The sequence below is a fragment of the Eulemur rufifrons genome, chromosome 20 (genome assembly GCF_041146395.1).
Source record: "Eulemur rufifrons isolate Redbay chromosome 20, OSU_ERuf_1, whole genome shotgun sequence".
Classification (NCBI taxonomy): Eukaryota; Metazoa; Chordata; class Mammalia; order Primates; family Lemuridae; genus Eulemur; species Eulemur rufifrons.
In genome coordinates, this window is record NC_091002.1 from 14,942,792 (window position 1) to 15,014,880 (window position 72,089).

The following is a 72,089-nucleotide window of genomic DNA, read 5'->3' on the forward strand; positions in this document are numbered from 1 at the left end:
TCTGTGAAACTCCTGTCTTGTGTTCTGGCACCTCCCTATTTGAGGCCATCTTTGAGATTTGATGAGTGACACAGCTGGCCTCGGACTGCAACAATGGAACAGACCAGAGGGTCACTTTCCTTCATCCCTAACACCTGGGCTGCACTAATTTGCTCAGCAAATGTGATGCTCCCACTTGGCACCTTAGATCTCCTTCAAGTGAATCAAAGCAGCAAAGATGAAGGGGTATTCTCTGCCAGGAATAGGTAGCTTGGTCATCCACAGCAATGCCTGATTCCAGGGCCATGGGTGGCAGAGATGATGGTCCAGGACTGCAGCAGCAGTGTCCACATCGCACAGTTGTTGAAGGTTGGTTCTGGCCGTGATCACGCTGCCTGCACCTTCTTATTTCTTACACTGCCCCTGAGCATGAATCTTCAGGCTTCCCATAATTATGAGAGCCATTTTTTGCTTCTTGGGTCTTCCAGGAAACTGGAGCTGAGACAGGTAAGACAAGCTTCATTGCAAAGTCAGACCTGGGAAAGTGAAGGAGAGGAAGCAGGACTGGGCAGAGGGAGCCGTCGCCACGCCACCCTGACCACATCCCTGCCAGCCCAGCAGGGAGCTCTGGAGCAAGGATGTTCCATCAGGGGAGTCCTCCATTGGGCAGAAAGGGATAGAGCCTTGTGCCCCAGCCTCTCTGCCCTTGGCTGGGGGGCCCTGGGTCTCTGTGGTCTGAGCCCAATCACCGAGGAAGTGCTGAAGGAGCACTGGCTGGCAGTGGTCAGCTGACCACACTCCCCACAGCTGGGCAACTAGGTGCTCCTTGAAAGGGGCTCTCAGCAGTGTCTCTCCCTGCCAGCCACAGCGCTCCCCGAGTGTGGCGGGAATTCAGGTTCCACACACACTGGGGAGCAGCTCCTCGAAGTCTCTGGTGCGCTCTCCTGCTGTGGGAAACCATAGAAGACAGAGGGGACTGGGGCACACGACAGCCCCAGCATCTGCAGCTGGTGTCAGGGCTGCGCCTGGTCCTCAACATCACCCTCCCCGTCTCTCCATTCTAATATCCCCCTCAGCTACCCTCAGTGCTACTCTCAGTGGTATTTGAGAATACAGTAATCCACTTTGAATCAGAAATTCAAAAAGTGAAGACAAACTGGGAAAAAAAAACCCAGGGAGATATTTTAAAGGGCCATTGGATTCAGGAAAGATAAAATTATCTCTGAAAAGAAAAAAAAATTACAAGGAGTGAATAGTTTCCAATAAAAAATTTTATAAGAAATATTAATGAAAAACATGAAAACAGCCAAAGGGATGAAAGTGACATAAAGAAGGAAAAAGGGGCAGAGAGAAAAAAGTAGAAATGGCAGACAGGCAAGGAAGGAATTACATTCATATTATTGGGGGTTTTGAAGGAGGAAAACGGAACAATACAATGAAACTAAAAGATAGAACTCTAACGCAATAAGGTTTTTCAGAAGTTTTAAAAAGCGTAGTGATCTAAAATTATATATTGAAAGGGCTCAACAGGTACTTGTGAAAATTAACCAAGAATAAAATTAGGGGCCGAGTGCGGTGGCTCACGCCTGTAATCCTAGCACTCTGGGGGGCCGAGGCGGGTGGATTGCTCGAGGTCAGGAGTTCGAGACCAGCCTGAGCAAGAGTGAGACCCCATCTCTACTAAAAATAGAAAGAAATTATCTGGCCAACTAAAATATATATATAGAAAAAATTAGCCGGTCATGGTGGTGCATGCCTGTAGTCCCAGCTACTCGGGAGGCTGAGGCAGTTGGATTGCTTAAGCCCAGGAGTTTGAGGTTGCTGTGAGCTAGGCTGACGCCACGGCACTCACTCTAGCCCGGGCAACAGAGTGAGACTCTGTCTCAAAAAAAAAAAAAAAAAAAAGAATAAAATTAGGAAAATTAACCAAGAGACAAAACCATCATATTTCAATGGTAAAGAAAATCTCCTCAAGGCTCCCAAGCAAAAAGAACAAGTAATTTACCAAAGCAAAAAAAAAAAAAAAAAAATAGATTAGCATCAGATTTTTAAAAATCCATCACAGAAAGTAAGCCAACCATGGAGTAGCATTTTTTTAAAACCAATAAAAGTGTGAATCAAGGATTTCATCTCTAGCCAACATGTCCTTCAAATACCAAGGTATTATAGAGAAACATGAAACAACTTCTGTTTATCCCATAGATATATACAATCATTATGTATCAGAAAACCACTTTTCAATGTACAGAATTTAGGGAATTCTGAGCACATCACTCCTTCCTGAAGAATGTAATATAGAGTGAGCTTCATCTAATCAAAAGATGACTGGAAAACTTCAGCAACAGGACTGATAATGACCATTTAAAAATACATAAATGTGCCAGCCTGAGCAAGAGAGAGACCCCGTCTCTACTAAAAATAGAAAGAAATTATCTCGCCAACTAAAATATATATAGAAAAAATTGGCTGGGCATGGTGGCGCATGCCTGTGGTCCCAGCTACTCGGGAGGCTGAGGCAGTAGGATTGCTTGAGCCCAGGAGTTTGAGGTTGCTGTGAGCTGGGCTGACACCATGGCACTCACTCTAGCCCGGGCAACAAAGCGAGACTCTGTCTCAAAAAAAAAAAAAATACATAAATATAGATGGAATAATAAAACAATGGTGGATATGAGGATGGAAGACTAATATACAACTGTTATATAAAGTGAAAAAGTAAAAAATATTGCAATTTCAATGGGAAAACTGAGAAAGAGGGAAATAGGGAAAGAGACAAAGTTCATGTTGAACATTTGGTGGGTGCTAAAGTATTCGGAGAAAAACATCAGATAGCAGATGTTAAATAAAGACCATGGGACAAATGGCAATAAAAAGAAGGATAAAAAGGCTGTCACAAGAACAACAGCATAAACATTCCTAAATGAGCTCCTAATTGTTTAAACAAAAAAACAAAGAACTCACATTTGATGGAGAAAGGAACATAGTGAATAAAACAAAATGTATGTGTTATAAAACATGACCGACAAGACCAACTATGTAACTCACAGTAATAAATGTGAGTGGCAGAAATTTACCTATTAAAAGAAAACTTTTTAGGTTGGCTCACAAAACAAAACCTTACTGTTTACAAGAGACACATCTAAACACAGTGATTTAGCAAGGCTAAAAATAAAAATATAGATGAAAAAATATCAGGCAAATGGAAAAAGAAAGAAGACATGGGTAGCAATCCTGATATCAGGCCAAGTAGAACTTAAGCACCAAATCATGAAATATGGAAAATAACTCTTTTTTAATACTAAAAGCCATAATCCACATTGAAGCTATAACACTATGAATATTCATGCACCAAATAATACAGGAATCTCCTTTATGAAGCAGAAACTATAGATGATAAGAGACAGAGACATAAACAAACTAAAAACTGGAGAATTTACTACACCACTCTCAGGACAAGAAAGATCAAGTGGACAAAAACTAATTAAAGAGATAGAAGATATAGATGACATAGTGAATAGGGGAGATCTTACAATATGTATCAAACTGTATACTCTTATAATATAGAGTAGACCTTTTCGTGGCACATACACAGAAACTAATTATATGCTAGATCACAAAGAAAATATTAGTAGCTTCTATAATGTAGAAATATTATTAAAAATACTGATCACAATGTGATAAGAAAAGCATTTACTAAAAAAACAAAAGCAGAAAGACCCTTCCACATGGAAAAAATTAAAAAGAAGCCTATTAAACTACTCTTAGATGAAAGGAAAAGTACCAGTTGGAATGAAACAATTTTTAAGAATAATGATATTATCATGTCAGCAAAATATCAGAGTAAGAAATGCCAAAGTCTTTTCCTCCATAAAAACAACAACAAATAAAGGGGAAACAGTAAAAATATACTGTTTGGAAGTCTAGAAGGTAACCAAAATTTTGCAGCAGCTAGGAAAACACTTAATCAAGAAAAACAGATGGAATCTCAGTAAAAACAGTGAGATCTGTGATGTTTTAACTTATGCTGGTCCCGTCCTTCATGCCACAGCCCAGTGATAAACTTGATAAAAAACAGGCCACATTCCAGGTACTGATACCAGTAATGGTGGAAGCAGAATGAACCTTATTTGTAAAGATTTGTCCTTAGTTGATCTCTCTGCTGGCTCCCCAGGAGACCAGCTTAAAGGTCTTGCCTTTATCTCACCTAACTTGGAATTCTCCCAGTGCTGCCAGGGTATGTTTATCAAAAACATTTATGAATAAATGTACTAGTTGCTGCTTCTAGAAAGAATGATTAACAGTAGGAAGAAACAATAAACTAACCAAAAACCTTGGGAGGAAAGATTGAAAAATAGACGCTTTGGGAATCAAAGTTTGGAAAATCTCTAATATATTCTTGAAAATCTAGAGGCCACCCACATGTCCAGGGCTATGGGAATGTTCAAGAATGACCTGAGAAGGTCCCAACTCTCTCCTCTAGCTGATCCCACGGCAGGGGCACAGCAGGAAGTGAAAGCTAAGACAGGGTTGAAATGTGCCAGGCTAAGTGGTGAAAGCATGCCCAATACACACACACAAAATTCATCTGCGAATAGCAGGAGATACTTTTGGTTCTAAGCACGTAAGGAAATCTCTGTCCAATCAAAAATTTTTGAGAAAACCTATGTTTTTAATTCTCATTATAGGTAGCTGTGGAATTTCTGATTTACATGGTAACTCTAACATTTTGAGAAACTGCTGGACTCTTTCCCAAAGTGGCTGCACAGTTTACATTTATGTCAGCAGGGTATGAGGGTTTCCATTTCTCCACATACTTGCCAACACTTCTTTATTATCTGTTTATTTTATTATAGGTATCCTAGTTGGTGAAGTGATACCTCAATGTGGGCTGTAGTGTTTCCCTGATGGCTAAAAATATTGAGCATCTTTTCACAAAAATCTGACTTTTTGGGAAAAAAAAATAACAAGAAATGTAAACCACCAGCTAATTGCACAAAAAAGAAAGAGAAAGCACAAATAAACCAAAAACAATGACAAGGGCAAAATTACCATTGAAACATAAGGAACTTAATATTATAAGAAACTAATGTGTAGACTTCTATGGAAACTAATTTTAAAACCTTGAAGTAATGACAGATTTCTAAGGATATACAGATAACCCAAACTGAACCCCACACTGCTAGAAAGCTTGAACATACCAATTTACAAAGATGAAATAAAGACAGTTATTAAGAAATTATCCTCAAGAAGGCACTTGGCCCAGATGCATTTACAGGTGAATCTACTAATCATACAAAAGACCATATAATTCCAGCATTCTTCTAATTGCTCCATAGTATGGAAAAGAAAGGAAACTTTCTATTTCATGTAATGAAGCAAATATAAAACTTATACCTAAACCACATAAAGATAGTATGCAAAAGAAAACTATGAAACAATACCACTCATGAATATTAATGCAAAAATTCTAAACAAAATATTAGCAAACAGAATCAATATAAAGAAAATAATACACTATGACCACCAATGCCCCATTGGCTCAATATGAAGAAATCCATTTACCAGTGAAGCTATCTGGTCTTGGCTTTTTCTTTTGGAAGAGGCTTTTAATTACAGATTCAATCTCTTTATTTTTTTGTAAGTCTGTTCAATTTTCTGTTTTTTTCTTGAGTCAATTTTGATGTATGTTTTTAGGGCTTGTTCCATTTTATCTAGATTATATAACTTGTTGGTGTACATTTGTTCATAGTAATCTTTTTTTTTTTTCTTTTTGAGGCAGAGTCTTACTCTGTTGCCTGAGCGAGTGCTGTGGCGTCAGCCTAGCTCACAGCAACCTCAAACTCCTGAGCTCAAGTGATCCTCCTGCCTCAGCCTCCTGAGTAGCTGGGACTACAGGCATGAGCCACCATGCCTGGCTAATTTTTATATTTTTAGTTATATATTTTTAGTTGTCCATATAATTTCTTTCTATTTTTAGTAGAGACGGGGGTCTCGCTCTTGCTCAGGCTGGTCTCGAACTCCTGATCTCGAGCGATCCTCCCGCCTCGGCCTCCCAGAGTGCTAAGATTACACATAGTAATCTTTTATAATCTGTTTTATTATTGCAAGGTCAAAAATAATGTTTCCACCTTCATTTATGATTTTAATAATTTGAGTCTTCTCTCCTTTTCTCAGTTTGTCAATTTTGTTAATCTCTTCAAACACTGCCTCTTGGATTAGTTGATTCTTTATTATTTTCTATTCCTGATTTCTTTAGTATTCATTTAGATCTATATTATTTCCTTCCTCTTGTGGCTTTGGGGTTAGCTTCTTTTATTTACTTAATTTTTGTTTTTAGTTCCTTAAGATGTAAAGTTAGCTTATTGATTTGGAACTTACTTTTCTTAATGTAGGCATTTATAGCTAAAAATTTCCCTCTGAGCATTGTTTTCATTGCAACCTGAAAGTTTTGGAATGTCATATTTTTATTTTCATGCATCTCAAAGTATTTTCTAATTTCTCTTGTAATTTCTCCATCAACCCATTGATTGAGTATGCTATTAAATATCCACATATTTGTGAATTTTTTAGCTTCCTTCTGTTATTTATTTCTAGTTCCATTCCATTGTGGTTGGAGAAGATACTTTAAATAATTGCAATCTTTTAAGTTTATTAAGTCTCGTTATTTGACCTAACATATGGACTACCCTGTAGTTCAGGTGCACTTGAGGAAAAACATGTGTATTTTGCTGTTGGAGGGTGAAGTGCTCTTTACAAGTCAGTAAAGTTTAGTTGATGTATAATGTTGTCCAAATCCTCTATTTTCTTATTGATATCACGTCTACATTCTTCTGTCTATTATTGAAATGAGGTAGGAAATCTCCAACCATTGTTACAGAACCATCCCTTCATTATATCAGTTTATGCTTCACAAATTTTGGGACTCTAATGTTAGGTTTAGGTTTATAATTGTTATATCTTCTTCATTAATTGCCTCTTTTATCCATATATAATGTCCTTCTTTGTCTCTCCTAACAGTTTTTTTCCTGAAGTTGTATATTGTCTGATATTGGTGTACCCACTCCATCATCTCTCCAACTGTCTCTAGGGAATGGCACTCATCGTCCCACAGCTTGTAACACAGAACTGCTATTGTTGTGAACAGGAGTTATCAATCCCACAATGGTCCCAGGGAGTCGCCATGTACCAATTCTAAACATTTGGACAATTAGGATTAATTAATAATAATTATTAAATTTTAAAATTAATTAATTAAGAATTTAATAATTCTCATTAACTATCTCCCCTGCTTAATAAGAAATTTACCTGAAGATGTTGGTCCTACTGTTCAGGTAGTGAATGAGTGACAGGTATACATAGATATTGGTGTTTGATCTTGGTTAGGATTTTGTATCCAGTTATGATCACTGTCATCTCTAATAATTGCAACATTAAACTTCTCTTGGAACCCCTCTTGGTACAGTCTTATTGTACACAATAGAGTAGGTCTTGTTCTCTACTTGGATATTGGCCAAGCAGTCCATTTGCATTTTGACCATACACCTGATCTTGATTAGGACTTTGTATCTGGTTTTGATCCTTGTCATGTACTGACTGTTCCATTTGGATAGGAAAACTGCATTGGGATTTATCTTGCTGTCTGCCTTGTTCCCCATGTTCAAGTGTTTTTTCTTTTCTACTTGGATATTGGTCTGGCATTTCATTGGCATTTTGGCCATGCTCTTGAACTTGATTTGTGCCTGGTCTTGATCCTTGTATTATACTCAGGGCTCATTTTGGGTAGGAGAAATGTCTTGGGATACATCTTTGGTTTTGTCTTACTGTGCATGACAGAGTGGGACTTGTCCTGTTCAACCCGAACAGTAGGTAGATAACAATGTTTGCTATCTTGAATGTTTCTATGACATTTTATTTTGATGTTGGTCATGCTCTTTATCATCTTAATTAAAATTTTGAGTCTAATTTTGTTCTCAGTCATCTACTAACTCTTCAGTTTGGATAGGAAAACTGCCTTGGGATCCATCTTGTGGCTCACCTTGTTGCTCATGCTAGAGTGGGGTTTGTTCTTTCCTTGGTCCATGATCCAGTGGACTTTCTTCTGTATTTAGATGTTGGCCTGGCAGTCCCTTTACTTCTAGGTAATTCCCTTGATCTTGATCAGGATTTAGTATCCCGTTATGATCACTGTCATCTACCTACTGTATAGGTATGAAAATGGTCTTCGGATCCATGCTTCTGTCTGCCTTGTTGTTCACAATTGAGTGGTTCCTGCTTTCTATCTGGATGTCATCCTGATTTTTTCATTTCATGTTGTGCATTCCAATCATATTGGTTATATTTTTGTTTCCAGTCATGATCATTGTTATCTACCTACTGTTCAGGTTGAATAGGACAATGCAAACTGTAAATTATCAATGAACATGTGTCAGATAAAGGGCAAATTCATGATCATATTAAAAATTCTTTCAATACAATAAAAAATCCTCCAATAGAAAAGTGAATGTCAGAGATGAAGACAAATAGTCATTTCGAGAACTAGTAATACAAACAGTTAATGCATGCATGAAGTCAACTATAACCTCATTCATAGTTAAAGGAATGCAGATCTATAAGAATACAATTCCCTTTTTGACCTCTCAGACTTATTTCCCACTACTGATTTCTGGCAAGTTCCTTTTATCTGTGGCCTCAGTTCTAGTTATAGTAAGTTGAGCCACTAGTCATCTCACTTGGTAACTCTTTCTCTAGAATAACAGTGTGGGGAGTTCCATAGAACCACTCCGCACCAGACAACCATCATCAATACAAGTTCTTTTTGAAAATAATCATTGGAAGTCTCTGGCAATTCTCCTAAGGGACATACATTTATTTTTAAAATCTACTGACCCTGCAAGCAACAGTGATGGTCTAAGTCATTGGGGCCACAACCCACTCCCTACTCACCACCCCTAGTTCAGCATGGTGGGTACTGCACTCTTGGCCAAGAAATGGGGATTCTCTGTCCTCCTATCTCCCTGTCAAGGGTTATGATATCTCTCCAGGAGGGAAAGGCTGCCAGCACCTCTCAATCCCCCTCCCAGGTCATGTTGCAGAGGTTGAATTCCAGGTGAGTGTGACCAAGAGAGGTAGGGGGCTCCACTTTTCCACCCAACACCACCTGTAAGGTGGAGGCTCTACCACAGGCACTACAGCTCAAGAATGCTGGACTCCCATAGCCCTTGGCACAGCTCACTTGGAGGGCAGAGTTTTCATGGCAGTGAATGCATGCCAACAACACAGGAGGCTACTGCTGTGCCCAGAACTCTGCTTATAAAACAGGACTGTCCCTCTGACAGAAGTGGACCACTATCTCCAAAGCAGCTCCATAGAAGTAGCTCATTGGTTTTCCAAGGGTGAGAAGCAGACTATAAGAACAGAGAGCTCCAAAGTTCTCCCCAAGGAAGTGACTTTATTTGAAACATAGTGTGAGATATTTCCAGGTTAAAGGCAGTCTTGGAAACAGTGGAATTCTGGTGGTAAGCATTGAAGAGGAGGTTGGCATTTCAATGACAGCAAATGTAATGATTATTGAAATTGAACATACCATCTAGTAAAGTAGCATTGGAGAATTTCCAGGAAAATACTGATGATAAATTGTCATGGGAGAGGGAGTTATCTATGACATGTTTCAGTGTCACCAAATTTATCATGAAGTATGTGAACAGAATTATAACATACAGTACTGGTGAGGGAAAACACACACATGTCAATGGAAGAAAAGAGAAACTCAATGCCAATGGGAGTTTAATGAACGATAAAGGTGAAATTCTACATCACCAGAGAGGTGCAGGATAATTCAGTAAATGATGTTGAGACAGCTTGCCAGCAGTTCAGGGGGAAATACTGATTTTCTGCCTCGCCCATTATCTCAAAGAGTGTCAAGGATTTAAACAGATAGATGGAACTCTAAAAGTACTTAAGAAAACGTGAGTGAAGTTTAGTAGAGTACTGACATGGAGATAACACTCTGAAGACAATTGATATCATTAACCACATACAAATAATCAATATTTTTAGGGAAAAATCATATATTAAGAAAAACTCAGAAATTTGGAATATATAAGTAAACAGGCATCATGGGAATAAACATATTCTATAGTATTGTAAAAACACTTGCAAACAATAAAAAGCAGATCCCCTAATAGAAAAATAAGCATGGACCATGCATATATAATTTACAGAAAAAGTTATGCAAGTAGCTAATACAAACATGAAAATAAATGTAACCTCACCAATAAGTAAAGAAAAGCAAGTTCAAATAAATAGTAGTTACTTTCTATCTTTTTTAATCTTTTTGTCTGTGAGACATTGACCACTACTGATTTTGGGCATCTTGCATCTGCCATTGGTCTCTGTCTGTTATTATAAAATGAGTATCTGGGTCTATTAGGACCCATCTTGCTGTGAGAAAGGCTCCAGGAACCTTGGCATAGATGTCTGCCAGGTGAGGGGTGAATTTGTGAGATGAGCAGAAAGAACAGTAGGTATCAGTGTAAATGAGGATACTAAGTGTTAGTGGCAGGGTTGGCATTTTGTGGAGTGTCAGTTTACAGTCGAGATCCTTTCATCTTCAGGGCCTCCCCAAACCCACATCTTTCTTTGATCCCACACTTGGCTTGGGTCATTCTATTATCCTGAAATTCCAGCTATCACTGTGCTTTCTGGCTCACGCCAAATGACTCCATCGACCTGTCTTTCCTGAAAGGTTACTGAATCCTCCTGCCTTGGTCAATGTCCTGTGGAAAGAGAAATGACATACATCAGAACAGGTAGTTCCCACCTCTGACTCTGCCCCTGTCCCCTAGAGTGGACTTTGATGGCTCTCTTGGACTCCAGTTTTCCCATCTGTAAGATGAGAGTGTTTGTCTGGATTATGTCTGAGGGACTTCCAGCTTCCAATTCAATAATAGATGGCTCAGGGCACCCATTACAAGCTGAGAAGCACCTGGTGCCTTGGCTTGATCCTTGTCACTCTGGACTCCTGGCGACAGTCACACATGGCTGCTTAGAACAGAGTCTCCCCATCCCAGCAAGTTCTGGGCAAGGAGGGCCTTTGAAGTGGCCAAAAATTGTCCAAAGATTGTCCCCTTGTTAAGCCCCTGGGTACACAGAGAGTCTGCAAATATGACATCAGGGATTGCAGTCTGAACAAAATCTCCTTAGCTGGAGAGCTTTCCATCTCTAGGAGAAGCATGGCATTAGTTGAGCTGTCCCCAGTAACCATATGTTTCCTGACTGCACTGCCCATTCTGTGTGTGAGTTACCATTCGAGCATCTCTGGGTAATTTCAGAAATATCATGAAGCTCCAGAACTTCTCATATGTCCCATCATTTTTGATCTCTCCTCACCATACATCCAGGGACGTACATGTGTTTATAAGGCAGTAGGTGGATTAGAGAATCCAGCCAAAGGCCCTGGGTCGCTACTGCCTTCAATCTCCACTTCCTTTTTACACTTGGGTGATGTACAGGCCAGAGGCTGGGGCTGGAACACACAGTGAAGGATGGGGGTGCGCAGTAGCTGCTCAGGTGCTCACAAAGGATGAGAAGGGTCGTGTGGATGACTTTCATGTCTTGGCTTCTAAGCATACAAACACCATTCCTATAACCAGGGAGTTCCCCACCATGTCAGACCTGGGAGTGGGAGGCTGAGCCAGGACTCTCGCAGCATCTGCAAAGTCCACCTGCCGGCTTCCTGCCTTCTTGGCAGCCAGCACATGTGCACACGTCCGGGCTGTAACAGTGAGGGGCATGTGCTGAGTGATGGACTGAGAACAGGCGATAGCAGCAGATACAGAGATAGTAGGAAGTGAGAATTCACTCCTTCAGCAGTGGCATCAATGGCTGTGGCATCTACTTCCAAGAGGGGGTTGGAAGTGGTGTCCAATTTGGCAATGTTGGCTGGGCAGCTGTGGGATCTCTGTGCCTGGAGAAAGCAGTGGTGTGCCCTGTTGTGATTCGAGAGAAAATGTGGGTAGGATTTGTTGAGGAATGAGTGTGCCCATAAAAACTCTAGGCAGAAGGTTAGGGAGGACAAAGCATCATCTCATGTGGAGGAGCTGAGAATAAAACCTGTGATTAAAATATGAGCAGAGAAATGGATGAGGCCCATTAAAGATCACCTTGTAAAATAAATTACTGCTGGTAGAGAAATTATTAAAGTGGTTTCTGGACATCTCTCCCAACAAGAATAAGCACATTCTTAGGGACATTTTTATGGTGGTTAGGGAGTGTGCCCTTCTATTTCCAGAGGTGACAACATTTGTGCTGTTCCCATTGCACCTGCCAAGCTGGGGAGAGCCTGGAGTTTCGTGAGGAGTTCGGAACCCTATGAAAATCCACAGTGCAGGGGATAGTTGTGTGCTTTGACTGCCCTCTCTGTGGAACTCCTGTCTTACGTTTTCAGACCTCTCTATTTGAGGTCATCTTAGATACTTGATGAGTGACACAACTGGCCTCCTTCTGCAGAGACAGAGCAGACCAGAGGGTCAATTTCCTTCACCCCTGATACCTAGGGCTGTGCTAATATGCTCAGCAAATGTGATGTCCCCACCTGGCACTGTAGATCTCCTTGGAGTGACCCAAAGCAGCAAGGACGAAGGGGCATTCTCTTCCAGCACAGGGTAGGGCTGTTGTCCACAGCAACATCCCATTCCAGGGGCAGCGGCAGAGATGATGGTCCAGGACTGCAGCAGCCGTGTCCACATCACACAGTTGCTCAAGGTGGTTCTGGCTGCGATCACGCTGCCTGCACGCTCTTATGACTTACAATGCCCCTGAGCGTGAATCTTCAGGCTTCCCGTATGTATGAGAGTCACGTTTTCAAAGCGGAGCTCTCCAGGAAGCTGGAGCAGAGACAGTTAAAAGTGCAAGTTTCATTGTGAGGTCAGATCTGGGAAAGTGAAGGAGAGGAAGCGGGACTGGGCAGAGGGAGCTGTCACCATGCCACCCTGACCACATCCCTGCCAGCCCAGCAGGGAGCTCTGGAGCAAGGATGTTCCATCAGGGGAGTCCTCCACTGGGCAGAAAGGGATAGAGCCTTGTGCCCCAGCCTCACTCTGCCCTTGGCTGGGGGCCCCTGGGTCTCTGTGGTCTGAGCCCAATCACTGAGGAAGTGCTGAAGGAGCACTGGCTGGCAGTGGTCAGCTGACCACACTCCCCACAGCTGGGCAACCAGGTGCTCCTTGAAGGGGATTCTCAGCCACGTCTCTCCCCGCCAGCCACAGAGCTCCTCGAGTGTGGCGGGAATTCAGGTTCCACACACACTGGGGAGCAGCTCCTCGAAGTCTCTGGTGCGCTCTCCTGCTGTGGGAAACCATAGAAGACAGAGGGGACTGGGGCACACGAGCCCCAGCTGGTGTCAGGGCTGGGCCTGGTCCTCATTATCACCCTCCTCAACTCTCTATTCTAAAGTCCCTTTGTCCTCAGCTCCCCTCAATGTTACGCTCAGCAGCTTTCCTGGTGGTGTGACCCAAAACCTCATTCCTAAGGGTATCCATACCCTTGTCAGGGTGGGATGGTGGTATTTGTCCATCCGCAGCCAAAATAGGACAAGATGGTTACAGGAAGCCTGTTCTTTCCTCTGTGCATCTGCACTGGTCTTCTTTAGTTCTGGCCTGACCTGCCTCTCTTAGTACCAGTTCACAATTAAGATAAATCTTTTCTGATGAGCAAAACCAAGAAAGTTCTTAATATTAACATATATCTCTTCCGAATGGTTGAGCAGACCAGCTACGTGAAGTGTGTGCCCCTTAATTCTCATGATGTTTGTTTGCAATCCTGCTTAGTAAAGCTGAATATCATTCACCATGAGCCTTGAAAATTGCAGCCCCTGCTGTACATCAGAGAAGATCTAGAGTAGGTGGCTGTCTCAGTCCTCACCCAAACTATGCTCAGGCAGGTGACAGCCAGCAGCCTCCTCCCTTGCTCGGCTTCCCCGTCCTCAGGCCTGTAGTGGTCAGGACAGCAGCCAGGAGAAGATAGAGGAAGCTGGTGTGCAAAGGATGCTCAGGATTATTTTTTTCTCTTTCAGTGCTGATTCCTCTATCGCCTTTTATTTTATAGTTATGTTTCCTTCCTTTTTATCTTTGTTGCAGTAGCTAGTAGTTTGCTTATGTTCTAAATATTTTGGAAAATAAGATTTATATTTGTTCATTCGATCTATGTTTACCTATCTTTGACTCCATATGCTTATGCTTTGTTCTTTATTGTTGCTCTTCTTTGGTTTACTCTGTTCTTTTTGTAGCAATTTGTGTTGAATATTTGATTCATTTATTTTCATATTTCATTTTATTGATGAACGCATCTAAGGCTATGACTTATCCTGTGGTCCTGTAAATCCTTCTTTCTTTTTTATCCACTTGGTCTGCCTTGTACTAAGATAGTGCGTTAAATTCCCCTATTGTGAATGTGATCTTATCTATATCTCCTTGCATATCCTGTATTTCTTCTTTATCAAAGTGTTTGCTGTGGCACATGGTGCTTACATACTTGCAAGTCATATCTCCAGTGAGAATTGTGGCTTTTAACATTTGAGTATTTACTTCTTGTCATTTGAGCAACAAAACAAATTTCAACACAAAATATATAGTAAATCCCTGTGAGTGCACACTGATGTCAATAGACAATTGAATAAGTGAATACATGAGGGAGAATAGACAAATGTCTGATATAGAATAATTCCAGATAATTTATGCAGATACTTTTCCTTTAAGGAGTATCTTAAGTAAGATGGTACCTGATCACTTCCTTCTAGAAAGTGCAGAAAGAAAAAAAGTTTTATAAATTTATAGTAGCCTAAGTGTGCAGTCTGTAAAGTCTACAGTAGTGTACAGTCGTGTCCTAGGTCTTCACATTCATGCACCACCCCCTCACTCACTGACTCACCCACTGACTCACCCGGAGTAGCTTGAAGACTTGCAAGCTCCATTCATGGCCAGCACCCTATACAGGTGTACCATTTTTAATCTCTTATACTGCATTTTTTGCTGTATCTTTTCTATGAATATATATATTTAGGTATACAAATATTTACCATTGTGTTCCAATTGCCTAAACTATTCAGAATCATAACATGCTGTACCGGGTTGTAGTCTAGGAGCAACAGGCTATACCATGTTGTCTAGGTGTGTAGCAAGCTATACCACCCAGGTTTGTGTATATACACTCCACGATGTTCCTGCAGCCACAAAAGCATCTAACCACCCATTTCTCAGGAGTTATCACTCGTCATTATGATGCATGACTGTAGTTAATAGCTCACCAGAAAAACAATTATTAAATGTATGAGAGTAAGTGGTGAATTTTGTTGATATAAGAAGCACTCTTACAAATCAATTAAAATAATCTAATACAAAAGGAAGCAAAGGGTATACAAAGGCAGTTCACAGGGGAAAGAAGTGTTAATTTCTGACTCAATGTGAAAGCTGTACAATCTCATTGAACATAGGTTCATAATTCATCGTGTTTCCATTTCATTTCCTGTATCACATTGGATTTGCTAAAAACTTTAGGTAAATTCTTTCCCATGTCTGGACCTCAGTTCTATGAAATGTAAAATGAACAAGCTGGTGGGATTTTTTTCTAAGGGCTCCTTTAGTCTCTTCCACAATGAAATAGGCCGAAAAATTCTACCAAAGCCATTTTCCTGAGAGTTGTGAGACAAAAATAAAAAAACACAGTGTGTGGAGATAATTAAAATGGGAGGATGGGCGGTGCCGAAGACCCCACTGAGAAGAGATTTCTAGACCTCACAGATTTCCAGAAGTTCATCTCAGCTACATCGCTCCCATCTGCAGCATCTTCCCCAACTTACTTTACTTTTGCTTGACCAATTGCCTGTGCTGGGCCATTGCTGTAGGATGTCTGTCTCAACTCTATGGACCACTTTCATCAAGTGAATCCATCAACATGACCTTGTTAAGAAATTAGCTCTACAACTTAGTTCTAGGCCCAACGTGGCCACGGAGCACTCTGCAATTGTAAGAGTCCTTCATGTTCTTTGGGACTTGGTATCTCATCTTTAATGTGAGGAGGTAGTTCTTAATAATCTCAAAGTGTACTTCCTGTTCTAAATTAGATGAAAGGCTGGTTGATCAGAGCAAATGCTAAGAGCTGATACACACTGGGAATCTGTTTTTACCTCCTAGTGCTGGCACCTGCTTACCCCTGAGAGGGCTGACACACGTGACTGGGTGGAGGAGCGTCTCTGTAGCCCAGTTCTAGACAGGGCATAAGAGATGGCTTGAATTTTCTTTAAGCTGACCAGTGGCTGCTCTATTGTTCTGCCTCAGAGATGACCATGGAGCCTCAGACATGAGCAGAGAGCTCCCTGCCTCAGACAGGAGACCAGGGTGCTAGTGGGGGTTAGACTGTTGGATCCAGGTGGTGGAGGCAAAGGGGGTGGGGCAGAGAATACTTGTCTTCTCCTGTTACTGAATGCTTGGTATCTGCTGTACTCATGAATCCACTGTTAGTAACTCAAATGGCATTTTAAATGAACTTAATTCTGCCAGGCAGACTCCAAATCCAGTCATTTTTCCCCTTTTTCTGACTTCCTCTCCAAAGGTACTCACATAGTCAGATGTACCCTTACAAAGTTCTAGATAGTTTGGAGTTTCATTAAGGGCTCAGAAAGCTCCACGAGCTTCTGAGCTGCTGTTCTCCTTTTCCAGATGGTGTTTCTGAGGTTAGAGAGAAGAGGGAACACGTCCAGGTCAGTTAGGAGTAGGACTTATGGCTGGGAGATGGGGCAGTACTGCCTGTGTCTGAAATCCAGAAGGGAATCAGAGAACAGAGGGTACCTGGAAGGAGTATAACGCTGGGTATGTGAATGGGGATGAACAGACGCTCTCCCTGCCCAGGTTCACAGTCTCCAAGGTGGACAGGACCAAGACTAGATGGGGACCAAAACCAATGGAAACTTGGTCCAAAGTCTTATCTCCCAAAATGGGCTCTCACCATGATGTGAATTCCTTATTTCTTTGAATTAATAATTTCTCTTGAAACTGTAAATAATTGGAGAATAATGGCAGGCTCCAGGTATCAGGAGACCCATGGTCAGGCATGAGTTGGAATCATAGAAATTACATTTGAAACCATGTGATCAAGTCGGTCAGTTTTTCAGAATGGTAGAACGAACCCTGGTCTGGGAGTCAGGGAACCAGTTCTATCCTGGCCTTGACTTGCTGAGTAGAATTGGAAAGGCATTTCTCCCTGTACAATTAGGATAAAGCAAATGGGGAAGCTACATTTACCCACAGTCATTTTGCTGTCCTCGATACCCTTCGAGGATCGTTTTTGTTAATCATGTGCCAATATTACGAGCGAGGCTTTGCAGGGGCAGCAAAGTCAGGCATGGTAGGCCTTGTTCTTCTTTTTGAAGACCTGAGTCTCCAAGCCCTTGTCTGGTTTCAGCACTCCTTGTACGAGGCTATCTTCCTCAGTAACAGTACCTCCCATTGCTTGGGAAGTTGGGAGAACTGGGACCCCATAACTGCATCTGAAACTTGGTTTGGGCCTGGAGCACAAATCCACTGCATGGATCACATTTGGACGTATTGCACAGGGAAGCAATGCTATAGAAGCAAGAAAAATAGCTTCTCTTCAACTCACTCCAGATATCACTCACTCATTCTTTTATCTGCTTTGATATCTTTTGAGTGCATTAACAGTTTTTCTCCAAGTTCTTTCAGAGAGTAGTTCCCATGGAGACTTTTGGGTAGCTAAAGACAATGGGAGCTGGGGGAAGAGGAGTGAATCTCCTCCCCAAATGATATGAAAGAACTCCACAACCAAGAAGTTTCTAATGCCAAAAGTACAAAATAACTGTCAGTAAAAAAAAGAAAAAGCAACAAATCCCAGCACTGGGGACTCAGACACTCCTGCCCTTCCCAGCCCCACTGTAAAACTTAAAGCTTTGCAAAATCAGACCCAAAAAACCTGCTGGGGAAGGAGTGACACCATCAGGATGGCAGAATAGACGGTCACCAGCTCATATCCCCCCCCCCCCGCCCCCAACGAGAATTCTACACCCACCACAGTAAAAATTCTCTCTTCTTCGGGAGCCTCTGGATTCTGATAGGAGTTTGTGAAACCCTGGTGGAGTCCAAGGACTTAAAGTGTCACTCTGAGAATTCAGACTGACACCCAGGTGACAGATCCCCCATGCTTGCTCTCTGGTTCAATCCCAGAAATGTCCCAGTTCTCCAAGGGGCTTGGCTACAGCCCCAGTTGGCTTTGAGCCTGCAACTGAAACCATCTGCTAAGAGGTCCAAAAGGAATCACACACTAGTGCCTTGGCAAAAAGGCCCCTCTGCCTGCTGACATTGGTCTCAGCAGTGAGCCTGAAAGTTGCCCTCTGGCTCAGACCTAACCCCCCTCAACTGAGGTCCCAGGTCAGAGCTGTTCACACCATGACCCAGAGGGAGACTCCCCTATAACTTGCAGCCCAGGAGTCTGAGCCTCCCTGACAGACTCACCGATCTCTGTCCCTCAGCAGATCTGGATTGGGCCCAGTCTCAGCTTCAGCCCCTCCCACTGTAGTTGAGGAACTATCACGTGTATGCAAGATCTGCTGAGAGATGCATGCCTGTCTGAGCCAAGGACAGACAGTCCAGCCTTTGTCCCTGAGCAGATCCCAAGGGAACCCAGTCTCAGCTCCAGCCCATCCTGCCGCAGTCAGGGAATTATCGCATCTGTGCAGGGTCTTCCTGGGAAATATGTACCTCCCTGAGCCAATGTGACAGGCACACCCAGATTTCTTACCAGTAACCATGGATTCTAGAAAGCAATGTGAAAATATAAAGTGCTGAAAGAAACAACAAAAACCTGTCAACCAAGAATTCTACATACAGCAAAATTACCTTCCAAAAATGAAGGAGAAATTAATACATTCTCAGATAAACAAAAACTGAAGGAATTTGTAGCCAGCAGACCTACCCAATAAGAAATGCTAAAGGGAGTTCTTTAGGCTTAAATGAGAGAAAACTAGACAGTACTCAAAGTCATACAAAGAAATAAAGAATACTGGTAAACATAACTACATAGAAAATATAAAAGCTAGTATTATTGAATATTTTGGCTGTAAATTCTTTTTTTCCTATATGATTTCAAGGGCAAATGCATAAAAAATTATTATAAATCTAACGAATGGACACACAATGTGACAGTAACAACACAAAGAGTGATGAAGCTACATCAGAGTGTTCATATACTAATGAATTAAATTGGGATTAATTCAAAGTAAACTATTATAATTTAAGATATTAATTATAATACCCATGATAACAACTAAGAAAATAACTTTTTTAGTATACAGTAAAGAAAGATGTGAATAAAAATGGCACACCAGAAAAAAATTGATTCATCACAAAAAAGCAGTAATGCAAAATGAAGAAGAAAAGATATAAGACATATGGAGAATGAACAGCCACCTAGAAATCAGTCCTTCCATGGTAGTAATTACTTAAAATGTAAATGAATTATGCTCTTCAATTATAAGGCAAAGATTATCAGAAAAGAAAAAAACATGGTTCATCTAAATGCTTTCTATGAGACACTCATATTAGATTCATAGACATGAATAGGTAGAAAGTGAAAGGATGGAAAAAGATATTCCATGCAGATAGAAATAGCAAGAGAGCTGAGGTAGCTACATTAATATCAGACAAAATGAACTTTAATTCAAAAATTATTATGCCAGACAATAAGAACATTATATATTGATAAAAGTATCAGTTCATCAAGAAGATAAAACAATTAAATGCATTTATCAATAGCGCTAAGAAGATACAAAGCAAACATTGACACAACTGAAGGCAGAAATAGGCAAATTCTAAAATAGTGGTGAAGACTTCAAATCCTCCTTTTAATAGTGTATGGAACAACTAGACATAACATTAATACATAAATAGAAGACTAGTGGCCAGGAACTCATTCCAGCACCTTGGGAGGCCAAGGTGGGAGGATCACTTGAGGTCAGGAGTTCAAGACCAGCCTGAGCAACATAGTGAGACCCCACTTTATAAACAAAAGAAAAAAATAGAAAAATTAGCCAGGTTTGGTGGCACATGCCTATGGTCCCAGCTACTTGGAAGGCTGAGGCAGGAGGATCACCTAAGCCCAGGAATTTGAGGTTGCAGTGAGCTATGATGATGCCACTGCACTCTAGCCCAGACAACAGAGCAAGACCCTGTCCCTTGCACCCCCCCCAAAAAAAAAAACAAAACAGAAATAGAGGACTGGAACAGTGCTATAAATCAATTAGACCTCATAGACATAAAGAGAGTATACTGCACAAAAACAGTAGAAAATGCATTCTTCTTAAGTGCATACGGAACATTCTCCAGGATAAACGTACATTAGGCTATGAAACAGTTCTCCATATATTTACAAAGACTGATAGCATGCAAAGTATCTTCTGCAACCACTGTGGAATATAACTAGAAATCAATAATGCAAGGAAAACTGAAAAATTCACAAATATGTGGAACTAAACATCAAATTCTTAAACAACCAATGGGTCAAAGAAGAAATCACAATTGAAATTAAAGAACACTTTGTGACTAATGAAAGTGAAAACACAACATACCAAAACTTTATGGGATGCAGAGGGAAATTTATGCCTGTAAACACCTACATGGAAAAAAAATAAAGATCGGAAACTAATAACCTAACCTTACATGTAAAGGAAATAAGAAATACAAACTGAACCCAAAGCTAACAGAAGGAGGGAAACAATAAAGTTAAGAGAGGAGATCAAAGAAATAGAAACTAGACAGAGACTAATGAAAATTTTAATTCTCCCTTTTCCAAGTTTTATGTGTTTTATTTCTTTTTCTTGCCTCATTGCTCTATCTAGGACTTTCAGTAAAAGTCTCCCTTATAGCTAGAGATGGTCATGAATTCAGCCAATGAGATGCAAGTAAAGAGTGCAATTTCCAGGTCATCTTCTTAAAGCCAAGGCTCTTTCCACTCTTTCCCGATCCCACAGGCTGGAATATAGATGTGGAAGTCAGCCATTCACAGCCATGAAAATGAAGAAAACATCCTTCAAGATACAAAAACAACATCCTGGGAAATGGAAGAGCAACAAGGTGGAAGGAACCTGGGAGGTTGAGAGGTCTTGAGTTGCTGAGCCACCTTGCTGGCCACAGACTGCCCATACTAGGCTGCTTCCTGAGAGAAAAGAAAGCATGTTATTCGAGCCACTCTATTTTTCCTCCCTCAGCCACTTAATCTTTACCCTAATTCAAACAAGAGTTAGTTATTTTGTTCTTGTGAATAGTGAATCTGCAGTCTGAATCTTGTTTCCTGAATGGTCCAAATTTTATTCATTGTTTTGGAATTGACATTTGTCTTAGCCAGAATTAGATATAATGAGGTCTATATCTGGGTTTTCTTTTGTTTTCTATTGATTTATCAGCCTGATTCTTTATTCTTCTAACAAAACCAACATATTCATTATTGTCACTTTTCAATAATTTGTTACCCTGAAATTAATCTTCATTTTCAAATTTCCATGTCCATTCACAAGGTATTATTCTTCCACATGAACTTAAGTATGATTTTTAAGCTCCTGAACTTCCACCTCCACCACCACCCCACAGTAAAAATGAGTTTTGAGTGTGGTTCACTTAAAGAGTATATTGAAGAGGTAAATATTGGCCATTCAGGAGCACAATATATAAGCCTTTCTTAAGTACCTCTGAAAAGTTTCATGGGTTTCTTTTTTTAAGTTTTTTAAAGAGGGATTTTGCTAAGTTTACTCATAGGAATGGTATGATTTTTGTTGATATTATAAACAGGAAATGTTTTCTACGGCATTTTCTAACTGATTGTTGCTAGAATATGATAAAAATATAATTTATCATCACTATATGACTTAATCTCTTAGCTTCAATCTTTTTACAAAAGTAGAGAAATTAGAGAAAATATGTATAATGCCCAGCTGAGAGCATTTTTATGAAAAATACACATGACAATACGTATAATCTACTAGGTATAGGACCTAAAACAGAGTAAATACTATACTCAATGTTTGTAGGTATTTTATATTTGTCAGGCCAGAAACTTAGGCACTGCTCCTGCCTGTACTCCAAGATGCCCTGGTATCAAAGCTCTACTGCAGTTCAGGCTCTCCCTGGACAATGGGGAAAATCCAAGGCTCATTTGCCCCTGGAAGGGGCAAAGGGGTGCAGTGTTCCATGTTCTCCCACCCCAAGCCTCTTCTCCCCACTTCCACTCACAGCAGGAGCCTGGCACAAAAAGAAGAGTTTCTTCAGATCCAAGAATAGCAGGGTTAGACCATTCTTCCCAGAATGATTATATCAAAACCCTTCAATTTAAATAGACAACTGAAGCTCAGAGATGGACAGAGAGTTGTCTCATGACACTCAACAACTCGGGAGGCAAAGCTGGGGTCAGTACTCAGGTCACCTGACTGTCAAGCCTGTGTTCATTACACTTCACCCACACTATTCCTCTTCCTGAAGCTTTGGCCTTCCCTGAGAGCTTCCTTGTCCAAGGGCTCTGGGGCAGGTGGGTCAACAGCAGAGCTGTGAGGTCGTTCAAGTTTGCACAACATATTCCCCACCCCATCTTCACTGCTCGAGTCAGCCCTGTCCCCAACTTGGATGTCTCCAGAGAATACTGTTCCCCCTAGTCATTGACGCCAAAGTATCAAGGACTTGGTGTGTCTTGCCTTATCATTCACATCTTAAAACAGAAACTGGGAAAAGACATTGCTTAACCTAAAGGGATGCTGTGTTAGTGGAGGAATCTCAGCCACCAACCAGTGAAATTCTTAACGAGCAAGGATTTCCCAGCATCCATAACACCATTCTTTCTATGTCTTTGTGGAAGGATACAGATCCTTTGGAAACATTAAAGAGAAGGAAGGAGGGAGCTATAGGTGTAGCCACAAAGGTTGGCTGGTCACAGTGGCAGGGCTGACAGTAGCCAGGTCAGAACTGATGGTGGATTGGGAAAGAAAGGACTTGCTTACAGTTTATGCAATACTTTTTTTGTTTTTTGTGTTTTTCCTGATCCTAGGCCAAAGGTAAGATTTCCAGATTTCCATTTCCTGGTGAAATCCAACAGGGCAGGAACAAGAGTGCTTGGCCTGATTATCGGATTTCTAATATTAAGCCCTAGGAATTGGCCTCTTGCTGCTGCTCTTGATCTCCTTCACCCGTGGGTCCCTTTCCCCTCACCACTGGGGAGAGGGAGTCCCAATTCTACACCCGTCTCCTCAGAGGCTGCAGGAACCCTGAAGTCATGGAAGCCAGAAACAAATGGAGCAGAAGGGGGTCTTTATTGGACAGTGGATGAGAGAGGCCGCTCAGGCTTGGGCATCCTGAATGAAGGACAAACAGGCAGGATGAGGATGGGGAGGGCTCCAGAGACCTAGGATCAGATGGGGGCCTGCAGCCCTGGGGACTGGACAGGTACAGCAAGGACAGATTCCACCTGGTGGGAGAGAAGAGAGAGATGAGACTCTGCAGGTCAAAGCACTCAGAGGGGGCCGGGCGCGGTGGCTCACGCCTGTAATCCTGGCACTCTGGCCGAGGTGGGAGGATTGCTCTAGATCAGGAGTTCGAGACCAGCCTGAGCAACAGTGAGACCCCGTCTCTACTAAAAATAGAAAGAAATGATCTAGACAGCTAAAAATATATGTAGAAAAAAAGTTAGCTGGGCATGGTGGCGCATGCCTGTAATCCCAGCTACTTGGGAGGCTGAGGCAAAGGATTGCTTAAGCCCAGGAGCTTGAGGTTGCTGTGAGCTAGGCTGACATCAGGGCACTCTAGCCTGGGCAACAGAGTGAGACTCTGTCTCAAAAAAAAAAAAAAAAGCACTCAGAAGCAATGAGGAGGCAGGGTCACCCCTCTTGGCACCCCACTTATAGCCTCTGAGACCCTTTAGTCACTCAATCTCTCTGTCACCTCCCCATATCCTCCCTCCCACCAATATGGGATTGTTTCCCACCATTCAGCCGTCTCTGTGTCCTCAGGAGACCCCTCTCCCTCCAGCCAGTGCTCACCTCATTGGGGATTCAAACAGGCCCTCCCGCAAGAGCCCTCACAGCATTTCTTGGACCCTGGACACTCGGTGTCGCTCCCGCAGCGGTTGGGGGGGTTGAGCATGGCGCAGCGGAACAGAATGTTAGGGCAGGAGCCAGGCTTAGTGAGGCCTGGACGTTTGACTGGATCTTGCCCTTTGACCAGATCGTCAGCTTTTCCTGAAGCTTGTCCTTTAAGGGGATCTTGTCCTTTGACCGGAACATGACCTTTGCCAGTGCTTTGACCTTTAACGGGAACTGTTAAAAGAAATGGGCCCACATCAAGACCCAGTATGCTCCAAATACTGTGTCTTTCCCCCAGGTCCAGCCACTGCCCACTGCAGCATCCCCCAACCCATGACCTGAGGTGCACCCAGGTAGCTGGGGTAGCTGCACTCTCAGAAGTCACTTCCCTTCTCTTTGGGGAAAGGGTCTACAGGACCAGAGTTCCCTTTAGTGTTTCTTCCCCTCCCTCCACGCTGAGTCTCTCAGGAGCGGAGGCCAGACTGGGGTGACACCCAGCAGTGAGGACACATTGTCACTTCTGAGGAAATTTAGTGGAGAGGAAAAGAGCCCTGCGCCACATGCCAGAAGACCTGAGCTCCCTTCTGGCACTGCAAATTGCCATGACAATTCCTCACTTCCCTCTACGTTTCAGTTTCCTCCTTTTGTAAAATAGGGGTCCTCAGACAGCATGCTTTCTGACATCCTGTTGTTTCTTAACCTCCTCTTAGAGCAGCAGTCCCCAATCTTTTTGGCACCAGGGACTGGTTTCATGGAAGACAATTTTTCCGTGGATGGGGGGGCACTCGGGGGCAGGCAGAGCTCAGGCAGTGATGCAAGTGGTGGGGAGCAGCTATAAATACAGATGAAGCTTCGAAGCTTTGCTCCCTCACCCGCCGCCCACCTCCTGCTATGTGGCCTAGTTCCTAAGTTTCATGGAACACGCTTTTCCACAGATGGGGGCGTGCAGAGCTCAGGCGGTGATGGGGCCAGTTCCTAACAGGCCATGGACCGGTACTGGTCTGTGGCCGGGAGTCTTAGAGGACTGATTACTCAGGTGCTTTAATGAAGCAGAAAAGCAGGGAACAGAGTCCACACCCAGGGCCCAGAAGCCTGGGGCTCGTCACTTCGTTGCACATTCTGCACAAGTATCAACACCTGAGGCCAAGGCCACTTAACAACACTTCTTCCGCAAACAGTCCTGGTATCTCCATCACTGGGTGGAAAGCACGTGGAGTCTGCTGGCCGACTTCCTGCTTTCTCTGGATACAACGGCAATGGCCAGGAAGCTGAAGCGTGGGCTCCAGTCCTGCCTACTGCTCCAGAAGTGCTCCCTGTCCAGACCCAGGGGCTCCTGAAGAGCCTCTCCTCAACCCAACCCAGCCCCATCAGGTCTCCTGTCTACTCACCTCTGACAGCTGCCTCTACTGCCAGCATCCCAAGGATGAGGAACACCGCCAGGACCAAGAAGCTGCTGGTCCTCATCTTGTCGGGAAGGTGTTTGGATAAGAGCTGAGGCCAAGGCTGGCTTTATGTAGCCCCAGCTTGGCCTGGCACCAGGGGTGGGGCTGAGGTTTTACAAGGGAGCAGATGTTTCCTCAGCTCTACCAGGAAATACCCACCTCCATCCTGGGAGGGACCTTGGGGCTTTCCCCAAGGATTATTCACAGGGAAATGTGACAGATAATATGTCACATCACCCCTGAGAGCCGCAAGAGCTGCTCCACTTTCTCATGCAGAAGTAGTGCTGGCTGGCCCTTACGCACCATTGCAACCAAATTCTTCATAGTTTGAAAGACTATGAGTCCCCAGAAGACAAAGGAATCACCTAAGGTTAATCATCAAGTCACTGGTAGATCCAGTCTTGATTTCAAAACCCCATTATGCCCTGCTCCTAAAAACCCCACCCAGACCTACCCTATCATTGCACCTCTCCCAGCATCAAACTGGAATCTTCCTTCATTCTTCCCTGGTCCTGAGAAAAGCTGTGTCAGGAAATTTTGTCTTGAACGTCTAATGACTAATTATTGCACTTTGCCATTTCATAGGTGGGCTCTGAAGTGTACCAAGAAAGTGACTGGAAGGGAATTCTAGGTCAGAAAGGGGATGATGCCCTTGAAATCACAGTGGGCAGGGAGAAAACACTCAGATGAATAAAGGGAAGAAAGCACAAGTCATCTGTCAGGAGGGCATCTACAGTGTACACGTCCAGCATGCCTTCCCCTCTCTTAGAACAGCACCTTGTTTCTTCTGAAGAATTGTCATCCCTTTGTACCATTAAGTGGTGAGTCTAATGGGGACTGCTAATCATGAATGCCTGACCCCCGGCCACAGGTGTGTGTGTGTTTGTGTACTCTTGTCTGGTCTACTGAAGTCTTTTATTTGAATGGGCAGTAAGGAGAAGAAGGAAGTCCCTGCTTTTGGTAAAGGTGGGACCTTTGTATGAACTAAGGAATTCCAGGAGCTATGGTTCCAATCTAGGGGTGGAGATCAATTGTCTGAGAAGAACAAACCTAATAAACTGAGAAAAGCAGAGAAAAGATGATAACAAGAGATTCTGAAAGCACCAGCAGCCTTTTCCTCTCCTTCACCTTGACAGCAATAATTCCCACACCTTTCCCACAGGTGGATTAGAAACCAATAAACTGGCCTTCTGCTTGAGGAAGTCTGACTTAGTATTCTGTCATTGCTACCAAAAGTTCTGAGCAATAGAAATGAATACCCAGATGCTGGGTGTTGTCAGGGACGGAACCTGAGGTCTCAAAGTCACTGAGCTGAGGTGGGGGTAAGGCAAACTAATTGTTAGACAGTAAACCATTGGTTAAATCCCACCCTTTGTCTCTTTAGACTCAGGCCCCCATGCCCACCAAGCCTGAAACTTCAAGGGAGATAGAAATATCAGAATGTTAAAGTCTGTGGGCTATCTTAAAAAAAAAAAAAAACACTCATTGCACAGTAAACCATATGAACAAAAAAGTGTGTAGAACATGCCTATATTCTTTACAAAATAGCATTAAAATGAACAGCTAGGTAACTAGCTGTATTTACTAATACTTACCGTATCTATGCCCCGTATTCCTCCCCAACTGCTTTACTCTCCCTCCTCCCCAGAGATAACCACTTTCCTGGATTTTATGGTAATCAGCCCTTGCTTTCCTTTAGAGTTATACCATCTCTGTCTGGATTCTGAACTACAGATTCAATTTTATATATTTAAAAAATTTATGTAAGTGAAACCTAAGGTATTATTTTCTTAAGGTATCATCTTCCCATATGTCCTATTTTGCTTAACATTATGTTTTTGAGCTTCATCCATTTTGAAGCCTACACCTGTAGTTCATATATTTTCATTGCTGTATAGAATTTTATTATATAAAAGTGCAAAAATGTATGTATTCATTCTACTGTTGATGTACATTGGCTATTTCTAGTTTTTAGCTATTATAAATAGTATTGCTATGAACATTCTTGTACATATATTTTGGGGAACATAAGTATGCATTTCTTTTGGGCATATAGCTAGGAATGGAATTTCTAGATCACAAAGCACAGATCACAGAGCATAAGTACATTCAGCTATTGTAAATATTGCAAATAGCTTGCCAATATCATTGAACCAACCTACACTACCACCAGTAATGTGTGTGAGTTCCAGTTGCTCCATAACCTTGTCAGTACTTGGTATGGTCTGCCTCTTCATTAGCCATTCGGGTGGGCATCTTGTGGGATTTCCCTGTGATTTGAATTTGCACTTTCCTAATGACTAGTGAAGTGGAGCCCATTTTCACATTTTTACTGTCCATTTGGTGATCCTTTTCTATTCAATTATCTTGCCCATTTTTAAGTGGGATCTCTGTTATTTTCTTATTGATTTGTAGTAGAAAAGAAATTCTTATGTATTGCCAGTAAGAGTCTATATTGGTGCAGCCTATTTGAAAATCAGTTTGGCATCAGCTAGTAAAATTGAACATACATATAATCCATGGTCCCACAATTACATTCCTAAATATGTAAGTAAGATAAATATGCCCACATGTTTACCAAGAAACATGCACAAGAATGTTCACAAAAGTTAAACAGAGAACAACAAAGTACTGGAATAGCCCTATTACCAGTAATAAGATACTGGATAAATATGTTATGACATATTAATACAAGGAAATATTCTGTAATTGTGCAAATAATTGAAATACAGCCATGCACAATATGACTATAATTAAAATAATATTGAATAAAAACACAGGTACCCAAAGATAATATTTGGAATTATATTCTTATCTTAAAGCTCAAAACCAAGGAAAACTAAGGAATTCATTATCTAGGCATATTTATATACATAGTAAAGCTCAAAAAGGGGCACATAAAAATGAGAAAATTCAGGATAGTGGTTAACTCTGAAAGTGAGAGAAGAAAACATTCTGGATGGGTGAGAAGGACATGGATTGGTATGTTATTAGTTATTAGTAACATTTTAATTCTTGGATTGCTTGGTGAGTTAATGGGTGTGTGTGTGTGTGTGTGTGTGTATGTATGTGTTTTAAAGCTGCAGAGAAAATCATTTATGGATTTCCTTAACTTTCTTTTTTTTTTTTTGAGACAGAGTCTCACTCTGTTGCCCAGGCTAGAATGAGTGCCGTGGCATCATCCTAGCTCACAGCAACCTCAAACTCCTGAGCTCAAGCGATCCTCCTGTCTCAGCCTCCTGAGTAGCTGGGACTACAGGCATGCACCACCATGCCCGGTTAATTTTTTCTATATATATATTTTTAGCTGTCCATATAATTTCTTTCTATTTTTTTTAGTAGAGATGGGGTCTCGCTCTTGCTCAGGCTGGTCTCGAACTCCTGAGCTCAAACGATCCGCCCACCTCAGCCTCCCAGAGTGCTAGGATTACAGGCATGAGCCACCGCGCCCGGCCGGATTTCCTTAACTTTCAATAAGCCCACATTGCTGCATTATTAGGTTGTTTCCAATCTTTTGCTGTTATAAACTATATCACATGTGACTTTTCTTGGCTCTCTTTCTTGTGGGCTAGATTCCCAGAAGTAGAAACTTTGTACTTTGCTAGTACAAATGTTGAATGCATTTAAAATTTTGATAGTATTGTCGTTATTTCCCTGGATAGAGGTTGTACCATTTTGTACTCCCACCAGTAGAGGATGAAAATGACTGTTTCCATCTAGCCTCATGCACAGAGTATGTGTCTAATTTTTAGATTTCTATCAATCTTATAGGTGAGAAATGATACCTCACTGAAGTTTCTAATTAGCATTTCTCTATCATGAATTATAATACTTTAAGTATCTTTTCATATTTTAAGGGTCACATATTTTTTTCTGAAAACTTGTTATTTCCTTTGTTCATTTTTAATTGATTTGTTAGTCTTTCCTTCTCAATTTAAAAAGTATTTAGTATAAGAGAGAAAATTAATTCATTTGATTTCATAAAGCTTTAATACTTCTACCAGAATCATAACTGTATCATGCTCTGGTGCAACTCATATGAACCTTGCTTCCCACCACTTGTTCCCACAACCTTGGCCAATTAAGTTCTTTGAGACTCAGTTCCTACATCTTAATTGTAAGACTATAATCTTGCTGGGTTTTTTCTATTTATTCCATCTGTTCTTTATTCCTCTGGTCCTACTTTTTGTGCCCTTTTGGTGTTAATTGAATAATTTTAGTATTCCATCTTATTTCCTCTATTTTCTTTTTAGCTACTTATCTTTGTATTATTTTTTGGTGTTTGCTTGACATATGCCTGGTCCCTTCTGTTCACAGATCTAAGAGGTTCAGGATGAAGTCCTTCAGGAGGTAGTTCTAAAAATTGGGGCACTGATCCATGGCATGAACCCCTTCTGGGGAGATACAGGGTGCTGTGTTTCTTATGCCTCTTCTCTGCACTACGCCTGGGACCTGATGCCCCTGGATGTGGTTGAACACCCATACGAAGCTGCCACTTTTTAACTGTGGTCTAAAGAAACACAAATGCCAGTTCTCTCTGCTTCCAGAGCTGGGAGATTTAGGATACAGTTTCTCGAGTGGAAGCTGTAAAACTTTGGCACTTGATATGTGAACAAACCCCATTCAGGAGGAATTAATAGACCTAGTTATCACTAAGGCAAGCCAGGGGAGAAAGTTGAGCAGTGCCTATCTGTTTCTCAGGCTGGCCTCAGGTTAACCCTTGTCTGACCCTTTAATTCCCCAATGCAAGTTCATTAGAAGCGAGGCCGCTAAGTAGCCACTGGAAGAGTGTGTCATAAACCCTTTCTGGGGAGAAACAGGGAGCTGCTTCTTCTAAACTTCCTCTCTGCTGCTTCTAGGGGATGAAGTCCCCTGACAGTCCTTGAAAAAAAATGGGCAAAAGACCTGAATAGACATTTCTTCAAAGAAGTCATACAAAGAGCCAAAAGATATACTAAAAATGCTCAGTGTCACAAACCACCGGGGAAATGCAAATCAAAACCACAGTGAGATATCACCTCACCACAGTTAGAATGGCAATTATCAAAAAGAGAAAAATGACAAATGCTGATGAAAATGTGGAGAAAGGGGAACTCTTATACCCTGTTGGTGGGAATGTAAATTAGGATAGTCGTTATGGAAAACAGTATGGAGGTTCTTCAAAAAGTTGAAAATAGAATTACCTGTACAATCCAGCAATCCCTCTAATGGATGTATTAATACATCCAAAAGAAATGCAATCAGCATGTCAGAGAGACATCTGCACTCTCATGTTTATTGGAGCGCTGTTCACAGCAGCCATGATACGGAATCAAACTAAATGTCAACCAACAGACAAATGAAAACAGAAATGTAGTATATAAACGCAAAGTGATTCTATTCAGCCATAAAAAAAAAAAAAAAGAATGAAATTCTCTCATTCATGGCAACACTGGAAAAACCATTCCTACAACATAATCAGTAATCAGAAAACATTTAAAACTTCAAATTACATGTATGGAAATAACAGCCAATTTTCAATGAAGATTTCACTTACACTATTGCCTCTACCCATTTCAGATAGCAAAATAGGGTTCAAAAATATGTGTGTAAAGAATAGAAAAGAGAGATGGAGAGCATAGGATGGAAATAAACTTATTCTTTGAAGAGAATGTCCACATTAAGTGTAAAAATTCCAAAAAAGAGTCCCGGTAGATCCAGCGTTTGCTCGAGTTCCGGTGCTCTAGCACAGCGTCCCTCCACTGAGAACACCTTACGTTACTAGAACACGTTTGTCACAATGAATGAACCAGTATTAGAACACTATTATTAACTGAAGTCATAGTTAATATGCTTTGTTCGTGTTGCCTACATTGTTACCAGTGTTCTTCTTGTTCCAGGATCCCATCCAGGATAACACGTTTCATTCACTTCTCATGTCTTCTTGGGTTCGTCTTGGCTGTGACAGTGTCACAGACTTTCCTTGTTTTTGAAGACCTTGACGGTTTCGAAGGGTCCTGCTTAGCTGTTTTATAGAATGTCCCTCAATTGGGGTTTGTCTGATGTTTTGCTGATGGTGAGGGTTTGGTTATGGGTTTTTTGGAGGAAGACCACGGAAGTAAAGTGACCTTCTTATCACATCATATCAAGGGTACCAAGTTCAAAATGACTTCTTCTTGATGATGTTGACCTTGACCCCTGGCTGAGGCAGTGCTGCTCAGTTTTCATGCTATAAAGTCGCCCTTTCCCCCTCTCTTTCCACACTGCACTCTCTGGAAGACAGTGACCACGCACAGCCCTTACTTAAGAAACTCCACAAGGAAAAGTAACTACATAAATTATTCTATATCAGAGATTTGTGTATTCTCCCGCATTTATTTGCTTATTCAATTGTCTGTTGACATCAGTGTGCTCTCACAGGGATGTACTATGTATTTTGTGTTATAATTTGTTTTGTTGCTCAAATGACAAAAAGGACACATTTAAATGTTAAAAGCCACAATTCTCACTAGAGATATGACTTATAAGTATGTCAGCACCATCTGCCACAGCAAACACTTTTATGAGGAAGAAATATAGATGAATGAACACTCACAACAGAGGAATTAACACACTATTTTAGTACAAGACAGAACAAATGGACAAAAAAGAAACAGGATTTACAAGTCCAGAGGACAAGTCATAGATTTAAATGTTTGTATTAATAAAACAGAAATACTGAAAACAAATAAATCAAATATTCAACACAAAACAACCTAGAAAAGGACAGAGTAAACCAAAGGAGAACAATAATAAAGACAAAAGCATAAATATATTCAGTAAACACTAGATATAATTAATGAAAATAAATTTTATTTAGTAAAAGAATTTACAAAGTAGACAAACTACTAGCTACTGTAACCAAGATAAAAAGGAAGCATAAATATATAAAAGGTGATACAGGAATCACAATTGAAATAGAAAAAAATCCTGAGATTCCTTTGCAGACTAGCTTCCTTTCCCTCCTCCTGGCTGCTGTCCCAACCACCATGGTCCTGAGGATGTTGAGCCTGAGCAAGGCAGGAGGCTGCTGGTTGTCACCTGCCTGAGTGTGGTTTGGGTGAGGGCTGAGACAGCCATCTTCACTGATATACACCAGAGGCTGTAATTTTAAAGGCTCGTGGTGAATAACGTTTCAGCTTTACTAAACGAGACTGCAACAAACATCACGAGAATTAAGGGGCAAATTAAATAACTGGTCTGTTCAACCATTCAGAAAAGATTTATCTTAATTTTGAACTGGTACTAAGAGAGGCCAGGTCAGGACACAGTTAAAGGAGAGCAGTGCAGATGCAAAGAGGAAAGAAACAGGCTTCTTTGTATCATTTTGTCTTATTTTTTTTGGCTGTGAATGCAAAAATACTGCCATCCTACCCTGAGAAGGGTATGGTTACCCCGAGGGATGAGGCTTTCGGTTACACCACCAGGAAAGCTACTGAGAGTAGAGTTGAGGGGAGCTGAGGACAAAGGGACTTTAGAATGAAGAGTCGAGGAGGATGATGATGAGGACCAGGTGCAGTCCTGTCACCAGCTGCAGAAGCTGGGGCTGTCGTGTGCCCCAGTCCCCTCTGTCTTCTAGGGTTTCCCACAGACGGAGAGCGCACCAGAGCCCTGGAGGAGCTGCTCCCCTGTGTGTGCAGAGCCTGGATCCGAAAGTACCAGGGGAGCGCTGTGGCTGGTGGGGAGAGACGCTGCTGAGAGCCCCCTCAAGAAGCACCTGGTCGCCCAGCTGTGTGGAGTGTTGTCAGCTGACCACTGCCAGCCAATGCTTTTTCAGCACTTCCTCAGTGTCTGGCATCAGATCATAGAGAAGCCAGAGCCCCAGCCAAGGGCAGAATGAGGCTGGGGTACAACAGTCTATCCTGTTCTACCCAATGGAGGACTCCTCTGCTGGAAAATCCTTGCTCCAGAGCTCCCTGCTGGGCTGGCAGGGCTGTGGTCAGGTCGGCGTGGTGACGGCTCCCTCTGCCCAGTCCTGCTTCTTCTACTTCACTTTCCCAGGTCTGACCTCACAATGAAACTCACACCCTTAACTGTATCTGCTCCAGCTTCCTGGAGAGCCCAAGCTGCAAAAGAACCCAACCCAACCCAACCCAGTTCACAGAATAATGGGAAAGCTAATGATTCACACTCAGGGGCATTGTAAGAAATAAGAGCGTGCAGGCAGCGTGATCGCAGCCAGAACCACCATCAGCAACTGTGTGATGTGGACACGGCTGCTGCAGTCCTGGACCATCATCTCTGCCGCTGCCCCTGGAATGGGATGTTGCTGTGGACAACAGCCCTACCCTGTGCTGGAAGAGAATGCCCCTTCGTCCTTGCTGCTTTGGGTCACTCCAAGGAGATCTAAAGTGCCAGGTGGGGACATCACATTTGCTGAGCATATTAGCACAGCCCTAGGTATCAGGGGTGAAGGAAATTGACCCTCTGGTCTGCTCTGTATTTGCAGAAGGAGGCCAGCTGTGTCACTCATCAAGTGTCTAAGATGACCTCAAATAGGGAGGTCTGAAAACATAAGACAGGAGTTCCACAGAGAGGGCAGTCAAAGCACACAACTACCCCCTACACTGTGGATTTTCATAGGGTTCCAAACTCCCCATGAAACTCCAGGCTCTCCCCAGCTTGGCAGGTGCATGGGAACAGCAGAAATGTCACCTCTGAAAATAGAAGGCCACACTCCTTAATCACCATGAGAATGCCCCTAAGAATGTGCTTTTTCTTGTTGGGTAAGATGTCCAGATACCTATTTCATAGTTTCTCTACCAGCAGTAATTTATTTTACAAAGTCATCTTTAATGGGCCTAATCCATTTCTCTGCTCATATTTTAATCACAGGTTTTATCCTCAGCTCCCCCACACGAGATGATACTTTGTCCTCCCTTGCCTTCTGCTGAGTGCTTTTATGGGCACAGTCATTCCTCAGCAATTCCTGTCCCACATTTTCTCTCAAATCACAACAGGGCACAACAGGGCTTTCCCCGGGCACATAGATCCCACAGCTGCCCAGCCAACATTGCCAAATTGGACACCACTTCCAACCCCCTCTTGGAAGTAGATGCCACAGCCACTGATGCCACTGCTGCAGGAGTGAATTCTCACTTCCTACTATCTCTGTATCTGCTGCTATCGCCTGTTCTCAGTCCGTCACTCAGCATGTGCCCCTCACTGTTACAGCCCGTACCTGTGCACATGTGCTGGCTGCCAAGAAGGCAGGAAGCCGGCAGGTGGACTTTGCAGATGCTGTGAGAGTCCTGGCTCAGCCTCCCACTCCCAGGTCTGACATGGTGGGGAACTCCCTGGTTATAGGAATGGTGTTTGTATGCTTAGAAGCCAAGACATGAAAGTCATCCACACGACCCTTCTCATCCTTTGTGAGCACCTGAGCAGCTACTGCGCACCCCCATCCTTCACTGTGTGTTCCAGCCCCAGCCTCTGGCCCGTACATCACCCAAGTGTAAAAAGGAAGTGGAGATTGAAGGCAGTAGCGACCCAGGGCCTTTGGCTGGATTCTCTAATCCACCTACTGCCTTATAAACACATGTACGTCCCTGGATGTATGGTGAGGAGAGATCAAAAATGATGGGACATATGAGAAGTTCTGGAGCTTCATGATATTTCTGAAATTACCCAGAGATGCTAGAATGGTAACTCACACACAGAATGGGCAGTGCAGTCAGGAAACATATGGTTACTGGGGACAGCTCAACTAATGCCATGCTTCTCCTAGAGATGGAAAGCTCTCCAGCTAAGGAGATTTTGTTCAGACTGAAATCCCTGATGTCATATTTGCAGACTCTCTGTGTACCCAGGGGCTTAACAAGGGGACAATCTTTGGACAATTTTTGGCCACTTCAAAGGCCCTCCTTGCCCAGAACTTCCTGGGATGGGGAGACTCTGTTCTAAGCAGCCATGTGTGACTGTCCCCAGGAGTCCAGAGTGACAAGGATCAAGCCAAGGCACCAGGTGCTTCTCAGCTTGTAATGGGTGCCCTGAGCCACCTATTATTGAATTGGAAGCTGGAAGTCCCTCAGACATACTCCAGACAAACACTCTCATCTTGCAGATGGGAAAACTGGAGTCCAAGGGAGCCATCAAAGTCCACTCTAGGGGACAGGGGCAGAGTCAGAGGTGGGAACTACCGGTTCTGATGTATGTTATTTCTCTTTCCACAGGACATTGACCAAGGCAGGAGGATCCAATAACCTTTCAGGAAAGATAGGTCGATGGAGTCATTTGGCGTGAGCCAGAAAGCACAGTGATAGCTGGAATTTCAGGATAATAGAATGACCCAAGCCAAGTGTGGGATCAAAGAAAGATGTGGGTTTGGGGAGGCCCTGAAGATGAAAGGATCTCGACTGTAAACTGACACTCCACAAAATGCCAACCCTGCCACTAACACTTAGTATCCTCATTTACACTGATACCTACTGTTCTTTCTGCTCGTCTCACAAATTCACCCCTCACCTGGCAGACATCTATGCTAAGGTTCCTGGAGCCTTTCTCACAGCAAGATGGGTCCTAATAGACCCAGATACTCATTTTACAATAACTGAGACAGAGACCAATGGCAGATGCAAGATGCCCAAATCAGTAATGGCGAATGTCTCACAGGCAAAAAGATTAAAAAAGATAGAAAGTAACTACATATTTGTTTGAAGTTGCTTTTCTTCACTTATGGGTGAGGTTATATTTATTTTCATGTATGTATTAGCTACTTGCATAACTTTTTCTGTAAATTATATATGCATGGTCCATGCTCATTTTTCTATTAGGGGATCTGCTTTTTATTGTTTGCAAGTGTTTTTTCAATACTATGGAATATATTTATTCCCATGATGCCTGTTACTCATATACTTCCAAATTTCTGAGTTTTTCTTAATGTATGATTTTTCCCTAAAAATATTGATTATTTGTATGTGGTTAATGATATCAATTGTCTTCAGAATGTTATCTCCATGTCAATACTCTACTAAACTTCACTCACGTTTTCTTAAGTACTTTTAGAGTTCAATCTATCTGTTTAAATTCTTGACATTCTTTGAGATAATGGGTGAGGTATAAAATCAGTATTTTCCCCTGAACTGCCAGCAAACTGTCTCAACATTATTTACTGAATTATCCTGCACCTCTCTGGTGATGTAGAATTTCACCTTTATCGTTCATTAAACTCCCATTGGCATTGAGTTTCTCTTTTCTTCCATTGACATGTGTGTGTTTTCCTTCACCAGTACTGTATGCTATAATTATGTTCACATACTTCATGATAAGTTTGGTGACACTAAAACATGTCATAGATAACTCCCTCTTCCATGACAATTTATCATCAGTATTTTCCTGGAAATTCTCCAATGCTACTTTACTAGATGGTATGTTCAATTTCAATAATCATTAGATTTGCTGTCATTGAAATGCCAATCTCCTCTTCAATGCTTACCATCAGAATTCCACTGTTTCCAAGACTGCCTTTAACCTGAAAATATCTCACACTATGTTTCAAATAAAGTCACTTCCTTGGGGAGAACTTTGGAGCTCTCTGTTCTTATAGTCTGCTTCTCACCCTTGGAAAACCAATGAGCTACTTCTATGGAGCTGCTTTGGAGATAGTGGTCCACTTTTGTCAGAGGGACAGTCCTGTTTTATAAGCAGAGTTCTGGGCACAGCAGTCGCCTCCTGTGTTGTTGGCATACATTCACTGCCATGAAAACTCTGCCCTCCAAGTGAGCTGTGCCAAGGGCTATGGGAGTCCAGCATTATTGAGCTGCAGTGCCTGTGGTAGAGCCTCCACCTTACAGGTGGTGTTGGGTGGAAAAGTGCAGCCCCCTACCTCTTGGTCACACTGACCTGGAATTCAACCTCTGCAACATGACCTGGGAGTGGGGTTGAGAGGTGCTGGCAGCTTTTCACTCCTGGAGAGATATTATAACCCTTGACAGGGAGATAGGAGGACAGAGAATCCCCATTTCTTGGCCAAGAGTGGAGTTCCCACCATGCTGAGTTAGGGGTGGTGAGTAAGGAGTGGGTTGTGGCTCCAATGACTTAGACCATCACTGCTGCTTGCAGGGTCAGTAGATTTTAAAAATAAATGTATGTCCCTTAGGAGAATTGCCAGAGACTTCCAATGATTATTTTCAAAAATAACTTGTATTAATGATGGTTGTCTGGTGCAGAGTGCTTCTATGGAGCTCCTCACACTGTTATTCTAGAACAAGAGTTACCAAGTCAGATGACTAATGGCTCAACTTACAATAACTAGAACTGAGGCCACAGATAAAAGGAACTTGCCAGAAATCAGTAGTGGGAAATCAGTCTGAGAGGTCAAAAAAGGAATTGTATTCTTATAGATCTGCATTCCTTTAACTATGAATGAGGATATAGTTGACTTCATACATGCATTAACTGTTTGTATTACTAGTTCTTGAAATGACTACTTCTCTTCATCTCTGACATTCACTTTTCTATTGGAGGATTTTTTATTGTATTGAAAGAATTTTTAATATGATCATGAATTTGCCCTTTATCTGACACATGTTCATTGATAATTTATAGTTTGCATTGTCGTATTCAACCTGAACAGTAGGTAGATAACAATGATCATGACTGGAAACAAAAATATAACCAATATGATTGGAATACACAACATGAAATGAAAAAATCAGGATGACATCCAGGTAGAAAGCAGGAACCACTCAATTGTGAACAACAAGGCAGACAGAAGCATGGATCCGAAGACCATTTTCATATCTGTACAGTAGGTAGATGACAGTGATCATAATGGGATACTAAATCCTGATCAAGATCAAGGGAATTACCTAGAAGTAAAGGGACTGCCAGGCCAACATCTAAATACAGAAGAAAGTCCACTGGATCATGGACCAAGGAAAGAACAAACCCCACTCTAGCATGAGCAACAAGGTGAGCCACAAGATGGATCCCAAGGCAGTTTTCCTATCCAAACTGAAGAGTTAGTAGATGACTGAGATCAAAACAAGAGTCAAAATTCTAATTAAGATGAAGGGCATGACCAAAATGAATATAAAATGTCAGAGAAACATTCATGTACAGAATAAGTCCTGCTCTGTCATACACACTAAGAGCAAACCAAAGATGGATCTTAAGACATTTCTCCTATCCAAAATGATCCCGGAGTATATGACAAGAATCAAGACCAGACACAAAACCCCAATGAAGTTCAAGAGCATGGCCAAAATGCCAATGAAATGCCAGACCAATATCCAAGTAGGAAAGAAAAACCACTTGAATGTGAGGTACAAGGCAGACAGCAAGATGGATCCCAACGCAGATTTCATATCCACATGGAACAGTCAGTAGATGACAAGAATCAAAACCAGATACAGAACATCTTTTTTTAATTTGGGTAGATGCCCAGTAATGGGGTTGCTGGATCAAATGGTAGTTCTACTTTTAGCTCTTTGAGGTATCTCCATATTACTTTCCACAGAGGTTGTGGAGCCCATTCTACTTAGTGAAGTATCACAAGAATGGAAAAAGGCGCACCACATGTACTCACTATTAAATTGGTATTAACTGATCAACACTTATGTGCACATATAGTAGTAACATTCATCAGGTGTCAGGCAGGTGGGAGAGCTGATGAGGGGATGGGTATACTCACACCTAGTGGGTGTGGTGCAGACCGTCTGGGGGATGAACACGCTTGAAGCTCTGACTCAGGTGGGGCAAAGGCAATATATGTAAATTTGTACCCCCGTAATATGCTGAAATAAAAAAAAAATACAAAATCCTAATCAAGATCAAGGCTATGGGCCAGGCGCAGTGGCTCAAGCCTGTAATCCTAGCACTCTGGGAGGCTGAGGTGGGAGGATCACTTGAGGTCAGGAGTTCGAGACCAGCCTGAACAAGAGCAAGACCCCGTCTCTACTAAAAATAGAAAGAAATTATCTGGACAACTAAAAACATATGGAAAAAATTAGCCGGGCATGCTGGTGCATGCCTGTAGTGCCAGCTACTTGGGAGGCTGAGGCAGAAGGATTGCTTGAGCCTGGGTGTTTGAGGTTGCTGTGAGCTAGGCTGACACCACAGCACTCTAGCCCGGGCAACAGAGCGAGACTCTGTCTCCAAAAAAAAAAAAAAAAAAAAAAAAAGAGTATGGTCAAAATGCAAATGGAATGCTTGGCCAATATCCAAGTAGAGAACAAGACCTACTGTATGGTGGACAATAAGACTGTACCAAGAGGATTCCAAGATACATTTAATATTGTAATTATAGAGCACAGAGATGACAGTGATCATAACTAGATACAAAATGCTAACCAAGATTAAACACCAATATCTATGTAAACCTGTCACTCATTCACTACCTTAACAGTAGGACCAGTAGCAAGGTAAGTTTCTTGTCAAATAGGGGAGAGATTAGTATCTGTCCATATGTTTAGAACTGGCACATGGGGACTCCCCAGGACCATGTGGGATTGATAACGCCTGTCCACACCAATAGAAGTTCTGTATTACAAGCTGTGGGAAGATGAGCACCATTCCCTGATGAGGAGAGCACCTGGTAGCAGCAGAGAAGAATGCCTGGGCTATCACTGGGTCCTAGAATTCCTATCCTTAGTGGAATATTCCTCAAGGATATATTCTGTGCACACCTATCAGACGAAAGTTTTTTTGAGCATGCACCAACTCTGTATGCATATTTGTAAGTTTATGATATACTCTTGTCAATGCTTATTCTTTAGATTAGTAAACTTTAGTTTCTTTCTTATGTTGGTATAAAATATTATAGCAGTTAATATTTTCCTTCTGCACACCAATGCATGTTCTTTCATCCCTGTTAAGGTTCAGCTATCCTCCCTCACAGACCACAGGCCCAAGGATTAGCTGTTCGTTCTCTGAGAGTACAGGACAGAGATGAGGAGAAAGAAAGATCCCTGTACACGACGTGGAAGAGGAGATGGAAAGGAAGGCACATGAGACGTTGAGGGCACCCACTGGACATTTGTAATGTCAGCAGAGGGAAACTGAATTCCCGAGAAGGAAAATGATGCATCCCTGGCTCCTTTGCAATCAGTAACACGGCACCTGAAGAGAAGGCTCCAGCTCACAATTAGTGGCCTGGCATTCTAATGTGCAGGGGCTGGGCCAGCTTGAGCTGAAGAGGGGAAGAGAATACTTGGTTAAGGATTTTTGTGCCTATGTTTATGAGGGATTTTGGATTGTAATTTAATTTTTTTGTAATGTCTTTCCCAGGTTTTAGTATCAGAGTTATCCTAGGCTCATAAAACAAGTTGGGAAGTATTTTCTCCCCTTCTGTTTTCTTAAAACGTGTGTGTAGAATATATAATTTCTAAATGTTTGATAGCATTCACCTGCAAAGCCACCTGGTCCAGCAGTTTTCTTCTTGGAAAGATTTTTAATTATAAATTCACTTGCTTTAACATAGGAGTTGAGTTTTCAGTAAAGATCCAGGTAGTATAAGATTTCAGATATTACATGCCTTGAGATCTTTATCACAACTCATCTCTATTACTGTAGGACAAAGGCAGTCATATATAATACTTACAAATGGATGTAGTCATATTTCAATAAATCTCTTTTACAGAATCAGAAGTGGGACCACTATGAGACCAGTGCTAACCTAGTCTCATAGGCCAGGAATCAAAGTTCCTACTGAGAGTTCAATGAGCTTGTTAAGTGTGAAGAATAATGTTTTTCATCAAAATTGTAAAGTTTTTGGCCTCAGCCTAGGGTTTGTTTGCATTGTTTTGTTGCTAATTATTTGCTTAGGAACTTACTTGAACTAATTTTGTAAAGTCTGTACGATTTGTCTTGTGCAGCCCCTGAAATCTTGCTCTGTTAGCTTAGTGGTCAACTAATGATTGGACAGAAATGATCTTAAATGCTGTAAACCAGTAAGTCACCTGGACTTTTCTAAGGGGTTCTGTGTATGTGTTGAGGCATATTTTCAACATTACAGCAGACAGTTTACAAGTCTAGCTGAGCTTTCACTTCCTGCTTGCAGAGAGCCTGAAATTCAGACAGAGGAGAGTTCTGTGGGCCTTCTCAGGTCTTCCCTTAGCATGTGCACAGCACTGAGGCAAATGTGAAACCCTATGCAGGTGTGGGACCTTCTAGATTCCCACAAATACGACAAAGATTTCCAAAAGTTCCTGGATATCTCATGTCCCACTTTTTCCTTTGTTGTGTTTTGGTCAGCTTCAATTGATCTCACTGTCTCAAGTAGTTGTGATGTCCAAAAATTGCCCCAAGGATAGCATTGTCCACACAGAGCAAGCTCTAATTTGGGTGAGATAAATACCTGCTCTGAGAAAGGAGCATTTTTAGAGAGCTGACATACAGGTGAAATAGTGACAATTTTCTGGAGATGGGGCTTTTGAAGGCAGAATGAGGAACTCAAAAACTAAGCTGCTGGTTTTCACAGCCACTGTCGTGCAAGTCTACTAGTTTTCAAGGCTACCACACAGCTGGGGGTGTGAATAAGACAAGTCCTGTTGCCATGAAGCTCTCTGCTCTTGCTGATTCACCTGCTTTTTTCCTTCAATAAACACTCATGTATTGTTGTAAGCCTTTAGTTAAGTTCTAGAGTTCTGAAACGGTTGATTTTGACAAGAATTGTTAACTAATCGCATCACTTTCAGGGAGATTTTACTCCCTCTTTCTGAAAGTGCTTCCCTTCTATAGCGGCTTGCTATCAAATTAAATAATTACACTTCTGATCCGGTGTCATTATTTTCTCTTCTATCATGAATAGCTAAGTGATTTTTCACGTATTCTACTGCTGAGATGAAGACAGTCATACAATCTCCCCATTTATTTTGTTAATAACATTTTTCAATGACAATTTAAACCATCCATACATTTTTGAAATGAACACCTATTTGTTCAGGATGTATCACCACTTTTTATAGGACAAAATCCACTGAGTAATATTTTGTGTTGGATTTTTGACTTCATATTTATAGCAAAATTAGCACATAGTTTTTCCTTTTGTGTAATATCCTTGTTATGTTTTGGTATAATAAAATTGCACTGAATATCAATATGCTTTGAAAACAGAATGGTCTTATGTTGATGTGTAGGGCTGCAAATGCACACTTGAAGAATAAAAGTATAGACACTTTAACTTATTGGCATATTACAACAATTGGAGAGGAATTTTTTTTTTTCTATAGTTAGACTGGAGCTCAGTGAGGACTGGCCCAGCCAGAACTAGAAGACAGCATCAGAAATGCATAGCAAAAAGACACAAAGCCAGGCGGTAGCTACAAGTTTGCACTAGAAAGAAGAGAAGGAGTGGTAGCACTCCTAGTAGGTATAGCACACATAATCGAGAGAGCTTCTCAGCATCTCTCTGCCTCTCACATAAGGGTCCAATTCTCCCACGTGCATTCATAAGCCTATTACTTACGATTATTTACACAGGTATTTTCTAAGTCAGCAAGCAAGTAGGAACAACATATGCTTTTACAGGAGTGCAGAGAAAGCCAGAATGGTTATTTGGTCTGGGGTTCACATTCCAAAATGACCGACCTCATTAGACTTTTTTTTTTTTTTTTTTAAGATTTCTTCATTAGACTTTTGATTTTATAAAAATATGAAATTTCTGCATAGTCATGGAGACATAAAGACAGGAGTTAAAAGAGAAAACATTAATTATGCAACTGAGGTTTATGTGCCTGTAGTGCACATTGAATTGATATCTTCTAGGAATTCTAGAAGTTATCTTGCTAATACCGCATTATTTTGCTTTTTCTTTGTGGCTGAGTGTGTGACTCAAATGTGAATGTGTGGAAAGTAAACACCTCAAATACACTCACATCTGAACACTTGGGAGGGGTGGGTTTTGATGGTTCTGGGTTCACAGTGGGAAGTGTGGAGTTGGTCAGACCTGATGCATGTCCCAGGAAAGAAAATTCTCCACTGTCGCCTCTAAACCGCTGTATAAAGTAAGAGCGGCGAAGGGCCAGGCCAGCCCTACAGCACCCTGAAAACAGCACAGCCCACTGGGCTCTAAAAGGTGACATCCCAGAGGTGATTTCACATTTCCTCTTCCTGGGAGGTGAAAGGAAACAGCTAGTACTTCCTGGGCAAGTTGAGGCACTTCCGACATCGTATCCGGGGAACCACGGTTCCTCCTGCTGGTGGCACCCAGAGCTGATAGAAACAGTCCAGCCGCTAAGTGCACCCACACACTTTTCTTGCATTATGAAGCCGAGCAGCCTCTCCTTGCTCTCTGTGACCGTCCTCCTTTGCCTCCACATGGCCCAGCCTAGAATCTGGAAGAGTCTGGGTAGGGCTTGTGTATTATGTGTGTGGTTGGGATTGGGTAATATCTCCTCTGAGGAGTCCCTGGTGCGAGCTGTCCCTGATTCCTGGAAGCGTCGCATCAGTGGCCCCAACTCACCTTGTGGCATTTTTCTCCAGCTGAGAAGAAACTTGGATATTGCCCAGAGTTTACTCCTTCCTGCCCTTTTACTTTGTTTCCTTCGTGCTTGAGTGATAAAGCTTGCTGGGGGGCCAAGAAGTGCTGCTACTACGGCTGCAGATTTCAGTGTATGGACCCGTGGGAGACATTGGACTGAGGTGAGCAGCCCCAGGTCTGCCGGTCTTGCTGTGGCCCCTGAAACCTTCCTGCAGAACTCTTTGTCTTAGAGGGAGTTGAGACCTGCCCGGGCCCCTGGAAATCATTGCAATCAGAGCTTTAAATTGGATTGGTCCAGAGATTTGCCTGCAGGATGTAAAGAGAAAGATCCAACGGGCCCTCTTTCTTAGAAAATGGCACCATTTATCTCATATCTCGGGCATCACACTTCTCCTCTGTAGAATGGAGACATTTGGACAAAATTATCTCTAAGCTCCAACTGTTACTGAATTTTTATTATGATTATTTTCAGTCCCTCCCCCCGCCTTTTTTTTAAGTTTATAATAATGAAGCACTTTCCTATTTACGTTCAAATTGTAAGGTAAGGGGTTATAAGATTTTAATTCCTAGGATGGTGTGCCTAGAATCCCTGGTCCCCAGTGGCTGATTCCTTGGCAGCACATCTCAGTGCTCTTGGGAGGAGAATACCTGGCAGGATACAGGCAAGGCTTAAGGACACAAAACTGTGTCTGTTGCACAGTTTGCATCTTCCTCTATCTCTGCTGCTCTCTTTTCTCCCAAGGTGGAAATCTCTTTTTAACCAGGCCTGAGGAGACACTAGTGCTACAGGCTCAGACATGGATAACTGGTCTCCGATTCTTCCATGCTCCTCCCAAGCCCAAGGCTTGCCTTTGGCAAGACTTAAATGCTTACTAATATGACAACAAAACAAGGAAATAAAGCATCATCTATTTGAAACTCCACGAAAATCTCTAAGTCTGCTGGATTGATCTCTCTCTCTCTTTTACCCCTTTATGGCTTTTCCCTTATAATCTGAAAAAAAAGGTTGGGGTTACTCTTTCATATTTAGTTTTTGTCAATTTCTGCACATTGATAAAATCCTGATGTATTTCTCTCTTTCAATATCCCCTGACATTCAGATTCTCTGTTGGTCAGATGCAAGGGCATATTAGAGTCAAATGTTCTGTTTCGGTCCAATGAGGGCCATACACATTATCCTGAGATGGAAAAACAAGCTGTTTTTGCTACAATTTCTCTGGCACTGCTGCTGCTGGTCCTCCTGCTTGTTGCAGTATTACGATTTAGGACAGGATTTGGGACTTTGGGCTGGATGTGAGGCAGAGCATATCTTAGTTCTAGATATCTTTAAGGACCTAAAATTGACACCATGATAAATTAGGGAAAGGAAATCTCTGTGGTTCAGCCTAGCTACCATGACTCTTATCTTTGGAGTTGAGCCCCTAGTCCACCTAATATTAAAGTGTGATTAGCCATGAATTTCCTCACTTTATAACTCTCTGCCCTAGTCTTCCTTAAGGACCATGAAGGTAGCAGAGTTCTGGGAAAATGATCTTCTATAATTTTATTAGTTTGTGACTAATATCATGAACAAATTGTGAAAAGATATTCCTTAGCATGTTTTAAGTTGACATCTACTATTTTTTATCACAACTGCATAGTTGCAAGTGATAAAATTTTAGATATATGATGAATATTTTAATTTAAATAAAAAGAGTACCTTACTCCTTTTAATGTTTCTAATGGAATCTAATTACCATCTTCATTTGTTCATAATATCTATGAAGGGAGCAAAGGTATGTTCTTTTCCCTATCTTCTTCCTCTTCTCCTCCTTCTTTTCACTTCATTTCCTGAACTATTCAAACCAAAACCGTAGGTGAGTGAGTGAGTTTGAAACCTCTGAAAAGCAGATGCCCAGACAGGATCAGATAATCAAGTGTGTATTGGCGAAAATGCCTGTGTGGGGAAATGCGAGGCAGCCAAATAGCCTGGAGAACCACCAGAGCATGATGCAGGGCTGATGCTACAGGGTTGGGTAGCGGGGAGAGAAGAAGGGCTATGGACGAAGGGGCTCAGAATGCAGTACAAGATTGAGAAAGTGTCAGCCAGGCTGAAAGAGAGCACTGGAACGGAAGTCCCCTATTGGAGGAGTCCTGCGTCTCAGAATGGGTCTGCCTTACAGTCTGGACAGCACTCAGTCATTGGCTGGGAGCAACCTGTGGGAAGCATGGCCTCTGTGCAAACACAGTAGCATATGCAGAGGACAGTAGCTGGGGCATCTATCAATTACTCACCTTGAAACAGCAGGAGATCTGAGTGGGGCATTTCCATGCCTACCACCTTCTCTGCCTTGTGCCTCCCAGAGTTACTTCTCTAGTTAGTGGTTAATGTCAGTTTGTTGAGTTCTTTTACATTCTTTGTTATCCAGTGTCTCATTCACTGTTGATCCTTCCTGGTGGGCATTAATATGTAATACAGAAATCTTCACACTAAGTGCCCACTCACATGTCTGTCCTCTTCCTCTACTCCAGACATCCTTGCTCCCAATTTTCTAGTCCTTTACCGTCCAAGCCCCTATCTTAAAATTTAGGTTTTAATATTATTTAGATATGGCAAAGCCAACACATCAGGAGATGACTGCCATTGAAAAGAGAGTTTATTGTACTCACAGATCCTAAGAGGAGGGGGCACACCATGCCATAGGGGCCACATAGGAAGCACCTTTGTCAGTCAAGAGGCAGAGAAAGTGAGGGGAAAATGTGGGCAGGAGCTTTTACTGTAGTTTCTGCAGGAAGGAATGGTGAGACTAATTAACCATCTCAGGACTGGCTAGTTTGCATAATTTCTGCAGTCTCTGAGGCATAAGTGCTGCCTCTAGTTGTCTAACATTTGGCCAGTCCCAGGCTAGCCCTTGCAAATCTAGGAACCAGGCTAGCCCTTGAAAACCTAGCCTCCAGGCCAGCACCCACACATCTAGCCCCCATGCTGGCTCCATTGGACCCAGAGTCCAGGCAGGTCCCCATAGCCCCAGACTCCAGTCCAGCACACATGGCCATAAGCATCTGGCCAGCACCCACAATGCCAGGATTCAGACCTGCCCATATAGACCCAGGCTCTACAGCTGCCCCAGCACCAAGCCAGACTCAGGCTCCAGGCCAGACCCTGTGGCCCCAGGGTCCAGAAAACCCAGGGTCCAGGCTTATTCCAGCAGACCCAGGATCTAGGTCCACCCCAGGAGACCCCAATGCCAGGCCAGCCCTTATGCCATGCCATGCCATGATTGAGGGTCCTGGACCACCCTTAAAGCCCCAGGCTCAGTGTTAGACAACATGGACACAGGACCTTGGCCCACCCACTTGGACTAAGGCTTCAGGCTTGCCCCAGTGGACCTAAGTGCCAGGCTCATCCCAGTGACTTGCCAGCTTCTGAATACTCAGGCACAAGGCCCACCCCAGTGCCAGGTCAGCCACCACAGACCCAGGCAGCATGCCCACCCATCTGCTAAGCCAGGTACCAGGACAGCCTGCCCAAGGACTCCAGCAGCAAGTCAACCAATGGGCCACATCCAATGGCCTGCCTAGAATCTCTGGACAGACTGACTGGTAAAGGGCTCTCCCAGACAAAATCAATCTACAAAGACTAGAGTAAATCTCTACTTCTTCAAATGCACAGACATCAACATAAAACAACAAGAAATATGAAAACCTAAGGAGACATAACACCACCAAAAGAACATAATAGTCTCCCATTGGCTGAGCCCCCCAAAATAGAGACATACATACTGCCTGACAAAGAATTCAAACTAATTGTTCTAACAAAACTCAATGAACTTCAAAAATAATGCAGAGTAACAACTCATGAAATCAGAAAAAGGATAAATGACAAAAAGAAATTTAATGGAGAGATTGAAATCATTTTAAAAAAAATCAAACAAAAATTCTGGAGCTGAAAATATAATGAATGAAATGAAAAATCCAATAAGGAGCATCAATAGCGGAATTGATCAAGCAGAAGAAAGAATCTGTGAACTCAAAGAAAAGTTATTTTAAAATATACAATCAAATGACTAAAAAGAATGAAAAGGAGTGAAGAAAGATGATGGAATTTCTGGGACAGCAACAACCGAGCAAATATTTGAGTTATAGGAGTTTAAAAAGGATAAGAGACACATAAAGGGGCAGAAACCTTATTTAAAGAAGTAATAGTATAAAGTTTTCCATATCTGGGGAAAGACATAAATATCCAGATACAGCAAGGTCAAAAGTTTCTAGTAAGATTCCATCCAAGCAAGACTACACCAAGACATATTATAATCAAACTGTCAAAAATCAAAGATGGAGAGAGAGTTCTGAAAACAGCATGAGAAAAGCAAATCACATATAAAGTAGTTCCCATAAGGCTAGCAGCAGATTTCTCAACAGAAACCTTACAGGCCAGGAGAGTGAGATGATATATTTAAAGCGCTGAAGGAAAAACTGCAAGCCAAGAATACTGTACCTCACAAATCTATCCTTCATAAATGGAGAAATAAAGACTTTTCCAGACAAACAAATTTGACCAGTATTACAAAAAAAAAAAAAAAAAAAAAAAAATGCTAAAAGGAATTTATCAGCAAAATGAAAAAGATGAGGGGGAGGAGCCAAGATGGCAGACTAGTAGCAGACTGCATAATGCCGCTTTCACAGAGAAGATTGAAAGTGGTAAATAGATATCCATCTTTGGATCAATCATCTGAGAGAGAGCACTGGGAATCCATAGAGAGGAGACAGAAATGAAGTGATGAAGATAGAAGTGGGATGGCCTGCTCTACTGAACTGGAGGTAAATAGGGAAGGCACCCATACACGGGCAAGGAACAGAGGGGAGAATCCTGGGCTCCCCGTTTCCCATGAGATATTGCAACTGGAGTGGCGAGAGGGCCCCTCCACCACAGCAGGCCTTTGGACTGATACAGAGACCTGCCTGGAGGCTGTGCAGCCACATTGTTCCAGAGAGAAGGGGTGGCTGGCTTGCGAGCCTTGGGCACTGCAGCTGGCACCATTGTAACATCCCAACCCTGGAATGCTACTTCTGCCCAGGGATTAGATATGTGATTGTGCCTCCTCCTTGCCCCTGCAGGGTGAGGAGGGAGCAGGGAATCCCAGCATTCATGAACACCCCATGGGCAGTTGAGGTACACCCCCACTGCCACCAGGGTACCTGGGCAGAGCAGGAGACCATGGGCCCAGTGCCCGCTGCTGTGGCTGGGCAATCTCACTCAACCACAGTTCCTGTGGGACCTGGGCAAAGCACACACCCATAGCCCTCAGCACCCACTGCCAGGGCAGCTGAACTGTCACCACTGCCACCATGTGGGAGGCCCTGAGTGGGGTGACAGCCAGCACAGCCACTGCCTTCAGATCTGGGCAGCTGCACACCATGGATCCATACCCTCCCATGCAGGTGTCTGGATGCTGTACCCTGGGTGCACCCTGCCCCACCCACACACCCTGCCCCACAGCTGCCTCAGCCTGCACACATGAACACCTCACCCCACAGTCCTACTCTATCCCACACAGGTGCCCTGACCCACAGGCCTCTCTGTCTTGGGGTTGTGCTCCACCCCGAGCATGAGCTGTGAACTATGAGACTGCTCCGCACCAGAGTCCTGCTCCATCCCACAGGCTCACTCCACACGAGGGGCCCATTCCACCCCACAGGCCCACTATGCCCCATGGGTCTGCTCCACTCCTTCAGATCACTATACCCTGCATGTCTGCTATACCCTGCCTGTGCACCAGACCCTGTGTGTGCCTTGCCTCTTCCACATGCCCAGCACTTTGGCCACCCACGTCTGCACACATGCACACCACGCCCAGTGGGCCTTCTCCATCCTGCGTGCATACCCTATCTTGCTAGCCAGCCCCATGTCACTTGCACACCTTGCACTAGGGGCTGGCCCTGCCACAGCGGCCTGGTGACAACCACAGGGGAACAAGGGAGACGCAGTAGAGCAGCAGTGTTAAAGGCTCACAGTGCACCCGTCCCTCTCCTGCCTGATCAAGCTTCCAGAATATGACCCAAGCATGCCATCCAGGGACCATCCCTGTCTTCACTGGGCAACAGAGGTCCCGGCAGAGGAGAACAGGTGTATCATACCTGCTATCTGTTTTGAGCTGAGAGAAGTAGCCCCAAATGAGAAGGAACCAGCATAAAAACTCTGGCAACATGAAAAAACAGACTGTCTCAGCACCCACAAAGGATCACAATAACTTCCCAGTAATGAATTCCAACCAAAAGGAAATTGTTGAAATGACAGATATGGAATTCAGATTATGGATGGAAAATAAGATGAATGGAATTGAGCAGACAGTAGAAAATCTTCTCAAGGAAACCAAAAATATAATCCAGGACATGAATGAAAAATTCACTAAAGAGAGTGAGAACATCAGAAAAGGGATAACAGAACTTAAAGAAGTGAAAGAGTCATTTAGGGAATTTCAAAATACAGCAGAAAACCTTAAAAATAAACTAGACCAAGCAGAAGAAAGAATTTCAGAACTTGAAGACAAGGATTTTAAAGTAACCCTGTCTGTAAAAAATGTAGAAACAAGAACAAAGAAGAATGAACAATCACTGTGAGAATTATGGTATTATGCAAAGTAAGCTAATATAAGAATTATAGATACCCCTGATGGAGAAGAAGAAAAAGTAATAAGTGTGGAAACTCTATTTGAGAGAGTAATAGAGGAAAACTTCCCTGGTATCACTAAAGGTTTAGATATCCAGATCCAAAATGGTCATCCAACATCTGGAAGATTCATAGCAAATAGGATATCACCAAGACACACAGTCATCAGCCTGACCAAAGTCAAAGTGAAGGAGAAAATCATACAAGATGTGAGAGGAAAGCAACAAGTTACTTACAAAGTAAAACCCATCAAATTAACAGCAGACCTTTCAGCAGAAACTTATCAAGCAAGAAGAGATTGGGGTTCCATTTTTAGTCTGCTTAACAGAATAACTGCCAGCCAATAATTTTGTATTTTGCAAAATTAAGTTTCATAAATGGAGGAAAAACAAAGTCTTTCACAAACAAGCAAGCACCAAGGGAATTTGTCACCACTAGACCTGCCCCTACAGGACATGTTTAAAGTGCCCTGTACATGGAACAGAACAATCAATACCCCAGTGTAAAAACACCCAAAAGTTAAAGCTCATAACCCATAAAACAGTAACCCAAGGGAGAAAACAAAGCAACTAGGTATCATTCAACTTGATGAACAGAACAGTGTCTCACATGTCAATACTAACATTGAGCATAAATGGTCTTAATGCCATATTTAAAAGATATAGACTGGCTGAATGGATGAAAAACACACCCCAAGTATATATTGTCTCCAAGAAACCCATCTAACTCACAAGGATTCTCATAGACTCAGGGTAAAGGGATAGAAAAAATATTCCATGAGAATGGAAACCAAAAGTGATCAGGAGTAGCTATTCTTATATCAGATAAAATAGACTTTAAATCAACAATGATTTTTAAATGACAAAGATGGTCATTATATAATGATAAACAGAGCAATTCAGTAAGAAGATGTAACAATCCTAAATATATATGCACCTAACACAGGAGCTCCCAGATTTATAAAACAAATTCTACTAGATCTAAGGAAAGAAGTAAACAGCAGTAGCATAACTGCTGGGGACTTCAAAACTCCACTAACAGAACTAGACAGATCACCGAGGCAGAAAATCAGTAAAGAAACAGTGGACTTAAAAGGGACTCTAAAATGGACCTAACAGACATCTACAGAACATTCTACCCAAAACTGCAGAATACACATGCTTCTCATTAGCACAAGGAACATTTTCCAAGATAGATCATATGTTAGCTCATAAAACAAGTCTCAGAAAATTCAGAAAAACCAAAATCATCCCATGTAGCTTCACAGATCACCATGGGATAAACTTAGAAATCAATCTCAAGAGGAACTCTAAAATCTACACAAAGTCATGGCAATTAAACAACTTACTGCTGAACAACCATTGGGTCGATGACAAAATTAAGATGGAAATAAAAAGATTTTTTGAACTGAACAACAAACATGATACAAACAACCAAATCTATGGGATATAACAAAAGCAGTGTTAAGAGGGAAGTTCATAGCCTTAAATGCTTACATCAAAAAGACAGAAAGATCACAAATTAACAACCTACTGTCACACCTCAAGGAACTAGAAAAAGAAGAACAAACCAAACCCAATGCTAGCAGAAAAAAGAAATAACAAATCTCAAAGCAGAATTAAATGAAATAGAAACCAAGAAAAGAAAAAGAAAGAAATACAAAGGATCAACAAAACAAAAAAAAAATTGGTTCTTTGAAAAAATAAACAGCATAGATATACCTCTAACTATATTAACCAGAAATAGAAGAGAAAGGACTCAAATAAGCTCAATCAAAAATGAAAAGGAGACATTAAAACTGATACCACAGAAATACAAAATATCATCCATGACTACCATGAAAACCTCTGTGCACAAAAACTAGAAAATCTAGAGGCAATGGATACATTTTTGGAAACACACAACCTCTCAAGTTTGAATTTGGAAGAAATGGAAATCCTGAATAGACCAATAACAAATAATGAGATTGAAACAGTAATAAAAATTCTCCCAACAACAACAACAACAACAAGCCCCAGACCAAATGGATTCACAGGCAAATTCTACCAGACCTACAAACAATTGGCACCCATCCTACTGAAACTGTTTCATTACATTGAGAAGGAGGGAATCCTTCCTAATTCATTCTATGAAGCCAGCATCACCCTGAAACCAAAGCCAGGAAAGGACACAACAAAGACAGAGAACTACAGACCAATATCCTTTATGAACATAGATGCAAAAATCCTCAATAAAATACTAGGAGACCAAATTCAGCAGCACATCAAAATAATAATCCAACATGATCAAGTGGGATTCATCCCAGGGATACAAGGATGGTTACATATATGCAAATCAATAAATGTGATTCACCATATAAACAGAATGAAAAACAGGATGTGAGGTAGATCTGGCTGTGACATCTGTCACCCCATTGATTGCCAGGGTTGATTTGGCTGATCTGGCTGGCTACGTGGGTGTCCCCTTCCTCCCTCACCACTACATATACATCCCTCTCAAAGCTGCATGCTCAGTCAAAGAGGAGGACCTTTCCCGATAGAGGAGGACCATTCTTTGGTCAAGGGTATACGAGTAGCTGTGCTCCCGTGCTAGAACCTCTAAACAAAGACCATACAATCAGATGCAGAAAAAGCATTCAATAAAATCCAGCAACCTTCATGATCAAAACCCTCAATGAACTAGGCATAGAAGGAATATGCCTCAAAATAATAAAAGCCATATATGACAAACCCGCAGCCAACATAATGCTGCATGGGGAAAAGTTGGAAACATTCCCCTAAGAACCAGAACAAGGAAAGGAAGCTCACTACTTCTATTCAACATAGTACTGGAAGTCCTAGCCAGAGTAATCAGGCAAAAGAAAGAAATAAAGGGCATCCAAATTGGGAAGAGGAGGTCAAAGTATCCCTGTTTGCCAATGATATGGTCTTATATTATAAAACCCTAAAGACTCCACCAAAAGACTCCTAGAATTGATAAATAAATTCAGTAAAGTCTCAGGTTAAAAAATCAATGTATGCAAATCAGTAGCATTTCTATACATTAATAACAGTCAATCTGAGAGTCAAATCAAGAACTTAATACCATTTACAATAGCTGCAGGAAAATAAAATACCTAGGAATACACTTAACCAAGGAGTTGAAAGATCTCTAGAAGGAGAACTACACATCACTGATGAAAGAAATCATAGGTAACATGAACAAATGGAAAAACATCCCATGCTCATGAATTGGAAAAATCAACATTGTTAAAATGTCCATACTGCCCAAAGTGATTTACCTATTCAATGCAATTCCCATCAAAATTCCGACGCCATTTCTCATGGACCTAGAAAAAAAATCCTAAACTTCATATGGAACCAAAAAAGACTCCAAATAGCCATAGAAGTGCTAAGCAAAAAGAACAAATCTGCAGGCATCACATTACCTGACTTCAAATTATACTACAGGGCTATAGTAACCAAAACAGCAGGTACTGTATAAAGCTAGACACATAAGCCAATGGATCAGAATAGAGAACCCAGAAATAAAACCATATAGCTATGACCAACTGGTTTTTGACAAAGCAGACAAAAACATACACTAGTGAAAAGATGCCCCATTCAATAAATAGGGAAAACTGGATAGCCACATGCAGAAGTTCATTGATTGATGAATAGATAAATAAAATGTAATATATACATACCATGAACTATTATTCAGCCATAAAAAGAAGGAAATCTTGGCTGGGCATGGTGGCTCATGCCTGTAATTCTAGCACTTTGGGAGGCTGAGAGGGGAGGATCGCTTGAGGTCAGGAGTTTGAGACCAGCCTGAGCAAGAGCAGGACTGTGTCTCTACAAAAAATAGAAAAATCATCCCAGCACACACCTGTAGTCCCAGGTACTTGGGAGGCTGAGACACAAGGATCTCTTGAGCCCAGGAGTTTAAGGTTGCAGTGAGCTATGATGAGGCCACTGCACTCCACCTGGAGCAACAGAGTGAGACTCTGTCTCAAAAAAAAAAGGAAGAGCTAGGAGAGCTGAAAGTGGTTACCTCTGGATATCAGGAATCAGGGTAAATGGAAATGATATAGGAGATTCCCCTAGTTTTACACTTTACATTTTATACTATATATTTATATTATTTTGATAATACTTAAAATTTAATTTCATATTATTAAAAAGTAGAAAATAAATAGCTAGAGTAGTCATAACTGCTTCCTGCTTTACTTTCCTTTAAAGAAGTATTTGCACCTTTGTCAAGCTCAGTGGAAGGTGCAGGTGGGGCCTGGAGGATCGAGTTTCCTGAGTCTTAGGAATGAAATTTTTCAGAGTCCCACAATTTCTAATAAGGGCATTGATTCAGTTTTTGTTGTTCAGCCAGGCAGACTATGTCAGAACAAATATTATTGTGACTTAACCTGCCATTGACACATAACACACACACACACACACACACACACACACACACGGAGTCTCACCTGTTGATGTGCTGTATGTAATGAGCAGAATGTATTCATACATGATGGATAATGAGGAATAAAATCACCAGAATATAAAATTGTGTTAACATACGTAGTCTGTCATAAGGTGACTGTGTCCTATGCTGCTATGTAATACCAACTAAATGCCAAAAAATGAACATGACATCTCTGGAGTGACATACAGAACACACACACTTCATCTCCTCCCTCTTGCCTCAGTTTACCTATAAGCATTGCTGTGCACAAGTGTGTACTGTGCTGTTCTCCTGAGTTGTGTTCTCTCCTTGATAGAATTCATGGAAACAGGGATTCAAGATAGGATTTTTTAAAGTAATACCTTACATATTGAGTAGAAGTTTGAAAGAATAAAATCTTTTGAAGGAAATGAGCCCATGTGATATCACTAGAACAATGAGCCAGACATTGCACAGCATCAGAGATGAGAATGCCAGTGACCATGATACATCAGTTATTGCCAGCTTCAAGTAAGAGTGGTAGGCCGGGCGTGGTGGCTCATGCCCGTAATCCTAGCACTCTGGGATGCCAAGGCAGGAGGATCACTCAAGGTCAGGAGTTCAAGACCAGACTGAGCAAGAGTGAGACCCCGTCTCTACTAAAAAAAAAAAAAAAATAGAAAGAAATTAGCTGGACAACTAAAAATATATAGAAAAAATTAGCCGGGCATGGTGGCACATGCCTGTAGTCTCAGCTACTCGGAGGCTGAGGCAGAAGGATTGTTTGAGCCCAGGAGTTTGAGGTTGCTGTGAGCTAGGCTGACGCCATGGCACTGTAGCCTGGGCAACAGCGCAAGACTCTGTCTCAAAAATAAAATAAAATAAAATAAAATAAAGTAAGAGTGGTAAACACTTTCAGTGGATTAAAGGTCAAGATTTTAATGTCAAGAGCATCAGGACAGAACTCTGCAGTTACACGGTTTCATTTAGAGTTATACAGCTTCCTTATCAAAGGAGGGAACTGGCAAAACAACAAAAGCGGATTTCTATTTTTAAACTAGTATAGAAGTAAAAGAGACCAATGACTTCTGGCATAACAATTTTGAGTCTTATGAATGATGATGTCTTTCATTTCACTTTTTGTCCATACCTCAAAAACCACTGTATTTACCATACCCACTCCCACCAAGCAAACTCTCCATCTTTTGTCAAAGTAAAGGGCTATATTTACTATGGAATTTCTTTATTTAGAACTAAAGATATTTAAAACCATAGTGTTTTCACTGGGTGTGTGTTTTGTTTGTTTGATGTATTACTTATGAGAATGCACAAGTTTTGAATCTACTACTTCAACCCTATTTTTCCCATAAGCCCTACTATTTTTAGTGAGTGAAATTCTGTAACCAAATGATATTTGGGGATATATATTCCATGTTTAGGAAAAATATATATTTGCTTCCATTCCTTGTCTGTTTTTAGCTAGGCCATCTTGGTTCAAGGCTTTCCACTTATTGAAGCACATTAATAAATGATGCCCCCAAAATTGTGAACATAGCAATCTGATTAACATAATTCACAAAATAACATATTGAAGAGAAAAATTCATATATTTATCCTAATTGATAAAGAAAAGGAATTTGATAAAATTTAACACCTTTCATGGGAAAAATTCTTACCTAACTAGAAATAAGAGAACTTTCTTAACCTGATTTAATAGGACATGGGATAAATTCCACAAGGTCACACAGCACAGGCTAAGGAATAGGCTTTATTGGGGGAAACCAGCAAGCTAACGATCAGCACCCCTAGGCATTGGGTACCTCAGTACTCCCATCAGCCCACATTCAGGTGTTCTGAGGCCATGTACAGCTCATAGTCACATGGTCATGCAGGACAACAGAGTTTCTTAACCTCTGTATTATGGACACTTGGAGACAGATAATTCCTGGTTGTCGGGAGCTGTCCTGTGCATTGCTGGATATTTATCAATGTCCCCAGCCTCTAGACTCTGGATGTCAGAAGCACATCTGCTCTGATTGTGACAACCAAAAATGTCTCCAGACATTGCCAAAGTCTCCTGGGAGCAAAATAACCACCTTTTGAGAATTACTGCAAAACAGGAGCATTGTCCCCCTGCTATTCTACCCTCTTATGATATGAACATGGGAAGCTCCTTGTGGGGCTTGCCTTCCAGACAGTCTGGATTCAAGGTGCCAGTTGTTCACAGGAGAGGCAATTCTTCAACACCTACAGACTTTGGGCCCATGGGAATTATCAGCTCCTCCTAGCCAGGGGAGGAAACTACTAATAACGTGTCCGATGGAAATGTTAGTTCAGGTCCTTGGATTCTCAATAGGAAAAGCATAGGAACTAGGTCCCAGGCAGTTTTTGCCCAGGCAACCAGGGGAGCTCCTAGAATTTCTTTTGAGTAACTCTGATTGTCACACTATACTAATGAGGACATCTACCAGAAACTTTCAGAAAACATCATACTTAATAGTGAAAAAATGAAGGTGTTCTCTGAAAGATCAGGAACACTAACTACCACCACGTTTATTCGCAATGGACTGGAGGTCCTATCCAATGCAGTAAGACAAGAGAAAGAAATATTAATAAAAGAAATACGCATTAAAAGGGAAGAAGAGAAAGGCCAATTTTTGCAAATGATACAATGGTCTAATAGGAACACAAAAGAATCTACAGATATAGTTTGACAATTTTTCAAGATTAGGTGACACAAAAAATCAATATATGAAAGTCAACTGCGTTGCTATACACTAAAAATATTAGCTACAAAAAATATCATAGAAGCAATAAAATATAAAATATCTAGTAATAAAGGCAACTTATGGAATGGGAAAAATATTTGCAAGCTATATATCAGACAAGAGGTTAATTTCCAAAATATATAAAGAACTACAATTTAATAGCAAAAATATATGCATGATAACCCAATTAAAAATGGACAAAAGGACTTGAATAGACATTTCTTCAGCGAAAACATACAAATGGCCAATAGGTATATGAAAAGATGCTCCATGTCCCTAATCATCAGGGAAATGCAAATCAAAACCCCAATGAGATATCACTTCATACCTGTTAAGATGGCTATCATTTAAAACAAAACAAAACAAAACAAAAAAACACTGCCAGGCTGTGTGAACTTAAGTGATTTATTTTCCCTCCTGTGCCTCTTTTTCTTCTTCTGTAAGACAGTTTGGTCCTGACAGCGCCTGATGGTCAATCAGATCTTCTCCTCACGTGAAGAAAGAGGGTCAGTTTTCAGATGTCTGTACTGCAGCCAGGAGACCTTGAGGAGAGCCCCAAGCCCCTCCCTGGAAAAGTGGACATTTCCTGATACAGCTCCGGGATTGCAGCCCTCCCTCGTCACTGGTCAGCCTCCAGCCCCGCCCACTGGCGTGAGGAGTGCAGCCCTCCCTTGCCATTGGTCAACCTCCAGCCCCACCCACTGGCGTGGGGAGTGCAGCCCTCCCTTGCCATTGGTCAACCTCCAGCCCCGCCCACTGGCACACCCAGTCTGGACCATACAAAGGTAGGCTCAGCCTCAGCTCCCAGCCAAGCACCTTCCCGGCAACATGAGGTCCAGCAGCTTCTGGTTCCTTACAGCGTTCCTGGTTTTTGCGACCCTGGCGCTCGGGGAAGCAGTCAAAGGAGGTGAATGGATATGATGGACCTGGGTGGGGCTGGGCTAGGGAGAGGCCCTGAGGGGCCGTCTGGGGCTGTAGGCAGTGCTGGATCCCTCATCTCAACCTGTGGCTTCCTCCACCAGGAAAAGAGAAGTGGGGAAATTGCCCAGCCGAGAAAGGAAGCTGCGTCAAGTCCGGTCCGTCCCAGTGTCATGCCGATAATGACTGTCCTGGGGACAAGAAGTGCTGCTTCCTGCATTGTAGCTTCAAATGTGTGAGTCCTGACAGGATCAGAAAGGAAGGTAAGGAGCCCCTGCATACCAGGCCTGGTACTCTCACTTTTCCTGCCTCTATCTGGCCCGTGAAAGCACGGAGGAATTAGTGCTTCTAGCTGGTGTGGGGAGGGGTGGTTAGCGTTGGCAGGGCCCTAAGAGATCGACAAGTCTGAACATCTCCATTGCACAAAGGGGGAAATGAGGATGAAGATGTGTCAAGATCATCCCCAGAGCCAGGAGGGGAGCTCAGGCCTCCAGGTTCGTCCCCTTCCACAAGTATCCTCAGTTATTATGCTGTGTCCTTTCCACCTCCAGGTATCGGTCAGATGGCACCTGTTCCTCAGGGTGCTGAATCTTGGAATGTGGGACAAGAAGCGAGCCCCCAGAAGGAATGGTCCTGAAATCCTTTTCCCCAAAGAGAAGAAAGAGTCTCAAAGAATCCAGACCCCAGTGGCTAGCTTTTCCTTCTCTGCCCAATGCTCATTCCCCACCTGCATGAATGGACCCCGCCCCCTGCCATGAATGAGATCAGCGCCCTTATAAAAGACACCCCAGAGAGTTGTCTCGCTCTTCTGCCATGTGCAGACACAGCTAGTCGACTCTGTCGGAGACCAGAAATGAGCCCTCACTAGATGCCAAATTTGCTGGCACCTTGATCTTGTCCTTCCCAGCCTCTGGAACTGTGAGAAATAAATGTCTGTTGTGTATAAGCCAGCCAGTCTGTTGTAATTTGTTATAGCAGCCCAAATTGACTAAGACAACCTAATAGTTAAAAAAGAAATTCTGCAACATTATCAAAATAAATGAAATATAAAATGCCTACAAATAAACACACCTAGAAATGTACGAAAATTATCTGAAAAAAATCTATAAAACTACTAAATGACATTTTAAAAGCTATGGATAAACAGGCTAAAATTTTCCACAATAAAAAAGAATTTTAAAAGATATGCTCTTCCCCAGACAGGAAGTCTCCACAAGATGTCCATCTTGGCTAGCATAATTTAAACCCGAAATATAATTAAACCAAAACCCATTGGGTTTTGCAACCTGGAATGAAATAATCGATTCAGACAATGATCATTCATTTATGGGATGCCGTATCATCACCCATATGTGGAAAAACACAAGTTTACAGTGTGATGAGTAGGGCACATCACATAAAATACATTAATCTGTCTTCGCAACATGAAAAATGGGTAGGCCAGACCTCCATTTCTCCTGCTGTGATGCAGTGTGAGGCACACAGCATCACTTATGAAGGGTTCTTGCCAAGACAGTTGAGCATGAACCTCATCAAGGCTCTACAGCTAATCTGCAACTATGGGAAATATGAAAGACAAAGAAGATGAAAGAGATCACAGGGAAGCAACATGGGACATTCTAAAGAACAATTCATCTGTTTTGTTCAACAAGTAAGTAGCATGAAGGAGGAGGAGGGAGAAAAGGAGGACAAAAAGGACTTGGAGGGATTGATCTAGATTAAAATAGACACGTCAGAGACACTACAACAAATGCAATGTGTGCACATTGTTTGGATTCTGATTCAAACAACTGTACAGTCATTTTTGAGACAATAAGAAAAACAATGCAAATAGAATAGTGCCCATGAACTGATGAGTGGTGAGTACTACTCAGCCATAAAAAGGAATGAAATAAGGTTTTTTGCAGCAACTTGGATGGAACTGGAGACCATTATCCTAAGTGAAGTATCTCAGGAATAGAAAAACAAACACCGCATGTTCTCACTTATAAGTGGGAGCTAAAGAAGGGATATATATGGTCATAAAGAGCTGCAATAGAAATTGAAAACTAAGGAGGGGTAGGGTGGGAGGGGTTGAGGGATAAAAATCTACCTGTTGAGTACAATGTACACTATTCTGGTGACAGGTACACTGAAAGAATCCACAATCCATCCATGTAACAATAAACACTTGTACCCCCTAAATGTTTTGAAATAATAAGAAGAAAGAAATTACTGTTAATTTTGTTAGGTGTGACAATGGTTTTGTGATTGTGTGAGAAAATGTTTTAATTTTTAGAGATGCATAGTGAAGTATTTGAGGGTAAAATATAAGATGTGTTGGATTTGCTTTAAAATACTTTATCCAAATAAGGGGTAGGGTTATACATGAAGGAAATGTAAAACGTTCATTGTTAAATCTGGATGATAGGTATAGAGGGCTTCATAAACACATTTACTGTTCTCTTGTGTATTTTTTTTAATTTTATGATAAAAACAATGGATTTATTTTTGGAACTTAACAAATTATCATTAAGTTCATATGAAAGAATGAAATACTTGTAACATGGAAAATTGAAAATGTAAACTGATGAAGCGCAATGGATACCACCAGTCACTAAAACACATCATAAAGCTACAACAATGACGTCATTGGGAGCGTACCCCATTTCACTGTGCTTCGCTTTATTGTGCTTCACAGTTACTATGTTTTTTACAAATTGAAGGTTTGTGACAACGCTGCATCAACCAAATCTGTTGGCACCATTTTTCCAACAGCATGTGCTCAGTTCATGCCTCTGTGTCACACTTTGGTAATTCTCACAATATTTCAAACTTTTTCATTATTATTATACCTGTGCTCAGATCTTTGATGTTACCATTGTAATTGTTTTTGGAACTGACCAACCATTCCCCCATCTCTGTCCCTCTCCTCTGGCCTCCTTATATCCCAAAAGACAACAACATTGAAGTTCAGTCAATTAATAACCCCACAGCGGCTTCTAGATGTTCAAGTTAAGAGTTTTCTCACTTTAAATCGAAAAAGCTAGAAATGATTAAGCTTAGTAAGGAAAGCTGAGATAGGCTGAAAGTTAAGCCTCCTGTGCCAAACAGTTAGCCAAAGTTGCAAATGCAAAGGAACAGTTCTTGAAGGAAATTAAAAGTGCTACTCCAGTGAGCACACCAATGATAAGAGATCAAAACGGCCTTCCTGCTGATACAGAGAAAGTTTGAGTGATCTGGATGGAAGATCAAACCAGCCACAACATTCCACTAAGTCAAAGCCCAATCCAGAGCAAGGCCCTAACTCTCTTCAATTCTATGAAGGCTGAGAGAGGTGAAGCTTCAGAAGAAAAGTTTGAAGTTAGAAGAGGTTGGCTTATGAAGTTTAAGGAAAGAAGCCATCTCCATAACGCAAAAGTGCAAGGTGAAGCTGCAAGAGCTGATGTAGAAGCTACAGTAAGTTATCCAGGAGATCTAGCTAAGATAATTGATGAAAGTGGCTACACTAACAACAGATTTTCGATGTAGATGAAACGGCCTTATACTGGAAGAAGATGTCATGTAGGGCTTTCATAGCTAGAGAGAAGTCAATGCTTGGCTTCAAGGCTTCAGAGGACAGGCTGACTCTCTTGCTAGGGGCTAATGCAGCTAGTGACTTTAGGTTGAAACCAGTGTTCATTTACCATTCCAAAAATCCTGGGGCCCTTAGGAATTATGCTAAATCTACTCTGCCTGTGCTTTATAAATGGAACAACAAAGCCTGGATGATAACATATCTGTTTACAGCATAATTTGCTGAATATTCTAAGCCCATTGTTGAGACTGACTTCTCAGAAAAAAAAGATTCCTTTCAAAATATTACTGCTTATTGACAACGCACCTGGTCACCCAAGAGGTCTTATGGAGAGGTACAAGTAGATTAACGTTGTTTTCATGCTTGCTGACACAATATCTATTCTGCAGCCCATGAATCAAAGAGTAGCTTCAACTTGCAAGACTTATTATCTAAAAAGTACATTTTTAAAGGTTATAGCTGCCATAGATAGTGATTCCTCTGATAGATCTGGGCAATGTAAGTTAAAAACATTCTGGAAAGAATTCACTGTTCTAACTGCCATTAAGAATGTTTACGATTCATGGGAGGAAATCAAAATATCAACACGAACAGGAGTTTAGAAGAAATTGACTCCAACCCTCATGGATGACTTTGAGGGGTTCAAAACTTCAGTGGAGGAAGTCACTGCAGATGTTGCGGAAATAGCAAGAGAACTAGAATTAGAAGTGGAGCCTGAACTTGTGACTTAATTCCTGCAATCTCATGATAAAACTTGAAGGGATGAGGCGTTGCTTTTTATGGATGAGCAATGAAAATCAGATGGAATCTACTCCTAGTGAAAATGTTATGAACATAGTTGAAATGAGAACAAAGGATTTCGAATATCACATAAACTTAGTTGATAAAGCAGCAGCAGGATTTGAGAGATGGACTCCAATTTTGAAAGAAGTTCTACTGTGGGTAAAATGTCAACAAACCACATTGCATGTGACAGAGAAGTCTTTCATGAAAGGAGAGCGTATGGATGTGCCAAACTTCATTGTTATCTTATTTTAATGAATTACCACAGTCACTCCAACTTTTAGCAACCACCAACCACCCTGAGGAGCCACTAACATTGAAGCAAGACCCTCCCCCAGCAAAAGGATTATGACCTGCTGGAGGCCTAGATGATCATTAGCATTTTTAAGCAATAAATTATTTTTAATTATGATATAGACATTGTTTTCCTAGATATAATGCTATTGCACATGGTGAAAAGGGATTTGAGGATGAAAAATGCTATTATTGCACACTTAATAGACTACAGTATATTGTAAACATAGTTTTTATATGCACTGAGAAACCCCAAAATTTGTATGACTCACTTTATTGTGATACTCTGTTTACAGCAAGAACCAAGCCTGCAACATCTCCGAGGCATGCCTGTGCCGGCACAAGAAGAAACAAACAATCAAAGGAAAAGAACAGAAAACCCAGAAACAGCTCCTGTTACATACAGGACTAGAGCTTTTTTTTATCAAGTTCAATTTGTAATCAATGGCAAAAGTTTGAATTATTCACTAAATGGTAATGGAATAACTGCTTAATAACTTAGAAACAAAGTATTTCCTGTCTCACACCCTATGCCGAGATAAATTTCAGATAGATGAAAGAATTAACATGTCTTTCAAAAATCACAAAGTAACCACAAGCAAATATAGTGAATATTTATCTAACATCAGAGTCAAAAGCCTTTGTTTCAGCATAAAAATAAAGGAAGAAAATATAAATGCAAAGAGTGAATTGACTACCCCAAAATTTAAAACTTTGGCTCAAAGAAAAAACAAGGAAACAAATATTTGCAATACCGGACTCAAGTATTTATCATGCTTGTCTCATTTAGTTTCAGAAGTATGTTATAAAATAAATATTATCTCTATCTCCATTGTATAGAAGAATAAACTGAGGTTTAGAAAAATTAAAGTCACACAGCTAGAACTTGGTGGCACCAAGATTCAAAACCAGGTCTGCCTGATTCCAGTATACATCCAGTAACCACTTTACCATACTACCTCTTATGTGTGACAAGTTAATAACGATATCCTTAATATGTCAACAGCTCTTAAAACTCAATGATAAAAATGAAAGGACCCTCAATAAAAATGGGCAAAATACAAAAACAGGCAATTCACAAAAGAAGAAATACAGTCAGTATAAACATATGGAGAAATATTCACCATCATCAGCATTCAGAGGAAGGCAAATTAAAATGAGATGCTGCTTTCCATTAGCAAAGATTTTATCTACCAATTTTTTTAATATCCTGTATTTGGTGAGTGTATCCATTAAGGATCTTTGGTTGCAAGCAATACCCCCTGAGCCTTAGACTGTTCTCTTCAGAGTACTGCCTCCTCTGTTCAGGACTCTCTCTAATGGACAGGTGGGCAGGTTAGGGGTAGGGAAGAGTCCAGTGGGTCTAACCTGGATCAAGTGTGCTCACTTGTGATAGGAGAAGTACCTGACGATTGGCAGCCAACCAGAATTACAGGAGTTGAGGAGCAATGGCTCTACCAAAGGCAGAGATGCTAGACGGACAAAAACAACAGACATCTACTGCAGGGCAGGCAGAAACTATTTCACACTCATTTACTTCCTTTCTGAAATCTAATTTGACCAGATATAGCCAAAGCCTGGAAAAATGATCACACTCTTTTACCTAGCATTTCTACATTGACAAATTTACTCTAAGAAAACAGTCAGAGAGGTGACCCAAAAATGTGCATACAAACATTATCACAGCTTTATTCATGACAGTGAAATACAGGAAACCATTTCTTAATAGGGGACTGACCATTTGTGTTTTAGCATATCGATCTTACAAAACATCATGTAGTCATCAGAAAACATGATGTTTAGAGATGTTTAGAGAACATTTCACAGCACAGGAAAATGTCTACAAAATAATCTTAACTGGAAAAGCATTTTGTCCATGAACGTGTGTAATTTGTAATAAGGGGCAAAATAGCTCATACATTTTTTTCCTCCAAAATAAAGCTGCCAAGGAGGTGCCAGAATTCCAAAAGTAGCATCAGATCATAGAAGACAGAGCCCCTCCTATCCTGAGAGCTTAGAAGACAGCATGAGAGATTCAAGTTAAACCCAAGGAAGAACTTCCTGACTGTGAAGGCTGCCCTGGACTGGAATAAGTAAGACAAGCCCTGGAATGCGACCTTTCTTTCTCAGGCTCTATTGCCCTGCTTTCAAGGTCCAGGAACTGAATGGGGGTGGGGGAGGCAACCCAGCTCAGTCAGGAATTAGTTATGTGTTCCTGGGCCAGTGCCCTCTGATCTCAGGCTCATAGTTTCCTCATCTTTCAAATGGGAGGCTGGGTGTGGTGGTTCATGCCTCTAATCCTAGCACTGTGGGAGGCCGAGGCAGGAGGCATGCTCGAGCCCAGGAGTTTGAGATCAGCAACAGTGAGACCTCGTCTCTATTAAAAATAGAAAAATCAGCCAGATGTTGTGGCGTGCATCTGTAGTCCCAGCTACCCAAGAGGCTGACGCAGGAGGATCGCTTGAGCCCAGGAGTTTGAGGTTGCAGTGAGCTATGATGACACCAGTGCACTCTACCTGGAGCAACAGAGTGAGATTCTGTCTCAAACAAACAAACAAACAAAATATGGAAGGGCTGAGAGGATGGACTTGATCTCCTCCAGTGCTGACAGGGTACTAGGATTTGATGGAGTTTCTGTCTGGGACCTTAGGATGTCGAGCCATCTCTCTTCCATCAAAAGCAGGAGCCAACATCTCAGATGTGAAATCTAAGGTGGGGGTCCCTGGATGAGATAACAATTTTACTCAAGATCCCTTGGGGCCAGACAAGGCGTCCCAGTGGCCACCTACACCTGCCGTGACCAGCAAACTTAGCCAAACCAAAAACCACACTCCACCCACCCCCAGTAGCCAGGCCAGCCCCAGGAAGAGAGCAGTTCTGCCAGATGCCACTGCAGGTGACCTCAGCAAAGGCGGAGTGAGAAAGAAGAAGTGGGGAGAACTCCTTCCTCCCCTAAGTTGCTCTGGCCTCCCTGGGGCTGCAGGTGTTACTCTGGGGGTCCCTGGGCCTTGATCTTCTTAGGTTCCAGCAGCAGAAACATGAGGTTTTGGAGTCTCTTCCTCCTGGTGGTGCTCCTGGCTGTGGGGGGCCAGCTGCCTGCTGCCTCTGGCCGGAAGAAGGGAGGTGAGTGCGGGTACATCCCCTGATCCAGGGACCAGGTGGTTTCTACCTCCCTGGGGAGAGCAGGTGTTTGGGGTAAGGCAGATAACTCACTGTGTGTGTGTCCGTGTGTGTGTGTGTGTGTGTGTGTGTGTGTGTCTGCTTCTTAGTGCTTCCAGGAACCTGTGTTTTCATTTGTGCATCTTTGTGCCTGTCCACCTGTCTGTGTCTGTGAGGATCTGTAAAGGCCCTTCTGACTCTTTCTCAGTGCTTGTCTGTGCGTCTGTGTGTGGAGACACACGTGTACCCATCTCTGTGTAGATGTGTGTCTTTGTGCCTGTGTAGATGTGTGTCTTTGTGCCTGCTAGTCTGTGCCAGGCTGTCTGCACATGTACACTTAGGAATGGCTGCATCCGTGTGTGTCTGAGCTTGTGTGCCTGTACGAGTGTGTACATGGGGGGGGGGGGTGTGCTGTCCGTGCCTGCTTTTCCGTGGTGTGACCAGGTCAGTGGGTCCATGGCCCAATCTGGGGAAAGGGCTTGGGAGTTGAGCAGGGGGTGGAGCTTCTGAGATCTGTTGGGAGAAATCTCTGTCCCTACCACTCTTATCCCCCGACCTTCCGTCCCGATTCCTACCCGGACAGGGCCCTGACGCCTGGCCTCTGACAGGTGAGGGAGGGCTGCCGAGTGGTTAGACAGGTGCCTCCTGATCTGGGTGAGGCCTCCACCTCCCTCCCCGTCTGAGGCTGGAACACTCTGACCTACATTCACCCACACAGCCCTGGCCCTGCGTTGGAGGAAGGGGACAGTGATGGGAACAGGCTGAGAAAGGAAGGATATTGGTGGGGTCCAAGGCCAGATCCTTTGTTGGCTGTGATTCACGCACCATCACCCCGTAACCCCTCAGTGATGCTGTGAGGTTGGTACTGTTTTATCACCATTTTGCAGATGAGGAAAACTGAGGCACAGCGGGAAACCACTTGCCTAGGGCCAAAGACTGACTCTGAGTTAGTGTAAAGACAGCCTGCAAATGCAGATCTTGGAATCACAAAGGCTCACCTGCCAACTTACCTCTTGTAGAAAGGGGCCCCTTGCCTCCCTCTGAGCAGCGAATGGTGTCTCGAGGAATAAGGGTCTGCACTTACTGTGTGCCGGGCCCTTTGGGGAGCCACTGGGGGACCCTGATACTCAGCCTGGCTGCTCAGAGGTGACAGCTGGTGCAGCAAAACCTGAGCCTGCTCAGGGCCTCTCTGTGTGGCCAGGTGTGACACACCTGTCTCTCCCCTAGTTCACTGCATCCCGTCCTTCCCCAATTTCTCCCCCATGAGCCTGGCTCTCAGTACAATTCCAGACAATGGAAGAAGGTGACAGGGCTGAGGGAAAGAAGTCCCAGTCTGTGGTCTGTGGAAGCCCAAACACCTCTGTTTACAAGACACACCCCCTGCCCCTCACTCTGGTGTCTGGGTGTCTCTCATACAAAGAGCCTGGCACAGGCCCTGATGAACAACAAGTGCCTGATTGAATGTTTGGCAGTTATGTAGACTGGGGGCATGTCTGTGTGTAGCTCTGTGCATATGACTCTGTATGTCTACCTGTGTGTATGTGTGTACATGTCTCTCTGCTCATACACAGGCCATATATACTTATATACATGACTGTGTGTCTGAGGGTATCCGTGTGTATGTATCTCTGTGTGTAGACATGTATATATGACAGTATGCTTGTATATTTGATGAAGAGTTTATGTCCCAGTTCATATGTACATATATGACTGCCTGTCTTTATATATGTGTGTGTTTATAAATATACTGCATAGATCTATAAAACTATCTGATGTGTGCCTGATGTGTGTGTCTTAGGTTGAACTATGTAAAATTGCTATTTTTGGAGATCAAAAACGTTGACTACCTGCAATTTCCTGTCGTTAAGCCTGTAGCTAATTGTGTGTATGGATCTAAGTGTGCCTGCATATTTGACTGTGTATGTGTGCCTATGTGTGTGAGTATAGATACCTACATAACTGTGTCTAGGTCTGGTTCTCTTCCTCTCTGAGTGTACACATCCATGGCGCCTGCATCTGTGTGTGTGACTGTGTCTCTGCACACGGCTGCGAGCAGGAAACGGGATTTGAAGGGATGGCTAGGAAAGGCAGATGAACAGAGTGAGTGTGACTGCCCGATCCTCTCACGCCGTCTCTACACACTCCAGGCTTTTATTCCCACCGCCACACTGCAGCCGTCCCAGTCCTCCTCGCCTGAAATGCCAACTCTCAGCCCCTGTCCCAACTGTTTGTTCCCCAAGGCTCAGCTCTGGGCCCTGCCCTCGATGCAACTTTGAGGGCAGGAGGCTCCCCTGGGCGCACTCTTTGAGGCCAGAGCACCTCTGGCTTGTGCGTCCAGGGCTAAGCCCCGATCCTCAGGCAGTTTCCCAGGGCCCCTCGCCTCACCGCTTCCACCCAAACCCCGGTTCTGCCCCTCCTTCCCTCGGGAGATGCTCCTCAGAGGGGGCGCTCTCACAGGCGATGCCGCCCTTTCTCCAGCAGGGGGCAGCAACCCAATTTAAGCCAACCCAACCAAACGACTGATGTTGACTTTGAGCACTTAGGGTGTGAGCAAGGTGGTCCCCAGGCAGGGGGCTGAGGGGCACGGGGTGGACATAGAGCGAAAGTCACAGCACTGGATCCAGCCGCCGGGAGGGTTTTCTGAACCTCTTCTCTGATGCTAGACGGAATTGAAGGCCTGGGACCTGCTCCACCTCTACGGCTCACAGACGGCCAGAGCAGAGGGTCGCAGAGGGTCGCAGAGGGTCGCAGAGGGAGCTCGGCCCGGGTATCCAAGCCCGAGCCCGTGGGGGTCTGGGCAAGTCACAGCCCCTTTCGGGCCTTATCTCTTGCTCTAATGGAAGAAGACACTGGTCTCCAGCCTTCTGTGTGAAATCTGGAAATGGCCCACAATCCCAACAAGAAGAGCAGTTAGGTAAGCTCTGGGACAGAACATTCTATAGCCATTTGACGAACACCTCAGAGATGGAGTTAATCCCTGACCCCTGACACCGTGCCACTCGCAGCAATGATGTGCGCAACAACGCGGATGTGGCCAGACGTGGCCGTGGCCGTGGCCGTGGCGGTGCAGCGGCTGGCAACAGCCGACACACGAACAACGCTGGGTCTCACTTCAAACCGCTTTCTTTCAAACAGTCACCGAGCCCTAGTGCTGTACCCCCAGTGCCGTGACACAGACTAGCAGTGAGCCAAGCGGGCAGGGTGTCTGTCCTCACAGCCTCGGGCGAAGCGACAGACGCAGGCAAACCGAGGCAGAGTCCGAACCCGGAAGGGAAGATACTTGGGGAGTGTGGGGGGTGGGGCGTGACGGGGGCTGACCTAGTTAACTTGGGGCCAGAGAGGTAGGATCTTCTGAGGATGTGATATGTCCGCCGAGACCCGACGAGCTGACCAGGCGGACGGTGTGTGGGACAGCACAAAGCAAGAGCCCTGCGGAGAGAACGGCTCGGAGCGGATCAGGAAGGAGCGGTGGACGGGGAGGCCGGGAGATGGACACGACCAGGCCGAGCACGGCACGGCCTGATTGGCCCCAGTGGAGATTTGAAACTTCACTCTTTCCTATCCTTTGTGCCATCTGAGTCTGAAACTAGCTCTGGGAGAAAGGAGTCTAGCTTCCCGTTATTTTACAGCCAGAACACTGAGGCTTGGAGTAGTTAAGAAAACAAAACAAAACAAAAACTTGCCACAGTACACGCACAAAGTAAGGGATGGAGAATTTAGATATTGTGAGCCCCGGGTCAGTGCTTGTTACGTAACCCTGAGCCGCCTCCAGCTGCAGGATTTGGGGGTTCTCTTCCAGAGAGAGCAGGGGTCTGCCCGCCAGAGGATGGGCCCTGCGTCTTATCGGTGCCTGATCAGTGCCAGGAAGACAACCAGTGTCCCCCAGCCATGAAGTGCTGCTCCCAAGCTTGCTTCCGCCACTGTGTCCCCCGGATCTTGGGTAAGCGCCCGTCCGCCTTGCTGATTGCCCGAGCCCCAGGCCCCAGGGCTGGCCGGCAGGGGCACAGCTCACCCAGGCCCCTGTGTTGCAGTGAAACGGGGCGGCTGCCCTGAGGACCAGCTGCAGTGCCTGAGCCCCACGGAGCACCTGTGTAACAAGGACTCGGACTGCTCAGGCAAGAAGCGGTGTTGCCACACCTCCTGCGGCCGGGAATGCCGGGATCCTGCCAGAGGTACAGCTGCCGGGTGCCTGGAGCAGGTGCCTTCCCTGTTTCCTGAGTACCTGGGGCAGGTGCCTTCCCTCTCTAGGGCCCAGCTCTAAGATTTTCTTCCAGTTCTTCAAGCTTAACCTCCCCAGAAGCCAGGACCTCCCATGGCCAGAATTGGGGAAATGGATAGGTATGGGAGGGGTCTTGTCAGGGAGACGGAGGAACTTGCCGTATCAACGGGACCACATCCCTAAGCTGCTCTGGGTTTCAGTTTGCCTTTTAAGGAGGATAGGGAGTTAGTAGGGACCAGGGCTGGGCTGATGAGGCCTGGATGGGGGAAATCAAGCCCCAAACCCAGAGCCCTATTGTGGGAGGGGGTTAACCCTTTCTTCCTCTCTCCTCAGGCTAATTCTGGTTTAGGATCCATGGCTCTGCACTGCAGGTGGGAGCAGCAGAAAGAGTTGATGATGGAAATCCTGGGGCCTCCCATCCCTGCCAGCAGCAGTTCCAGCCTTCTGACAGACACTGGCCTGCCATCAGTTCCCTGCAACCCAGCCACTGAAGGCATCACTGCCACACTGAGCTGCCCACCCTTCCCAGCACCCACTTTCCCCTCTCTCTGCACATGTTGTTTCCTCCACCTAAAATGCCCAATTCAGGTAGGCCCCTCTTTGTAGAGCCCTAACCCCAGCCCCAGGCAGCCCAACTACCCAGAACGTACGTTCTAGCAGTTTTCCAAACATCAGTCAGTTCACATACACCTCTTTCACACTTTTCACTGTATCTGCAAACCGGTGTTGTGATATGTTGCATGCTGCCTGTACTACTATTTGCTTATGTTTTTCTTTAAATGACTCACTTTTGTATATAAATAAACTTATTTCCAACGAAAACTTGATATCATTACTATAAATGGAATAAATGAGATCACTTGCCATAAACAGAATGTAATTGTGGGAAACAAATGCAATGAAAACAGCTCAGTTCCATTAAAGTAAATCATGTCAGATTAAATGATACTAAATCATGTCATTAAACTCCAGCTAGATACAGCCACCTGCCAAGACTGAGCCTGAAGCCTGCTCTCTGTCTCTGGTTTAATAAATGGAGATTAGCAAGGGTTAAAGAGATGTTAGGGATGCATGTAGGAAAAACTTATCCTTTGGGGTAATCAGAAGAATTGAAAAGAGAAAAACTTTCTCACTCCAAGAGTCAATGTTGTGTGATGTTGCATCCAGGTACACACTGAGACCATTTTGATGTGCCCCAAAGCTGGGAAAATGTTGCTCAAGCAGTTAAGACGTCATTGTTATGGAGGGTCTCCTGCCACCACTGGGCCTCCATCCACCTCGCTTGTCTCAATTTCTGCAGGGCCCCATCTGTAGTCAGGGTCTAATGAGTGTTTCTTGGGAGTCAA

General features: G+C 42.8%; 3 protein-coding genes and 1 pseudogene across 3 annotated transcripts; 2 read left to right on the forward strand and 2 right to left on the reverse strand.

Moving 5' to 3' along the window:
- Positions 1–7,440: 7,440 nt before the first annotated feature.
- Positions 7,441–12,722, reverse strand: LOC138400693 (semenogelin-1-like; annotated as a pseudogene).
- A 10,715-nt stretch (positions 12,723–23,437) lies between these two features.
- PI3 (peptidase inhibitor 3) lies at positions 23,438–25,561 on the reverse strand. Its single transcript, XM_069496259.1, has 4 exons — positions 25,486–25,561; positions 24,981–24,983; positions 24,056–24,331; positions 23,438–23,484 (listed from the first exon to the last, which is right to left on the reverse strand). The coding sequence occupies exons 1-3, from the start codon at positions 25,559–25,561 to the stop codon at positions 24,057–24,059; spliced, it is 354 nt and encodes a 117-aa protein (XP_069352360.1). The 3' UTR covers positions 23,438–23,484; position 24,056.
- A 33,081-nt stretch (positions 25,562–58,642) lies between these two features.
- Positions 58,643–59,369, forward strand: WFDC12 (WAP four-disulfide core domain 12). Its single transcript, XM_069495744.1, has 3 exons — positions 58,643–58,721; positions 58,837–58,995; positions 59,161–59,369. The coding sequence occupies exons 1-3, from the start codon at positions 58,643–58,645 to the stop codon at positions 59,367–59,369; spliced, it is 447 nt and encodes a 148-aa protein (XP_069351845.1).
- Positions 59,370–66,403: 7,034 nt separating this feature from the next.
- On the forward strand, positions 66,404–71,234 carry WFDC5 (WAP four-disulfide core domain 5). Its single transcript, XM_069495746.1, is given in 5 exon segments — positions 66,404–66,488; positions 70,324–70,464; positions 70,556–70,722; positions 71,077–71,116; positions 71,119–71,234. Coding segments are annotated over 5 exon segments (549 nt in total).
- The last annotated feature ends 855 nt before the right edge of the window (positions 71,235–72,089 follow it).

Coding starts and splice junctions, on each gene's coding strand:
- PI3 (XM_069496259.1), bottom strand. CDS start 25,561: ATGAGGACCAGCAGCTTCTTGGTCCTGGCGGTGTTCCTCATCCTTGGG.
- WFDC12 (XM_069495744.1), top strand. CDS start 58,643: ATGAGGTCCAGCAGCTTCTGGTTCCTTACAGCGTTCCTGGTTTTTGCG. Junction 58,722..58,836: donor CGGGGAAGCAGTCAAAGGAG/GTGAATGGATAT, acceptor TTCCTCCACCAG/GAAAAGAGAAGTGGGGAAAT. Junction 58,996..59,160: donor TGACAGGATCAGAAAGGAAG/GTAAGGAGCCCC, acceptor CATTGCACAAAG/GGGGAAATGAGGATGAAGAT.